We start from the raw sequence: 72,089 nt of genomic DNA on the forward strand, positions 1-72,089 counted from the left end.
CCTCCGATAATTGGCCGATCAACACATCGTGGTGGACAGTGTCGAAGGCCGCTGACAGATCCAGCAAGATCAGGATGACTGAGCCTCCCTGGTCCACTGCCTCTTGAACCTCATCCGTGGCTTTAATCAGTGCTAGCTCTGTGCTATGTCCCGCGCGGGACCCATACTGAGAGGGATCCAGCGCATTGTTGTTCTTAAAAAACTAACTAAGTTGCACATTAATAGCCTTCTCCATTATTTTCGCTAGAATCCAGATTTGTTTTTTTAATCAATGGCAGAATTGAGGCAATTTTCAATGCTGTTGGATACTGACCTGACCAATATGAGATGCAGCAAAAGCTTCAGGGTGGCAGCAATGACCTCAGGGGAGTTTTTAACCACCGCTGCCAGACCAGGGCCAAGAGGGGATCTGGATCAACACCCCATCAGCAGGTTGGTAACCTCCTTGATCTCCAATGTGGTAAAACTCTCTAAGATGGGTACATTGTAGACTGCCTCTGGGTTTAACCTGGTTGCCAATTCCTTGACTTTGCCCTGCTGATTGCTAAAAGAAGAAAATATGACTTTCAAGTGCGTCAAAGTGTGCTGAGCTACTGTGATTAATAGGTTTGGGGTGGTTCATAAGATTAGTCACGGTCCTGAAGAGCTCCCTAGAAGAGGATTTGGCTTCTGTGATCTGTTCAGCAAAATATGCTTTTTTTGCTTCCTGGAGTAGTTTTTTATAGATTGTTAGGCTTGTCTTATATGTTTCCTTATTAGCAGTGTTATATCCTTTACTCCAGACCCGCTTCAACCTCTTCCATTCTGTGTTATGCTCCTTCAAGTTGTCGGAGAACCAGGGTGCTGAGGGGAGTCCTTGCAAAGGGGTATAAAATTTTATCGGGCCAGTTTACTACAGGCGGCCTCAATCCAATTCACATAGGCCACTGTAGCCTCCTCTAAATTACTAGAAGACCTGGGCTGTATCTTTCAGGACCTTCTCTAAGTTGGAACTATCTATATTTTTTCAAGCCTGGATAGCTATCTTCTCCCTGGGCTTTAGTTTGGATGGATTACATGGGGTCTGAGAGATAGAGAAAATGATGGCGGCATGATCCGTCCAGGGGAGATGCAGGACCTCCAACAGGGATAGACTGGTGTAATTCATAAAAATTCCATCCAGGGTGTGCCCTGCCACATGTGTATGGCCTTTTACCAGCTGCTCGAGATCCCCTCCCATCATAATTTGCGTCAATCTTGATGTAGCCAAATGATTGGAATCCTCAAGTTGACGATTAAAGTCCCCCCGTATTGTAAATGAGCAACATTATGTACCTGACTATTGCACATCTCACACATGAGCTCTGCGATTCAATATTTGACCTGATGTTCAAATGTGATACTGGTCAGCCTGGTGATGTACACTCCTCTTGACTTGTCAACAGACAACATTATACTCATGAAACATGTTAGTCTTAATGGTGAAGGTGTAATCAATGTAATGAGGAGGAATCCAGATCATGTACCCGCTTCTCTGAAATATCGTAACCTTCTCATACACGTTTGTCTGTTGATGTGCCATCTCATTGATGTCAGTGCTATGTGGAGTTAACAGCTGGTAATTGCTGCATGTGAGCAGGGGCCCACATGTACAGTCCATGAGGTAAACTTGCTGCACATTAGCTATGAATATCCTGTCAATAGTCATTAAGAATGGCATGTACATGTTAAATCATAGCTACCATCTGGTGTACTGAAATCTGGACATGTATGCTTCATCACAGCTGCTGACAGGATGACACCAGTGCAGCGTACAACACCATCCTGGGGAATGCATGACATCCTGACTGCAGCAGTGAAACCCTCTTGCACCTGTCCATTAGGTTATTATTGGGTCAAGTGTTTCCCTATCATAGATTACTAAACTATGACAAAGATCAAAATCCCCTTCTACATAGAATCTGCAGTCATTGTTTACAAAGTTACATACATATTATAAGTGTCACATGTGCCTGTTTGTAAATTAGTTGTGCAGATCATTGAGTATGGTGTCACTTCCCTCTACAGCTGCTGGATCGGGGTCGGCTTTGTCAACAAAACCTATGAGGAGCATAGTTCAGCAGTTGACATCAGGGAGGATCGCAAAGGGACAGAAAGCTGTGGCTGGAGTTGGTGAGTTTGCTTGTGCAATGTACAACTCCGTTTAACACCTCAGTGCTGTGGTGTGAGCGGTCACTTGTAGGGGCACCCAAACCAGATAACATGTACATCATCGGTTGATGCAAAGTACAGTTAATCCAACCCTGGTGTTTGTTGCATCACATCTTATGCTAGGTCAAATACTTATACTGTTGCAACCTGTGTGTTCCAGGGGATGATGACGATGACGGACCTTCCACCAGTGTTGGGTGATGCCAATCTGAAGGGAAACTCCACTGCTCCTCCAGGCAGTTATGTCAGCTGCAAGTACTGCGCAAAAAGAGGAGGAGGAGGAGGAAGTACCTGAGGATGCTGAAGGATTAGAAGATAATGGTGACTTTATGTCCATCCTATCTGGCAATGACCTTTCCGATGCCATGGACAGACATCTTCCCACATTGCTCACATTTTGCAAGTCATCACATGCTCTGCCCAGCAAAGTGCCTTAGCCTCCTCCAAAATGGAAAATTGCCTTTCCCAGCATACAGCTAACCAGCCACAGCTCAAACGCACCCAAACACAGACATCACTCCCTCACAGCCCTCACATCCAGGACAGGGATGATGGTTCCCCTACATGCTCCTCTCTATACAGTGTATCCCAGGCATCCTCTCCACCATCTAGGGAAGTACAAACCCTGTTTGTTGGTTTTATTTCAAATAGGATTAAAAAGTAATACCTTAAAGTAATAACCTTTTTGTAAAAACACTTTTTAAACCTACTTTGAAAATTAAGCAACCATCCTGATGTGAAGTGGCAAATATTTTAGTAATTTACCTTGTTCGGAATTTCTATAATATCAATAAGGTCAAGCATGAAGAGCAGAGTCCGTGGTGGTTAGAATTCAAGGGTCTTTATTCAGTAACTCGAGTTAAGGGAGAGCTCCGTCACCTAAGGAGGCTCGGGAATAATCTCTACTTTAATCAAAGAAAGCATGGTAATTTATAAATTTTTGACATAGAAAAGAGGAAGGAGCTTCCCTTTGAGCAAAACTCGGATAGCCATGTTGTAATCATACAGAAGTCATGGCAGCGTAACTGTGTCAAAATCATACAGAAGTCATGACAGGAAGAAGCGTGACTGTGTCTTTAATTATGAGGAAGTCACGGCGGAAGCAGAACGTTGAGAAATAACCCTAGGCTGGTTCCTTAGATAAGAGAGAGAAAGAAAGAAAAAAGAACTGGTCGTTGACAGGATGTCTGGTGTCGTGTCTTTAGCAAACAGGCCCTGGTTTCTCGAAATGGGTCGTTGTGTCTTGGCAAACAGGGGCTTATTTCTCGGAATTGGCCTGACCATAAGAGTGTGTGGTTGCAACGGGGCTTGTTTCTCGGAATCGGCTCGGACATAAGAATGTGTGGTTGTGATTAGAGGAAGTAGCACGTTGAGTGCAACCTTACGTTCATGTGTCCGTGTTTTCTAGTTTCCACCATGGTGAGCTCGGGACGTGAAAGAGAGGGTGTATAATGGGACATACATAACGAAAAATTATTCATTTTCCACATTCCCTCCTTGTCGATTAATATACCCTTTTAACATTGTCTTTCTTAATCTATCTCTTTGTTCATTAGGTTGTCCACTTGTTCTTGTAACATGATCTCTTTCTTTTTCTTTCTAGTCTGGGGTCTGGGAATGCAGGCATGGATACAGAAACTACAGAGTGCTGGGCCACACTGAATACAGAGGCAACAGGTGAAGAGAATGGCTAGAGCGAGACCTATGACTGTAAGTGCCTTCCATCCCCATGAGGACAGGAGGCCGCAGAACCATCCCCTCAGGGACCAGGCATCAGTGTCTGCATCTAGCTTCCTGGAAAGTACATGAAGGCGGGAGATAGCAGAATACACCGAGGGTGCATTATCTGGAATATATATACAGCAGCTGAACCCGATCAGTTCGCATACATCACCACAGTCAGCCAATATAATATCTAGAACCATTCGGTTCTGCAACGTCATGAGTCTGTCGGAAGCCATCTCAGCCGTGATGTTGCTTAACGCACCAACGGTCTCGTTTATGGCTCCCTAGACTACACAAGTTATCGTCTTATGTGACGGCTGTTGATCATAAGCCCCCAGAAAGGGATGATTCCTTTAAAGAAATGGCCAGCCTCTTGGTCTGCTGTGTCCTCTGCATCTATGACCCCCCCTTCGCCGTCTATTAATTACGGTCGGAGGATCACTTAGATGGTAATCTGCCGGGGCGGTGTAGGTAGGGGAATGAGAAATGCAATGTAGCACTTCCCGGACCAGCCTTGAGGTAGCCAAGTACGTGCGTGAGGTCCACAGATAAAATAGATGTTGGGGGCAGTGGCCATTGTTGGGAAATTTAGGTCAGGTAGGGTGTATGTCTTATTACACTTGCTGTCTCCCATTTTCTGACCCTTGCCCTTTCCTCTTACACAAAATAGGCCCTTATGGGGCACAGCCCATCCTCCCTGATCTGTCTGTCTTTTTTGGTGGAAAACGTTTCCCTAAAGGAGGTAGTGTCATTAAGAAGGGAATAACTGGTATTCTCATTATTATCTGCTCGTCCCCACGTCGCGGTGAAATTTACGATCTTTTCAACGGCTCGTACTGTCTTGGTTTTTATCTTGTTTCAAGTACTAGCGTTCTTGGCCTTGGTCTCAGGAATGTTTCTAACAGACGCGGAGAATATCATAGAGAATGTGTGGGTAAATCCAGCATAGCCGAAAGGGAGAGGAATAAAAGGCATTCCTCCGTGTACGGAATGTGGCATTAAACCACAGACCCAACAGTTCGTTTTGTTAATAACCATTTGATGTTGGTGGAGTGTGGAGATGAACGTGTTATTGAAAAATTATTTTCTTCTATTCTCGAGATGTGGAGGGCAATCTACATGTGAATGCATAGCAGTGTTATTCAAAAGTGTGGGGGAAACAGGTGGGAAAGCAAGATGGAGGAACCAACCTAGGCAAGCTGTGATACAGAAAATAAGAATCATACTAGAGAGGAAAATTGAAAGTTTGTTAGACAATAGTTTTATATTTTTAAATATATTTTCCATGGTTTGTCGCTAGTTAGAATCTATTGTGCATACGTGACCGGACACTTCCCAGCAACCACTTCACCAAGACTACGTCTTGGACTTAATCAACCACCGGTAGGTCGAGGTCAGATGCAGTGTCTCCAGCTTGTTTCTGATGGGATCGCAGCCTCGATCTGTACTCGTATTGGGGGGAAAGTTCAGGAAGGGGTGAAACAAAGTCTGTCGCTTCAGTGTCTATTGTTTCAGGGTTAGCAAAAATGTTAGTAGGAGTTGATCCGAAGAATTTTTTGCAATGACTAACGTGTAGCCATCCTTTTCGTCCTTCGACCTTGACTGCAGTCCTCGTGAGCAGCACCAACTTGGGAGATGTCCAACTTCTTTCCAAGGGACTGGCACGGTCAAAATTCCGGACTAGGATCCAATCCCCGGGATGGATGACGTGTTCCTCGGGCGTTGTTTTGTCTGGGAAGGCTGCAGCAACCTGTGAATGACAAGAACGTAGTGCAGACATCAAGGAAGCTAGGTAATCTGTCAAAACATTCAAATCAATTTCAGTTAACTTTTTAGGGGATGGGACGCCCCAGATATTCAGAGGTCTCCCATATATGACTTCGAAGGGGGACAGACCCATCCGGGAATGTGCCACCATTCGCATGTAGAAGAGAGCAACCGGAAGAGCTGTAACCCCGTCTATTTGTTTGTCAGCGCAATTTTTTGCAAATTTGGTCTTTAGAGTCTGATTATGTCGTTCGACCAGGCCTGCTGCTTGGGGGTGTCGAACACAGTGGAATTTCAAGATGTATCCTAACAGTAAGGAGACAGCCACCATTAGTTTAGAGGAAAATGGTTGTCCGTTGTCAGAGTATATGACTCTTGGCAACCCATATCGGGGGAAAAATTCCCTGACTAATTGTTTAGCTGTCGTTTGGGCACCGTAGTCTGGGACGGGGTATGCTTCAGTCCATCGGGTCAAAGTACAGACTACTACGAGGACATACTTATGTCCTCGACATCTCTCCAACTGGATGTAGTCCATTTGGAGGACTTCAAAGGGGTGATTAGGGGGATGGAACCCTCCTTGTTCAACTGAGACACTTTTCCCTGGATTGAACTGACAGCAAATCAAACAGGTTCGTACTTTTTGTTTGGATGCTGAGCGCAGATGCTTGTTATGCCATACCAAATTTAGGCTGTCCAACATTTCTTTTTCTCCTAGATATGCAGGACCATGGGCAGTTTCAATGATTACAGGAACCATTATGTCAGGGAGAAACCATTTGGATCTATCTTTTGTTACCCAACCCAGATCTGTGTGAGAACCTCCCTCTTCTTCCCATTTTCTCTTGTCGGTCTCTGTAGCTTGGTTTTGGATGTCTACTACATCTTTGGTGGGGTCGATAACTGGATAAACAGTCTTAATGGTAGTTTCAGTATTCAGTGTTCCTGTCTGAAAAGCATGTTTAGCTGTGGCATCCACCAGAGCATTACCTTGGGTGATGGAGTCCATGACTTTTGTGTGTGCCTTGCATTTCAGTATAGCTATTTCTGTGGGTCAGTGTATTGATTCTAGCAGCTGAAGAATAAGGTCCCCATGTTGTATTTTAGTTCCATGAGAAGTCAGGAAACCTCTCTCTTTCCATAGGGTCCCGAAATTATGGACAACCCCGAACGCATATTGCGAATCGGTGTAGATGTTGACCCGTTTTCCTTTGGACCATTCACATGCTTGGCTAAGAGCTATTAGTTCTGCTGCTTGGGCTGAATGTACGTGTATTATGGCTGCTAAGAGGACCGTATTCTCTGTAGTGACAGCATAAGCTGCTGAAAGCTCGCCTGTTTGGAGGCGCATGCAGGAACCATCTACGAACAGTGTGTGTTCGGGTGTATTTATAGGTACGTCTACAAGATCAGACCGGGGTTTTGTGACTAGTTCGACTATCTCTAGGCAGTCGTGAGTTTGGTTGTCTTCTGGAACAGTGGTTAGCAGTGTAGCTGAGTTGAGGATATTGCATCGTTTGATGATAATGTGGGGTTGGAATAATGTGACTTCATAACCTGTGAGACGAGCTATGGTCAAGTGTTGTGTCTGTGTCCTATTCAAAAGTAATTCTACTGCATGTGGGACTTGTACTTCAAGAGGATGTCCTAGCACTATGGAATCACTTTGTCGAATTGCCAGAGCCGTAGCTGCAACAGATTTTAAACAGATAGGCAGACCTTGTGCAACAGGATCAAGAGTACTGGAAAAATAAGCACAGGGATGATGTTTATTGGCCTGCGTTCGTGTTAGTACTGACAAGGCTGTACCTTCCCGTTCTGTGACGAAAAGGACAAACGTTTTGGCATAATCAGGTGTAGCTAGGACAGGTGAAGAGCATAATGCTTGTTTGAGAGTGTCAAAAGCAAAAGTATGATCAGGTGTCCATGGCAATGGAGAAGAGGTGGCAAAATCGGAGGTCGTTAATTGAATCAGAGGTTTGGCTAAATAGGCGAACTGGGGAATCCACTGCCTACAATAGGAAGTGAGGCCAATAAAAGCACAGACTTCTTTCTGTGTCTTAGGGACAGGAATGTTAAAAATGAGTTGGATTCTTTCAGGTGTGAGTGCCCTACCCTCCTTTGACAGCAGGTGTCCTAAGTATGCCACCTGCTGTAAGCACAATTGTAATTTAGAGGATGATACTTTGTGGCCTTGCTGTGCAAGAAACATTTGGACAGTTCGTGAGGCTTGTTTGCATTCTGATTCTGAGTGTGCAGTGATCAGTAAGTCATCGACATATTGTAACAATGTCGTATTGGAGGGCAGAACAATGTCATCTAGTTGTCTTTAAAGTGCCTAACTGTAGATACTGGGACTTTCTGTGTACCCTTGAGGAGCTCTTGTGAAACAGAAGCTACGACCTTACAGTGAGAATCCAAATAGATACTGACTGTCTGGATGAATGGGTACACTGAAGAAAGCATTTTTAAGGTCAATAACTGTAAAATGTGTTGCATCAGGATCTATAGCTGTTAGCAGAGTGCTGATGTCTGAGATCACAGGGTACTGTGGTACCACGCATTTGTTTTGTTCTCGTAAATCTACCACAAGTCTGTAAACTGGTGGTGCACCGTCATCTGTCTTCTTTCGCACTGGTGGAACTGGTGAATTACATATGTTGGAAGGTACTTTTCTGACTACTCCTTTTTGTATCAAGTCATCGATAATCTGAATAAGGGCTTTTTCCGCATCTGGAGGTAACTTGTATTGGCCAACATGAGGTAAGACAACACCTTCCTTCAACGTGACTATGTGTGGTGTGATATCCATGAACCCTACGCCAGTTGGATCCATAGGCCCATAATGTAGTAGGAATGTCCCTTAATCTGACATCTAGCTCTCATGTCGTGAAATGACCTTTGAAATCTCGGAGGAATAGTCGGATCCCTTCCGGGGAACAGCATATCACAGTACCCAGTTCCTTCAATGACTGGATGAGAGTAAATTTTCGGGACAGGATTTAGTAAGTACCAAATCGGTAGAAGCTGTAAGAGGTCTAACCGGAAGTGATACTGGTTCAGAAACTTTGTTAATGACTGGTGTACCTGAGAAACCCAAGGAAATACTATTTGAGACAGAGAGGGGTACCTTGGGAACTTTGTTGTGTTGTACTGTCGTCCTACTGGACCCCGTGTCAATCAGAAACTTTGTTTCTTTACCTAGGAGCTTAGCATGTACATAGGGACCCTTTTGGTCGACCGGGACCGGGATTAGTGGACGACTGTCATGTTCCTCCCAGCTGTCTCATAAAATTGTAGGGAACTCAGGATAGGATGCCACTGGATACTGATAGAGTTGGGTGGCTAGTTTAGTATCAGCTGGGGGAGTGGATGTTGGAGCAGAGGGACAAGTGGTATAGGGGCAAGGCTGTGTCTTTCCAGTAGCAATATTATGTTGTAAGACTGGACAGTCACGTACAAAATGTCCAGGCTTTTTGCAATAATTACAAGTAACTTTTTCTTGTGTTTCTGGACGTTGCTTATGAGTCTGAGGAATTGTATTGGTCTGTGCTACCAGTACTTTCATTTTAGTATCTTTTGTCCTCTTTTTCTCCTGTTCCAGTTCATCTCTAATTCTATTCTGATGGTACTGGGGCATCTGAAGTGCTTGCGAAGGGGAACTTGCTTGCCAAGTGCTTTCGACCTTTAATACCCTATCTATTATTTGTTGTAAGGCATTTTCTACAAGCTTTGAAACAAATATTCGACTATAGGCGTCTCCACCTGAGGAAAGACCACTATCGATAAGGAAACATTTCTCTAGTCTGGTATAATAGTCCCCTATATCCTCATCTGGGTTTTGTTTGCATGCAGAGATAGCATCCCAATCTTCCTTTTTGGTGGCCAATAACTGGGAAAGTATTTTTGGGAGAAGGCGAGGGAGCTCCAGGACCAGAGGTCCCAAGCCTTGTCCAGGAGCACGAGTATTTTCTTCTGTCTCTAAAGCTGTCCATGTTATCTTTTTCCCTTCTAACTCCCAATCTTTCCCTTTTAGTTTGTCGTATGTTCCTTGAGGCAGTAAGACTTTCAGGAGAATATTGAGATCCTTATAAGTAAAGGAACCAATTTGAAGGATGTCTTTGAGTCCCCTATGGAAACCAGTAGGATCTTTTTCATGAGAAGGGACCATTTTCTTCATTTCTAATATCTCTATTTTTGTCAGGGGAGTGTAGACAAATGTTTGTTGTAGCTTTCCTCCAGAATCTACAATGGGATGTACTACTCGGAGAGGGAATTGACCTTGTTCATACTGAGGAGAATTTGAGTCATACATATTAGAATGGTATTGGACATAGCGCTGTCGTTGATCTATGAAAATGTTTAGGGATTCTTGTCCCCTTGTCACCCACCTCCCTTCTAGACAGTCTGGAAAGAGAGGATGTAACTTTTTGGGTGGGTGGCTAGTGGCTTCATACAATGTAATGAGGTGTTGAACCATATAGATACTGGCTAGTCTTTGAGATGTCATGGGGAGCGATAAGAACATTTGAGCGACTATGTCAGGGCCATATGTACAGTATTGGGACACCCAATGGGTGCTTGATCAAGCGAGTTCTTTTTCTTGTGTGGTGAGTGGAGGTTTGTCGTCCATCCAGTCATCCAAAGCTTCTTGTGTTAATTGCAATGATTGATCTGAGGAAGCTGACAATTTTTTAGACTTATTCCTAAGTTTTTTGCTACTTTGGGAACGAGGGATACGAAAACGAACTGACCCCTGAAAAGCAGCTCCTTCTTCCCTCTCTTCATCTGTACCCCCATTTTCTGTTTCTTGGGTAGGGGCATTTTTCTGGTGAGAGTCGGAAACTTTACTGGTAAAGAGAGGGATTAAGAAATCTATTTCTTTTATTTTATTATAATTCCCCGCTACCACTGCTTGATCTAGCTGAAGTAAGTCGTCGGGAACCCTTTTCCCAGCACTTGAGATCATACTGATAAAGCAAATATTCATAAATCGGGAGAGACACTTTTTATGAGCAATAGGTCTATTTTTAAGAGCCTCTTGTAGGACTTCTAAATTTTCACCTGTTCGGAGAGCTTCGTAAATTTTATTTAGGCAATTTGTGATATTTGGTACCTCCCGAATGCCTTCTAAAGCTTCCCGTAAGCGATAGGAGACATTTGCTTGTGGACCTTCTCCTGGAGTCGGGTCAAATTCACATTCTAATATGGGTAGAACACCAACTGAAGTATCAGGGATAGTTTCCAATTGAGTAACTACCGTCTGACTGTTGCTTGATTAGTGTAAGCAGGAGGTGGTTCCATTAAATAGGTGGTAATGAAGTCTTTAGGTACGGAAGGGACTTTAGGACATGGAGGTGCTGTGGGAATACTAGGGTCTGGATTATCATTGGACTCTGTCCTTTGTGAAAGGACGGGATACATACCAGTAACGGAGGCCGATGTCTCCCTTTTTATTTGTTCAAAATTAATATCCGCATTCTGTTCTCGTAACTTTCTCATCTTACTTTCTTCTGACATTCTATTTGCTTTCTCTACTTTCCATTGCTCTTTCTGTTCCCTTCGATGTGCTTCCTTTCGCCATAATTCGATACTCTCTAACATCGAGGGTCTTGCTTTCTTTTTCCAACATTTCGTTTCAACTGCCATGATACAATTCAAATCCCATGTGCCACTCTTTGGCCATCTAATCGCAATTTCTAAATCTTGAGTGTACTCTCCCCAAAGATCTACGTACAAAACGGCACCGATTCCATATTTCGTATACATAAGAAAACCAGGAGTATCCTTTGGCACTGGTACATCTTGCTCCAGTAACCCCCTCTGGGTACCCAGTTTACATAATTTAGAAAACAAAGGCATTGCGCCAACAAACAACAAAACTTACACTTGATAACTTGATATATCCTGAGTATCAGAATACAAACATACCGTTTTCTAGAAACCTACAACCCGTCTTGACTGTGCTCTGAAAAATCAGAACCCGTCTTGACCGTGCTCTGAATAAATCAGAACCCGTCTTGATACACCCCCAGCAATACTCACAGAGGTGCAGAGAACTTGAAGATCTTGGAGATCTGGACACTGGACTTGTTGCACTGGGCTCTTGATCAGGGGGCTTGTCGGGGTTCTGAAGACCTCGGAATTGGCAACTTCACAAGATTCGGGCTCTGGGTCGAGACTCCCGCTGTCGTCCTCACCGCCTCGTATGGATGGCAAGGCCGCGGCTCGGTCCCTCTTCGACATGAAGGAGTTCATGCAGGAACACCCTGCAGTGTGCACGTTGAAGTCCGTCGGTATCTGGAGAGACAGGTTCGGGTCCGCATCACCGGCTTGTGGGGAGAAAGGGAAGTCCCCATTCGGGCGCCAATTTACTGTGGTAAATATTTGAGTAATTTACCTTGATCGGAATTTCTATAATATCAATGAGGTCAAGCATGAAGAGCAGAGTCTGTGGTGGTTAGAATTCAAGGGTCTTTATTCAGTTACTCGAGTTAAGGGAGAGCTACTTCACCTAAGGAGGCTTGGGAATATTCTCTACTTTAATCAAAGAAAGCATGGTATTTATACATTTTTGACATAGAAAAGAGGAAGGAGCTTCCCTTTGAGCAAAACTCGGATAGCCGTGTTGTAATCATACAAAAGTCATGGCAGCGTAACTGTGTCATAATCATACAGAAGTCATGACAGGAAGAAGTGTGACTTTGTCTTTAATCATGAGGAAGTCATGGCAGAAGCAGAAAGTTGAGAAATAACCCTAGGCTGGTTCCTTAGATAAGAGAGAGAAAGGAAGAAAAGAGAACTGGTCGTTGACAGGATGTCTGGTGTCGTGTCTTTAGCAAACAGGCCCTGGTTTCTCGTAATTGGTCGTTGTGTTTTGGCAAACAGGGGCTTATTTCTCGGAATCGGCCTGACCATAAGAGTGTGTGGTTGCAACGGGGCTCGTTTCTCAGAATCGGCTCGGACATAAGAATGTGTGGTTGTGATTAGAGGAAGTAGCACGTTGAGTGCAACCTTACGTTCATGTGTCCGGGTTTTCTAGTTTCCACCATGGTGAGCTCGGGACGTGAAAGAGAGGGTGTATAATGGGACATACATAACAAAAAAATATTCATTTTCCACAGTGGGCATATGAACACCACCTGTATGGGAATGTAAAAGTGTTAAAAACAGCAAAAATATACAATTCTGTAATGTCTAACATCCAACTACCTCCTGCCCCTCCATATAGTAACGTTAGACACCTATATGTTCAAAAATGTAAAGAAATTGGTTCTAATGAGACTTCAGCTCTACATTGCTTCCGATCTTGACCGCAACACTCCACCAACTTTAGAAACAAACAAACAACTGTGAACGTCATACCTGAAAGTAAAAAAGGAAACCCGCATTTGCAATGCAAATTGGTCTCCCATTTGTGAGAGTTAGAGGTATTGGTTAGTGCACACAGCTCTGCACTAGAGTTAGCCATGTATAAGCCAAAGGAAAACAAATGTCCTCTGTCACATAGATATACCACAGGATTTTAGTGCACACAGACCCTATTTTAATCCGGCAGAGCACAGGTAATAAGAGGATCATAAGCAATTCTCATGTCCGCAGACAGTCTCTTGCACACTGCATATACATTTAGAGACTCCTGCATTATTTACAGGCATTCACACATCATATGCACATCATGGACACTCACATGTGTCTTTGTGTGCACCGCAGGCACTTACAAATCCTTTATGTACTCACAGTAGGAACTTGTAGATACTCTGCACACATTAGAGGCACTCACATGTTCGTCGGCACCCTGCACTCATATATCCTTATAATTATTAGATCACTGGCTGTGCTTGCAGTTTCACCATTGTTTTTTTTTATTTTAAATCAGTTCTCGTGGGGAGCTTAATTGGAAAGGATGCAAGAATAAATCTGCCCATTGCACTGGAATTTCTAACGAGATGCTGTTTTTAATCACATAAGTTGAACAAAAAGAAACAGCATTGCTCGAAAGAAGTTGAATACCTCTGCCGCCGAGGTTGATCGCGTCTCTCGCTGGGTGTATTGCACATTGCCGGGTATTGTTAAAACTTAGTACCTATGACATTCCGTGTGGGGTGGAAGGGCAGGGAGGCGGCTAGGGGAAGAGATAAACAAGAATGTGCCTGATGAACTCTCAGCAGCCACGGCTCGCTGAGGTAAAAAGAAAGGCACTGAAACAATGCCCAAATGTCACATGTAAAATATAGAGTTAGGACATGCAGAAGTCAGTCAGCACACTAATGAAGAGGAACATACAAGAAGAGCTGTTCTATATTACAAACTACTGCAATATAAACAAAGGCACACTTTTCCACTCCCATTTAGAGGTATTATTTCGGGATTTCTTATCTTAGCTGTGCCCCGGGGAAGTTTACAGATTCTTCCTCCCCCCCTTGTCCATGGCCAGCTGCGAGTCTGAAAGTGACTAAGACGGGAGTGTGGGCAGGAACAGTGGCTGTAGCCGATGGAGGTGCATCCATTAAGGGTGCTGGGGCGTTGCCCCACAAGCCGCCCGCACCAGCAACTCCCTCTGCATCTTTCAACTTAAGTAAACTGACTCAGTTTACTTACGTTCAGAGAGACCGAGGGAGAACTGTCTGACAATCATGTCAGTCAGTTTGAACTCGGACCGCCCAGGGTGGGCGGTCCAGGATCATGCTGCTGAGTGACTGACATGCAGCAGACCAGGGGTGGCGCAGAGCGCACAGCAGGCAGCAGTGCGCATGCTGGGTGAAGGTTGGCAAATTTTTTCGCCGTGCCAACTTATGCGCACTACTGTCTACTGTGGGTGGCACATGCCCATTAGGACAGCGAGGCTTGAACAAAGGCTCAAACCTCTGTCTCCTAATGGGCAGGCGGGGTGAGTCACCCAGCCCTAAGCCAATGCTGGCGCTGCTGGAGCAGCGTCAGTATTGGCTTAGAGGGGCTGCCAACCAGTGCTGTTCCATAGATAAGGCGCCAATGGACCCGGCCGAGAAGAAGAGAGGCGCCTCACGGACCTGGTCTGGTAAGCTTTTTTTCCTAAATTATAAACTTGTCTTTGTGCCAGAGAGTTTCTCTTGCGTTGTTTCTGCGATGCCATAGGCGGTGTTCTCTTCTTCTTCGAGCTGTAGAGAGCCCCCGGTGCCAGGCCTGCCAGCTGGCCACTGCCAGCAGAGCCATCCACCGCTCGGAGATGCGCCGCCATGTTTCAATAGCAGCATATGAAGAATGCACAGTGGCCCATCACATCCCACTCAGCACCACGAGCCGAGGATGGTTCAAGGGGCTGGAAGCCCAAAACTGCTGCTAGTCACAAGCGGTATTATGAAAAAGGACCCGGCAGACAGAAGCAAACACGTCCCCCTGCTGTGGAAACGAATACCCCGGGCCCTGCAGCAGTTACACTGGGCATACTTGAGCCTGCAAAGAGCTTGCGTGCTGGCATGTGCGAATTGTACTGTGGGGGCACGGGGTGCTGTATCAGTATATCTTTCGCTGATTTAAACATAAAAAGGGTGTCTAACCCTTAAAAAAAATCTTCAAGCTTTGTATACACATGAACATTTTTCAAATGTGCCCTGAAGAAAATTACTGCATTCTTAACCGGCAAACCTGAATAGACCATTAGTTACAAGTTTTCTCCAAAGTCACAACCTGCGAGTACGGTCACAGGAAGCGTGTTATCTTAAAAGTAGCTCGGCTCGGCTGCTGGATAAACTCAGGTGCTACAAGTATGTCAGAGCCAGTTGGTACTATGAACAGGGAGTAAAAATAAAAGCGTAAGAGGAGAGGGAGAGGGAAAGGAAGAGTGGGAAGAAGTAGCCACGGATCTAGAAATGGAAAGGGCTGGAGCAAATGGAGCGCAAAGAAGAGTGACAATGAAAGTAGGGGGACAGGGAGTGCAGAAGAGAGGTTCACAGAGAGGAGGGGAGTACAATGAGTGACAATAAGAGGAGAGTGACAGGGATGGAGATGAAAGAATTTCACAGAGAGGAGAAAGGGATAGAGTGGAGGAGAACAAGTGTCAATGGAAGGGGGTGACAGAGATGCAGATGAGGGAGATTTGCCAGGAAGGAAAAGGGAAGTGGAAAGAAGTACAGCAAGGATAGTCACACAGATGGAGCTAAAGAGCATGTGATGAGGTTCATAAGGGCCAAATGAGAGTGGAAACAATGGCAATGAGATGAGAGTGACAGAGATGGAGGTCAGAGAGAGAGGTTCACAGAGAGGAGGGAAGGGCAAAAGGGAGTGGAAAGAGTGACAGCAAGGTGAGAGTGACACGGATGGAGATGAAGAGCATGAGATGAAATTCATAAGGGCCAAATGAGAGTGGAAAGAGTGGAAATGAGAGGAAAGAGTGATGGGGAGACCTAAAGGTGAGGGGGAAGTGCAGAGGGCAGCTGAGGAGAGGGTGGCAGAGATGGTGAAGGATGTGAGACACAAAGACACCGAAACACAGAAATGAGTGGGAGGCAGAAAAAGGAAGGTGGTAATTTTTGAACACAGAAAGAAACTCGACTTGCTTGGACAAGCACTCAGTATTTCCTCATTCTGCCCAGCGCATCTCCTGGAAGCCCCCAGAAAGGGAAAGGTGTGACCAGGGGTGCTTGTGAGGTGGCACCGGGCCCAGTATGTCTGGCTGCGGGTTTTGTGTTTGTCACTATGTTAGTAAATCGAGTCTTTCACGTCTGCTTGAAGCTGCAGCGGTCTCTGTAAACCTTTTTGTGTTCAGGTCTTTAAGCCTAAACAAATGTTTGAGAGTCGTGCTTTATGTGTGTACTTAATACTAGTGTTTGAGTGTGTGTTTGTACTTGTGTTGGGGTGAAGGTGATGGATATAAAGATGTTGTTAAAGATCCTGCCATAACACTGTCGAAAGTGCTTTATCACACTTCCTACTTCCTCAAATTTGCTTGAAAATCCTCCATTTATCCACTCTGTTTAGGTTGTTAGGGCTTGCAGTACCACAATAACTTTACGCCCACCACTTTCAAATGTCACCAATCGCCACTGATCCTAGCACCTTGTGTGCAGAGGCTGCGATTGAGAGGGTCTCCCCATTATAGAATTTTGTTTTTAAACACGAACACTATACAGTAAACACTACGTCCCGTGGAAAACAAGGCACAATAATGGAGGAGGAGTGGCGGAGGTAGGGGGAACAATAGCACCTGCAGATGTATTTCAATAACACGTCGCTCGCTTCGGGCTTTATCCAAAAACAAAATGTAAATATGGCAAGACGACAACTAGTAGGAAGGACGTCACCAGGTGGATGTCCCTATGTATGCAGATTGCACAGGTAAGGAAGAAAGGCTGTGAAAACAAAACAGAGAGTCCGCCACATCTACATCTGGTTGTGCTCCTCTCTTATTTAGCATTCCCGTTGTACAATGGAAAGCACGCCTGCGATTCATGACGCTTCTACTCCATACAATGCCACATGTTCCATCCTTGAAATGTCTTCTGTAGATTTATGTTTAGCAAAGGAGGGCCGTATCGCCGTCCGGAGAGGGGGCTTGCAAAAGAGCAGAAGGTGTCCTGTGGTTCCTGGGGAGATGTAAAGGTGCGGGGAGAGTCTGAGATTACGTTAAAATCAACATAATAAAAGAGGGCGCCGTGGTACGCAACGCGGCGCCCAAGCACATTTATTAAATACACAAAAGCAATGCATCAGACGTTAAAAAATACATGAAACCGGGCGCCGTGGTAGACAAGGCGGCGCCTGAGCACATTTATTAAAGAAGAAATGGCTCATTACCGCTAGACGTTTCAGGCTGTATGTAACAGGCTGCAATGCCCAGACCTGACCGGAGGAGAGTCCTAACTTTACTACTCCTAAACAGAGAAAAATCCTAACTTTTGGACTTTCGGTATTCACGGAAGGCATTTAGGAGTCCTAACTTTACTTCTCCTAAACTGAAAAAAATCCTAACTTTAAGACTTTAGGTCCTAAAGTTACGAATCCTAACTTTTGTGAATACCGAAATGAGTAGGTGCCTTCTGTGAATACCAAAATGAGTAAGTGCCTTCTGTGAATACCAAAATGGTAGTAAGTTTAGGATTTTGTCTTAAGTTAGTTCTGTAAATCTGGCCCCAAGTATTTAAAATATTAACCTTAGTATTAATACACTTTCCCACCCCGTTCACCTATAACCCTTGCATCTGTGCCACATTTGTAGTGCTAACAATATTAAAAGTTGTTTTAAATAATTTATTATCATGTTTAAAAAGTAATTTGCAGGCATTAAAATGAATACCTATGTTTTATTACCTTTGCCCACCTCATAATACTATACCCTTTGCAGCCTGTCCCAATATACTTACCTACATACTTACATATACATTGCATTGTTATGGCATGCATAGTAATAACATTCATTATAAAGGTGTATGTATGGAGGTGTCATGCATGGGAAAGTCCCATGTGTGGATATTTATGATAGGCTTTGTGTCGTGCTACACCACACAAGGCGATGCATGGGGGGCGCAAAACCTACAAGGAGATTTATCAAACTGCACACGGCCACCCTGAGCGGCCCTGCGTGACTTGGTAAATCTAGTGTAACAAAAGGCAGCAAAAGTCGCTGCCTTTAGTTACACTGTGTTTTGGAGGCATTAAATGGGCAGACTGTGAGTATTCCCATGCATCCACCCATGTATTCAGCTAAATTTCCACATTTAGCAAAAGTCGTAGACCTGGGAATGTGTCAGAATTGTATGCCTTCCCCCAGAAGCACAAAAAGGAGAAATATCTTTATCTTTTGGCATCACACTTAGAAAGAGGAAAATGCCTCTGTGGATTGTTTTTGTGCAGGAAGGTTCACCATGGGGCAATGTTGCCTGCGTTATACCCTAGGCAGCACATTGTGCGCCAGCACTGGAAATTGACAGGAAATTGCCATATATTGTTAAGTTCAGCGCATTCCTGCTCCTTCCTTTTCACACAGCACAGCAAGGCACATTGCTGCAATGAGCTGTGTGATAATTTAATAAATATGCCCTATGTATTTATATTGGGGGTGCTACAATAAGCATTGGATAAAGTACTCTAGTGAGCCACAGGCTGGCTTCAAGTTGCAAGCACCCCCAAAGGCCGGGCACAACTAAGGGGTTAAATAAATGTGAGGATGACCCCTCGCATTCCTACACAGCATCTAATGTGTGAGAACTGTGTGCCAGGAGCATTGTCTAGCATGAGGACTGAGAACCTACAGTAACCAACAAGTTGCTGAAACGCTGCAGAGGAACTTCATGACACTAGACAAACAGGAGGCTGAAGAAATGGCATATCTGCAACACAACTGCCGCAGTTCAGAAGAGTGCCTGTTCCACAAGACGTACCAAGGCAATGGCCACCCATACCGGGCACATGCACAACCCCTGTCACGTGGAACACTAACGTGCATGTATGCTGCATTTACTGGGTGCAGAGCTGCAGATCAGTTAACGGCTCAGCTGCCGCATTGCCAATATCACCTGCGTCCATCCCGGGTTCCACTGATGAACATGCATATTTGAGTGTCCCATGGAAGTCTGCCTATTCAACAAAACCGTAGATTAATTGGACTATGACTTTTGTCCATGCCCCCTGTTAGATCACAAACAGGACTGTAGCCGAGACAGCTGTGAATGGGATGCTTTGACATACTGCGTATGTATTGGCAGTTGTGCGGGGCAGATTGCACAAATCCTCGTGTGCAGTGGCCACATCGAGCACTCCCCTATTGGGCTGTGTTGCGGATTGGTGAAACGGAATGGGCTGAGCACACCTGCCTGGACCAATTAATGGATTCGCTCACCCTGGTGTTCCTTGAAAATGACAACAACGTACTATTGGAACACATTGCACATAAAGCTGCGTAGCCATTCATTGATGAGTAACTACGTTCCTGCGGCCACATCCAATTGTTACCCACAGCACAGGTCCCAGCAACTTGTGGGGATTGCTCACATACCCCACCACAACAGTGGACACGTCTGCCATCATCCGGACTCTGGATGCATGTGCGTGGAACAATGCGTATGTACAAGCACATGCGCAAGGTGATGCAGGTCCATGGTCGGAGCAACACAGCGTTGTTTTGCAATGTTGCCACTTTGGACACACTGCTGGGAGAGAGAGCACACACACGGCAATCTAGCATGACATGGGAACCTGTCGGACCCTTTCACCTGATCACTGTCAGCAAAGCAGACAATCCGCGCACTCTGGTGGCACAGCAATATGCATATACCATAGGCAGTGAGGCATGCCCCCTCACACGGGGCAATGGGCAGATGCCAAACAACACATGACTCATCCAGCAAGGCAAGGTGGGGTGGGGCGTTGCCATCCGTGATGATTATCATCCATTTCGCACCAACATTTTCTGAACCTCGACATATACCCATGCTGCGTGTAAGTGTCTTAAGTATGTACCTGCATGTTGTGGCTGTTGCCTCGTCTGTAATGACATGCCCATGCCAATAAAGTCTATGCCGCCCCACTGGGTCCAACTGTGAGGTGTGTTGATCAGATAGTCCACTTGTGTGTCACAATGAGCATTGTCCCTTCACAGGGAGGAACTGACTGACGCATGTGCAATGGGGGTGTGTCCCTTGTGCAAGCTCAACCTCTGTGAGCCAGACATTGTTTTGGGATAGGGGCTGACCAACATGTGCACTTATGTGACTTCAGCAATGTGAGTATGGTGTCCAACCTCCGACCACGTGAAGCAATGTCATATATCATGACAGAATGTGTCCTCACAGATTTGTGTAAGTAGGTATGCATCATCAAGTTCTGTTGTCACATGTGACATAGGACACCACTCCTGGCCTGCTACCGATTTGGTCACTCCTACAAACAGCCCTATTCAACACTTGGATGTGGGCCTACGTTGGAAGGTCGTGAGATTGTTGCTGATGTGCAATGTGGACACAGCTAGTATTCACCTTCACAGTCATCCAATTTGACATGTGTCTCAGGGATACTCATGCTCATAGATGTCAGTTACCATGGTGTACCTTCATGTGCAATCATTGTCCCTACAGTCAGCCATACTACCATACGTGAGTGAACATAGTAATGACACATCTGTGTCATTTAGAATGTTTTATTCACATTCAGGTGATTGTCGGAGCTGGAGCTGTACATGGCCATCCAAGCCAACATTACATGGAAGCCCAGTGGTGGGTCAACCAGAGACCTTTGGGGATTTTGAAGTGATTAGGAAGTGGGAGAGTGTATTCCACAGCAGGATTGATGTGTAATTGGCCAGTAGTGATGAAATGGGAGTCCGTGTCTGGGTCCAGGTGAATGTCGCAGAGTGTTCCGGGGGTCAGTAGGAGGTATTTCCCAGGGTATAATGCATAGGTCATAACCAGGCTGGGACTAGGCATATGGCGGTGATGGATGGTACTGCCTCCTTCCTCACACAGTAATTCCCATCCCCTTTTTACTCCCCTGATACAGGTTCTGTGTCCGGTGTGTCTGGTGGGGTGATGGCTGCATCAATGTGTGCCACTGACACCACAGACTGCGAAGGTGATCGGGCAGCATCACTGTGTGACACGGACACATCACGGGTTGGAGCTGAGTATGTCGATGTTCCCGCTGCAGTCATCTGGGAACAGCTCAGTGGCAGCAATGGCAAGATGAAGTAACGCAGGGCATTGAAGTTTCCAGATACTACTCTCTGGTGTCCAGCCGTGGCAGACATACTTCCAGCCTGCAGCTGCTACACGGTCTCCAGTGAACTCCGCATCAGTGCCAACTCTGTGCTGTAATGGCTGGTGCCTGTCTGACCAGATAATTCTTGTATTCGATTCATGGCACCAGCGAGGTTAGCCAAGGTCTGTGGTGGAGCATGGTGCATACAAGGGGTGTAGGATAGGGACGGTATGTGGTCCCTGATTGGACTAAGACACCCAGTATGGCATCGAGTTTGGCTGCCATGAGTTCAAAACCCACCCACAGTTGTTCAGCCCACTGCACCTGGCAACCCCACACACGTTGTTGGAATTCCATGTATTGGTCGGGGTGCTGGAAGACAGCCATGGTGGTGTGTTGTTCCTACTGTGTGGTCTGTGCAGGTGGTGGGCCCACCACCTGCTGGGTAGCTGGCCTGCCCTGCTTCTCAGGATGTGGCATTGAGGCTGTCCATTATACGTTGGAGGGTGTCTTGACATATGTGCAGGTTGTCCTCTTCATCATCAATGATGTGAAGTGTGGTGTGCCCTGCAGGAGGTGTTGTTTGTCCCTCTGCAATGTGAAAGAAGAGATGCAGGTTAACAGAGTTACACATGTATGTTGAGGATTTGCAGATGTTTACATTCAGAGTGCATGCCAATGTACATTGTCACTGTTTTGGTGGAGCTGGCTATTTGATGGCAGTCAGTGTGTTTTTTGACTACATGACGGATGTGTGGTAGTACTCGTGCATTATCATCACACAGTGTCAGGCAATGCCAGTTGTGAGTGGACAGTTACTATCCATGTGCGGAACCTGTTGTGTCCCGTATCCTATGGTGTTGGTGTTACGCTTTGTACCTCATTGCCATCATTGCTGATGTTCTGTGATTGCTATGTGTCTGTGCTGCAATGTGCAGGAGTTGCACCGCAGCTTTGATTTCATGTAGCCTTCTCCCTTTGAGGCGGAGGGCCTATGAATTGTGTGCTTTTTGGGACGTAACTTGTTTTTGATTTGGGTCATATGTGCTCTCTGACAGAATTTATGGCCTGGTGCATTGTTGGTCTGCTGCGTGTATTATACGGCATGGGTTGTGTGTGCAAGTGGACATGTCAGAGTGTGACCTGCTCCTTTACGGATGTGATTCGCACTGGGCTACCTCCATGTCAATTTGTGGGCCATCTCATGTTTTTGGGCTGCTGCCATGCTATTGAGCATGAAGTTTTACTTGCATAGTCAGTGTGTGTCACAGAGCCGCTGCTTTGCTGGGTTCAGCACATATATGAATGGGTCGGTTGTGATATTGGTGATATGGAGGGGGGCCCCTTTGTGCACATTGTGGACGGGGGCTTACTCAGCGTTTCTATGTGTGCTGCAGTGTGCCGAGGCTATCAGTGACATGTTCCACGATCATTGTGGGTGTGCAGTGTGCTACACATAGTCGTGCATGTGTGCCATTGTGCCCATCTCCCCCCTTTCCCCATCCCTGGTCCTTACTCACCTTGTTGCTGTTGGGTCCAGTCGTATTGTGCTGTGTCCAGGCCCCCCAATTTCTGCCACCGTCTCCACACTGATGACTGTGGCCACCATTTCATCCAGCTCATCAATCTCCTCCTGTGTCGCAGGACTCCCACCTCCAACCGTCCTTCCTGCCTTCCTGTTAGCAAAGAGCTTCACCTTGGTTTTGACTTCATGCCAGCGACTCTTGACCTCCTCCAGTCACCTTCTCAACACTCCGACTGCATTGACGTTGGTGAGGATGGCCTGCCATATGACTGTTTGGGTTGCCAGTGCTACAGTGGAGGTGCCGAACAGTTGTTGATGGTGTTCTATCATCTCTGTGAAAATGATCTGGTCTTCCTGCGGCCTGAACCCCATCTTCCTCTTCCTCTTGTCCTTGCCCTTCCCCGAACATGGTGGGAAAATAGTCAATTTTCCAACCAGACGCGTGGGATTTGCAGGCCTGTGGATGGTTTTTCTCAGATTTTTGTACAGCGATTGGCCTCATCGTATGTTTTGTGGCGTTCGCGTTTCACATTTCTGCAGCATGGTGTTGATTTTCACGAGGACATTTGACCTGTTATCTGGTGACTATTGCATGCTTCCGCCTTGTTGTGAATTCCACGTTGACACAAGGCTATTATCCCAGGATGGGCTGCGATGTTGAAAGTTGTGTTACGCTATTCTTGTGGTAGTTATCACGTGTTCTTGTGAAAATACCCCAAAGTCTACCTGACATGAATGATGCGCTCTTCTGCCCGACCTGTTGACTATCAGACGTAGGGTCATAACCATCTCTGGAAAAGCATTGCAGTCTGGGTGAAACTGCACAATAGAAGGCTGCATAGCAAGAGGATATCCGCAAGAAGGAATCCTGTTCTTAATACAACAGTGGGAAGCAGGTAGGTGAGGTATGGGAAATGGCCAAGTCGTAGAGACCCGTGTGATGCTGAGCATAGCTCAGGGATGAAGTTGGTGTTTCTCCAGTGACCCATCACATTTTTTAAATTGCTGTCAAAGTTTTTTGCCTTCAACATATGTTAAAGAAATGCAGCAGCAAAGCACGAGCTGTAATTACGTAGAATGTCCAGAACTATATCAATAATACAAAATCTCTCCAACTGTCATTTTTATCTAAATTGAACCACCGAGTAACCAACGGATTGTGTGACTACATCTGACAGAATGACAACAAAAGACCCTGGGGCAGATCTACAAGGAAGTGCCGCAGCGCGGCAAGGCAAGCCCTTTGGCTGCGCCACGCCATGGCACGCTGTGGCACTTCTGAAGCACAGGAATGGAACATATTTACAATAATGTGTCGCATTTCTGTGCTTCCCTCTGCGTTGGTGCACAAACTGCAGCCATGTGCGGGCGCAGGCACCCTTGAAGGATGCCTGCGTCATGGGGGAGATTGTTTTTGTGCAGGAAGGGGCACTTTCCTGCACAAAAACAATCTCTTCAGGCATTTCCCTCTTTCAATGCGTGCTGTAGAATGCAGCACACCTTGAAAGAGAAAAAGCAGAGGAGAAATGAAAACTTTTCTCCTCGTTGCCCCTCACTACGCCTCCCCTGGGGAGGCATAGCAATGACACACATTTCCAGATTTACAATTCATCTTCAATCTGGAAATGTGTCTTGATCCGTGGTAGTTGCGAGGGAACATCCACAGCAACACCCATGAAATGCCCCTTCTACGCAAAGTGCTGCGTGTGAAGGGGCAATATTTACAAGGAGCGAAAAAGTCACGTAGGGGGGCTTTTCCTCTCCTTGTAAATATGGAGAAGTGAAATGCGCCTCCAGTATGTCATAAAAAGTGATGTACTGGTAGCGCAGGTCCCTTGTAAATCTGCCCCCCTATTCCTAAAAATAAACGGGGGTCAGAACCACCAAGAACCACCCACACTAATTACCCCCTGTTTGTGAGTAAATTCTTTTACATGCTATATTTGTAGAACAGTTGACGCGGGTCCATGAGCTATTTGTTGGTTAATTTGAATGAGCTAGCGCAAAAAGCAATGCGAATGGGGTCATAAATCAATTTTGCTCCTATTACTGGAGCTTAACCGAGGCCCAATGAAGCGTCTGCAAGGGGGGGGATCGAACTCCTCAGAAGAACCCCCATTCAGCCCAAGGCCAACGAATATCTGTGAGATATGGGGTACTCGGTGTCTCTCTACAAATTGTGCAGGGAGACCCAGTCATTTTATGTTAATCTACTGACTTACAAAAGAATGGTTCCTTTTGTGTAGGGGTCATCCACTGCACTAGGCCCCTCAGGAAAATACTAATGGATTTCACCGTTCAATCAGTGTGCTTCGGTTGTGCACTACAGGATAATCACTGAGACTATACTAGGTGCCTTTAATTTCCTTTATTAAATGTACACTTTTAATTATGGTAGCTCTCAAAACAATATTTTGGGTAGGGTTACAAGTATAACCGTATTTTGGTAAGCACTATGCGTTACATGCGAAGGTAAAATGTCTGTTTAATTCAGTCATAGATAAAGTTAGAACATAATGATATGGAAATTAAAGTACCTCCAGACTCCAGTAAATGAGACCATCTGATTTTTATTCTAATCAGAAGCATCCAAAAGTTGATATCACAGATAACTTGATTACTCTTCCCTATAATCTGTCTCTCACTGCAATGAGATATACAAGGGCCGCATGAATTGAGCCATTTGTCACTAGCACAAAACAAGCTAATGTTTTTCCTAATTACCAGGCCAACACCAATCTTGCATTGGCATAAAGACCTGCTTATTCAACTGAACAGATCATCAAAATTACTTACAATACACAAGCCACTAAAGCATGACAAAATTAGATTGTTATAACCAATTAATTTCACCTAATAAACATTTTAAATTATATTTATTTCCTTGCATGCCTTTGAGGTTAACGATGTAGACATTGTTCTAGAAGGAGGAATAATTAAAAAATATAAATGAAAATTAAATATCATGTGTTTAGAAAGACAAACAAGGCACCCACTTGGTATGCTGCTTACAAAAGGATAAGCTTATCTGAACTGCTTTATGTGAATGTCGAGCTCCGGAATTTTTCAAAACCAAAAATAATTCCAAACAAACATCATTTTATTTGAAAAAAGAAACACAATTGGGTCAGACCATAAAATCAGCAATTTAAAAAAATTCACCTGTATAGTTTTTTTAATTCTTGATCTAATTTAATAATGTTTGTAATCTTTGCAGTTGAAAATTCCTTCAACGAATAATTTTTTTGCAGAAGAATTTTCCAGTGGAATCTATTTTTGCAAGAGAGTTTTTGATTTAAAAGTGGTGTTTATGAAATCTTTTTGTGAGCTATATGGCTGCCTGTGAGCGAATTAGTAATCTCAAGTAAGTATAACTCGTGCAGCGGCGCAAGTTACAGATGCCTTTAGGCATAAGTTCTAATTACTGTCAGGAATGGGAGTCTCTAGTTGGCAATGGTTTGCATATTTGTCCGAATAGGGACTCTTGCTTCTAGTCAGGATAAGGGGGATACACTCCTAGATAACCCCTGCTTACTCCCTTGGTAGCTTGGCATGAGGAAACAGGCTTATCTCAGAGGCAGTGTGTAAAGCATTTGTGAACACATACAGTGATACAGTGAAAACACTACAAATGGACACCACACCAGTTTAGAAAAGTAAGTAAACATGTACTAGAGCAGGGGTACTCATAGTATGGCCCGCGGGCCGCCCGCAGCCCGGCAAGTCTTCCTTGGCGGCCCGCGGACCTTACAGACATGTACCAGTTTAAAAAAACAATTCTCGAGTGTCAGTAAACACCACAGGTTGCAGCAGCCTGGACTAGGAGAGGCTCTGCTCTCTGGGGGTTGAGAGATTACAGCCATAGAGTGGAGCTGCAGGGGCCTCAGAAGAGGTGAAGCAGAACAAAGACTCATTAAAAAGTTAATGGTCTTTAAAGACGTGTGAAATGCTCCGGCGCGGCTGTGCGCGCGCCAGGCAAGCTGTCTCATCTTGGTCTGACAAGAGGGTGGCAGGGGCGTAACACAGGCCCCCGCAGCCCCCACATTGCGGGGTGGCTCTGCGTTCCAGGGGCCCCATCAGTGAGCCAGCAGGCACCACGCACCCGTCAGGTATTATTTAAGAATTAAAAGGTTTCGCACATCGCCGTCGTTCTTTTCACCAGCTAGTTTCAGAGCTGCCTGCACCCAGGTATACTTGTGTCCGCTCAGGCATGTACACCCTGCTTGGCACTACGTTGTGGTAGGAGTAGCTCCATTCAAGAAAACAGTGTGAGTCTGGTGCACAGAGTAATTCTTTTTTAATGACATGTCAATCATTTCGTGGCGCTGGTAAGGTACCGGCTTGTTTTAGCTTTTTTTTCCAGGCTCTCTGGTGGAAAATCTTGACAGACACTTGTGCTTGTTCCCAAAAGCAGTTTACGGCAGCACGTCCAATGAGGCGTCTTCCAGTCTGCCACAATTTCCTTTCTATTACGGTGCTTTTGTTAAGAACTTCAGTGTATGTCGTCTTTAACCAGCAAATGTTAAACGTTGTGCCAAGTACATCTGCACTTGAAAGAATTATTACTTAAATAACGTGCTTCGCAACAGGAACCAAACTGCCCACTACAACTCTGAACACTCTTTTTCTTGTCACGGTGCTGGACACAGGCACAGGGAAAGTGGGTGGCCGGAGTGTGCGTGTGCTGCTGACCAGGCTTTACATTGCTGTCAGAGTGCGACTTGCAGAGTTGCTAAAATGCATATTTTTAATTTTACTAGCCTTGCTGCCCTTTGCCCCCAAGAAGGCATTGCTGGGGCTTAGCGGGCTCCCGGGAGGGAAAGTCAGGGGAGGGAGAGAGAGGGAGGGGGGAGAGAGGGATAGTCAGGGGAGGGCGATGGAGGGAGAGAGAGGGAGAGTCAGGGGAGGGTGAGGGAGGGGGAGAGAGGGAGAATCAGGGGAGGGCGAGGTAGGAAGAGAGTCAGGGGAGGGCGAGGGAGGGCGAGGGAGAGACAGGGAAGGAGAGTCAGGGGAGGGCGAGGGAGGGAGAGACAGAGGGAGGGAGATCGAGGCTGGAGTGAGAGTGAGGGAGAGCCAAGGCGAGGGAGGGAGAGCCAGGGCAAGGGAGGGATGGATAGTGAGGGGAGGGAGAGAGAGGGAGAGAGACAGGGTAGGGCAAAGGAGGGAGAGAGTCAGGGAAGGGAGAGAGTCAGGGCAGTGAGAGAGGAAGAGTCAGGGGAGAGTGAGGGAGGGAGGGGGAGGGCAAGCACGTCAGGGGAGGGAGAGAAGGAGAGAAGGGGGAGGGAGGGAGGGAGGCAGAAGTAGGGATGGAGAGAGAGGTAGGGAGACAGGGGGAGGGAGAGAGGGAGGGAGACATAAAGAGATGGAGGGAGACAGAAAGAGAGAGGGAGGGAGACAGCGAGAGAGAGGGAGGGAGACAGCGAGAGAGAGGGAGACAGCAAGAGAGATGGAGACAGAGAGGGAGGGAGACAGAGAGGGAGGGAGGGAGGGAGGGAAGGAAAAGGAGGAAGGGAGGGAGACAGAGAGGGAGGAAGACAGATAGCAGGAGGGAGGGAGACTGAGGGAGGGAGGGAGACAGAGAGAGAGAGACGGAGGGATGCACCGGGAGGGAGACAGAGAGAGAAAGCCAGAGAGAGGGGGAGGGGGAGGGAGACAGAGGGAGGAAGAGGGAGGGATGGAGACAGAGGGTGAGAAGGAGGGAGACAGAGGGTGAGAAGGAGCAAGACCGAGGGTGTGAAGGAGGGAGACAGAGGGTGTGAAGGAGGGAGACAGAGGGTGTGAAGGAGGGAGACAAAGGAAGAGGGAGGGCGACAGAGGGAGGGAGGGAGACCAAGGGAGGGAGGAAGATAAAGAGAGAGAGGGAGGGAGAAAGAGAGAGGGAGGGAGACAGAGAAAGGGAGGGAGACAAGAAGGGAGGGAGACAGAGAGGGAGGGAAACAGAGGGAGGGAGATGGGGAGGGAGACAGGGAGGGAGGGAGACAGGGAGAGAGGTATGGAAGGAGGGAGACGGGGGAAGGAGATAGGGAGGGAGGGAGGGAGGGAGACAGGGAGCGAGACAGGGAGGGAGGGAGACAGAGGGAGGGAGGGAAACAGAGGGAGGGAGGGAGACAGAGAGAGGGAGGGAGACAGAGAGAGGGAGGGAGACATAGAGGGAGGGAATCAGAGAGAGGGAGGGAGGGAGGGAGGGAGGGAGGGAGACAGGGAGACATGGAGGGAGGGAGACAGGGAGACATGGAGGGAGGGAGACAGGGAGGGAGACAGAAAGGGAAGGAGGGAGACAGAGAGGGAAGGAGACAGAGAGGAAGGGAGACAGCGAGGGAGGGAGACAGAGAGTGGGAGGGAGACAGAGAGAGGGAGGGAGAGAGGGAGGGAGACAGAGGGAGTGAGACAGAGAGGGAGGGAGACAGAGAGGGAGGGAGACAGAGACAGAGAGAGGGAGGGAAGGAGGGAGGGAGACAGGGAGGGAGACAGGCAGGGAGGGAGACAGGGAGGGAGGGAGACAGTGAGGGAGGGAGACAGGGAAGAAGGGAGAGAGAGGGAGGGAGGGAGACAGGGAGAGGGAGGGAGACAGAGAGAGGGAGGGAGACAGAGAGAGGGAGGGAGACATAGAGGGAGGGAATCAGAGAGAGGGAGGGAGACATAGAGGGAGGGAGGGAGGGAGGGAGACAGAAAGGGAAGGAGGGAGACAGAGAGGGAAGGAGACAGAGAGGAAGGGAGACAGAGAGGGAGGGAGACAGAGAGTGGGAGGGAGACAGAGAGAGGGAGGGAGAGAGGGAGGGAGACAGAGGGAGTGAGACAGAGAGGGAGGGAGACAGAGAGGGAGGGAGACAGAGACAGAGAGAGGGAGGGAGGGAGGGAGGGAGACAGGGAGGGAGACAGGCAGGGAGGGAGACAGGGAGGGAGGGAGACAGTGAGGGAGGGAGACAGGGAGGGAGACGGAGAGAGTGGGAGGGAGGGAGACAGAGAGAGGGAGGGAGACAGGGAGGGCGGGGCACAGAGAGGGAGGGAGACAGAGAGAGGGAGGGAGGGAGACAGAGGGAGGGAGAGGGAGAGAGGGAAGAGGGAGAGAAAGATAGGGAGGGAGGGAGAGGAAGAGAGAGAGGGAGAGAGAGAGAGAGAGAGAGAGATATGTGTGTATGCTGGATCTGGTGAGTCAGTGGACGAAGACATCTGCTGCAGGGGCCTGTGTTCAACCTCATGGTCACAGGTTTTTTTTGCTCTAGCCCCGCCCCCTCTCTCACTGACCCTGCCCCCACCGGTGCAGCCCTCAGCCGCAAACTACACTGTAAATTTGGCCCCTGTGAGAAAGTTTGTGAGTACCCATGTACTAGAGTTAACACAAGACCAAACGACAAAAATCCACAATACAGAAATCAAAAATAAGACTTTAAAATTGTAGAAATAGCTTAGTTCAATGTGATGGTAAATACAACACTTTACTCTCAAAGTACAATGGATGTGTCACGCAAAACAAACAAAAGGGTCGCAAGGAAGGTGATGCTTCGGTTTCTTGCTTCGGGGGAGATGATGCGTCGGTTCTTTACCAGAGAGGAGGTGATGCGTCGGTTTCTTACTATATTCCAGTTAAGATGCGACAAGATGGCACCTCGATTCAATGCAACGATCTGGTGCAATGCGAAAAAATGGCATCTTTTATGCGATGCAACAACGTGAATGCGATGCGTGCACGCCCAATGGCCGTGCAGCAAAATTGATTAACTTTGGAGCCGCAACAGGCCCTGCGACACGTTTCTCTGGTGATGTGACGGCGACTTCTGCAGCTGTAGCCCACTTCTCAGGTGATGCAACACGCTTCGTCTGTGATGCGACGGCAAACAGCTGCGGTGGTGGTATGCTTCTTCAGCAATGCGGCTGCAACTGCTGCGGCGGCGATACGAGTCTCCTCGTTGCGTTGCGCTTCCAGCTCCCAGCGACACACAGTCTTCTCAGAGGGCCCAAACAACAGCAAGCACCTCTATGGAGGTAACATTCCCAGCAAGGGAATGCAGGGGGAGCTGGTGGTAAAGTCTTTGTGTCCCTGAGACTTCAGAACAGGAGGCAAGCTCTGTCACAAGCCCTTGGAGATCTTCCTCAAGATGATAAACTAAACACAAGAACGTCCTTTTCTCCTTTCCTTTGCAACAAAGTAACCACCGCAGGCCAACCCCAACAGCAAACAGCACAGGAGCAGTAATCTTCTTCAGCTTCTCCGGCTCTTCTCCTTGGCAAGATTTGTCTTGATTCCCAGAAGTGATCTAAAGTTCTGGGGTCTAGGCTGGGGTCTAGGCCCCAATATTTATACTGCAAAAGAATTTGTTCTCTGAAGGCAGAGAGTGTTTGTACCTAGTCAAAACCAGTTCTGTCCTCATCGGTGCAGCTTCCTGGCAGGAGGTAGAGATAGCTGTGTTTGAGAACAGACCTGGCCCAGGTAGCTGAAAGTAAATCTCCTTCCCCTACTCTCTATTCAATGTAAGTCCTATTCAGCCCAGCCCTGACCCATCAGACTCCTGGAACCAAGCCACTCTCTAGCCCACTGTCAATCACAAACCAGACATGGAATACACAAACTTAGCAGAGACATACTGGATGGTTAGGAAAGAAAATACCTACTTTCTAAAAGAGGTATTTTCAAACACAGAATGTAAACATGATCCTCACTGAAAGATGTACTTTAACATCTGAGTTCAGGCATACTCAACTTGAATTTCTACCTTGTTCCGTGGGTCAGTTAGGATTATAGGATGTTATATTCAAACTTTCCATTCTGGCCTACGGGAACAGGAAGCCATTTTGTGAAAAACTAAATTGGCTGTAATTCACTATCAGGAACTGCCAGACACATCAGGGCATGTCCTACCTTTTACATACAAGGCACCCTGTCCTTGGGCCTACCTTAGTGGTGACTAATTAGTAGAAAAGGGAAGGTTTAGGGACAGGCAAGTGGGTGCACTTGCCAAGTCAACATGGCAATCCCAGACTGCACACAAGCTTTGCAATGGCAGGCCTGAACCATAATTTACAAGCTGCTTCTGTGGGCTGTGGGTGGCACAACCAGTGCTGCAAGCCCACCAGCAGCATTTGATGTACAGGCCCTGGACACACATGGTGCACTGTACAAGGTCTGAAAAGTAAATCAAATAGCCAGTCATGGAGTCACTAATCCATTACAACTATTTACCACAGGGTACACTTGTACTTTGGCACTGAATAGCAGCGGCAAAGTGCCCAAAGCATCTAGGCCAGCAAAACATAGCAAAAATACTGGAGGCAACAGCAAAAAAATGGAAGTGAGACCCACGCCAATGGTGCCAGGTCTAATAGTTACTTGAGATAAATATAACTGGGGAATTACAGTGGTTTTGTTAGTTTAAAATTGCATGTTTTAGCTGACATTTTCACTAGGGGTGGGTGGTAAACTTCACTTCGCCAACTGAGTTTATTTAAGTTTTGACCACTTTGACCTCTACTTGGAGCGCAGAGTTTGGCAAAAACTCTGCCAACGGGCATGTGGGGGAGTTGAACACCCACCTGTTTATTAACACACATTTACGTCAGTGTCTGATGTTGAAGGGTGTAAACTTTTTGCTAGTGAACCTAGTTATTTATGTTTTAAACCAAGATATGGTACAGATTGGGCATGTGGGCCCTGTGCAAATCACACCACAACATTTTTACACATCAATCTGTACAGTGCAGTTGCTGTCGCTTAACCTTTTTTCCTTAATCGAAATGATGATGTGCTGAGCCATTGCCAGTTTCTTCAAGGGAGAGAATGCCTTGGGATGAACCTGGCCGCAGCCTCTCAAGAGAAGCTTGTGCAAATTCCCCAGACACTGTTGGGGGTCCAGTGGTTCTGGCTGAATTACTCTACATCAGGGGTCTCCAACCTTTCTGTACTGAAAGCTACTTATGTTCAATGAAACTCATTGACAGCCACTAATATTATTAGTGTTGTATCATCTCAATTGTTTACATGTATATTAATTCAACCAAGCAAAAGCTTTATAATTTATTAAGCTGGGCTGTACACAGATGAGCTACTCGGAGGTAGCTGGAGAGATACAGTAGATCACAAGCTACTGGCTGGAGACCCCTGCTATAAATATTCAGGCTGTATCTATTAAAAACCTATGACGTAACTCTACCCCTTGATTAAAGTCTGCCCAGTGGCCATCTTCAACACCCAATATCTTTGTTTACCTTTAAAGAAGAAAATATAACTTCAATATATAAACATATTTTGATGAAGTAAAAATCAATGAGGCAATACGGCTCACTCCAATACATTAACTGACATTACATGTTGTGAACATTTTTACAAACCTACACCTGATTTTTAATTTTTTTAATTTAGCTATTGAAAAGATTACATCTTTTGTGAGTTTCCATTTTAATAGCTCTGAATTCAAAACAATAGTTTGCTCTTCCCATTTTGCATCTGTGTTTTTCCGGCTGCATATCATTTCAAGATGCCTATGACTCATATGCCACTTAATAAAGTTTTCGATGTTTCCTGGGTGATGGTTCTCACAGAAGGCGTGCAATGTTTAGATCTATTTCTGGTCCTCCTCTGTGTGTGTATTTATTTGGGCTCAAGCTGTTGCAGACTGAACATGGGGAAGAAATAGGCAGAGCAAACTTTTCATTAAAGAAAATTAGGCAACCAAAGACAGAAGACAAAAGATTCCTGGGTGAGTTATTTTCTGCCAGTACATGTGCTAGAGGTGTACTGCTTGCAGTAAATACTTAAGAGGAGTAGGAGCAAATGTCACTGGTGAACATGCAGTAAGAAAAGCATTAGCAGCCTGCAGCTCCAAGGTGAATGCTTTGTGCAGTGCCCCACTCTAGTCACTTTCAATCAGGTACATCAATACAGTGCTACTGCTGGTAACGAAAACAGCAAAGCCGAGGTTCAGACACAAGGCTTTGGTGCCGCCTCTGTGAGTTCAAACACCCACACGGAGGTCACAAGCTTGTACAGCATACCAAAATTCCACCCCTTGCGGACCTTCACTGAATGTCACAGAGATTTTAGTTGAATTCTGCGGAGTAAAACTGCAAATTGCACCCACCCATAATTTTCACATATATATTGACCCTTTAACCTTTGTCCTTTTTCCAGTTAATTTCTCAGTTTTTCTATGTAAAGTAACATAATATTACAATTCCTAAAAATAATGTCAATTTAACCTTTGGTTTTCTTTCAGTGAATCTCTTTGTTTTTTTAACACAAAGTAAAATGTCTATTACCATTCATGGACAGGCCCTGTACCCAACCCCATGGGCACCTAACCCTCCAGGCATGATATTTGGCCAGCGAGGCCTGGGTTTGGATGCCGAACCTGGCCATGCATGCCATGGGGCTGTCCACAGGCCCTAGTCTGACCCTCCATAGTAATCAACCACCTGCTGCCTACGTTTGGCTATGTTATGTAAGAATATAAAGGGTGTCAGTCAGTCAGTAAGAAAACTTTATTTGGTTAATTACAACCTTAAAAGTATACCCTATACATAAAATTACTGTTAAAACTTGAACAAGATCATATTAAAAACATGGCATTTGTACTTCCTGTAAAATAGTACATTCCTTCGTACTAAATACAAAAATACCCCTAGGGTGCATTTTTTGGGTAAGGTGAACCTATTCGATTTATCAAAGGTATAAAGAAGGCAATCTTAAGTATGGAAGACCAATTATCTTTGTCAAATGGTCAGTGGACTTATTGGCTATTTCAAGAGGTCAGCACATTGACATATAAAACACACCAATTGTCTTTGTTAAAAAGTCAACAATAACTATAATCAATTGTAAGTTGATAGATTTGTTACATCCTGGTAAGGAATTCCAGAAGACTTAGATAGGTTACAGATGATAAGTTGGCAACAGGCAGTAATGAGCATTAAATGCAATTGACGATCACAGGAGCGATCAGAAGTTGAAACTGCCACCTCACTGTAGAAATAATGAACTTGCAGGATTATGGCTGAAACACTTGATCAAACCCAGGCTTAATGTACACTGCAGTTCTTAAACAGATGAAGTAGATAGACACTCCCAAAGCGGCAATAACACCAGAATTCAGGAGAGTTGGAACATAATGCTGAATTAGGCAGAAAAGCAGTAGGTTGAATTAAAGAAGCAGGAACTGGTACACTGCTGTGAGCACGCAGGTGACTAGAAGTGTAATAACTAGCACACACCAGAAACATGTGCCCAGTCAGAAAGTGGCCCAGTAGAAATCAAGCAGGAATAAACAGGTAGTAGAAAATGTACGCCTTGTCCATGGGCTGTCCGGTGAAATTTGGACACTGGTGGGGGCGGGAGGGCATACAATCCTTACGTAGGTTCGTTTTAAGTAGAAACTTGAATAAAAGTACCTTTAAGAATCTTGTTGAAGGTCCTTAAGAAGCTTGAAGAATGTCCTCACGTGTAGTTTTGATCCACCTTGTCGCCAAATTTATGTTACATCCTGGTAAGGAATTCCAGAAGACTTAGATAGGTTACAGATGATAAGTTTATTCTTCGTAGATGGTTTTCCAGTATATAAGTAATCAAAGCCCCACCAGGAGCATCCTCTCTGCTGATCAGCCCTGATCCAACTGACAGTCCACTCATAGAATACCAAACACTCCAATGACATCACACTCACACTAACATTCCACTCACACTGGCTGAACAGCAGAGGCAGACAAACAGGGAAGATGTAAGGTAAAAACCTTAGATATAACAAGATTGCATTATTTAATACCAGTGATTAGGTATTAAGTAAAGCATTAATTAAAATAAAACATTGACAATACCTTTCCCCTGGAGCCCAGACTTTTAATTTGTTTTAGGTAATAGAAAGCCCCTGCCAGCTCCAAACCTCCTGCAGGATCCAACATTTACTGTTGGAGCCGGCATTGATTTGGGATCCAGGGAGCTGCTGACATGCTGCTCCCTGGCTCTCAAAGCAATGTGTCTGTTTCCATGATCGCTTTACAGCGGACAGGGAAACAGACACTGCTCTGCTGTCAGCAAGCAAGAGCATTTTTTCTCTTGCTTGCTGAAAACAGAGATTTTGTTATGGCTTGGTTATAGCAAACTGCAATGTCCCTGAGGTGGGCAGCCCGGGACATTGCTGGAGGTCCAAGTGGCCGCCCTTGACTGCTGAGGGTCCTTAGATGCCACGAAGACCTCCTGTTACCTCCAGGAAGCCTTACACAGTGGGATTGCTGGGATCTGTTCAAAGGCCATCCCCTTTCTCTGCCATTCTGCAAACGTGCCTCTCGGTACACTGCTGGTGGGGGGATGAGGTCAACTTGCCTCCTGAGGGCCTCAGGACTTAAGTGGGCTTCTTCCCACAAGCCCCAGTGCACCCGGAGACATTTTTGCAGAGTGGCGGAGAAAGAGGGCGCGGTCTCTGACCACCTCTCAGCAATCCAGCACAGTGAACACTATTAAAAGTAAAAATAGGGCTAGTTGGCCCCCAATGACCCGCAAGAACCAACGTGACTTCACCCCCAAATAGTAGTGCACTAGGAGGCATGTTTGCACAGTGGAGGAGAAAGAGAGTGTGGCAACTGAAAACCTCTCAGTAAACTCTTTGTGTGAGGCTTGCTGGAGGTAACTAGCGGAGTACCTGTCCTCTTAGAACCCTGAAGCGCCAAGGGAACATTCCTCCTGTGAACTCCAGTAAGTCCCACAGAGTGGGATTGATAAGAATTGTTCAGAGGACATACCCCCCCTCTTTACCACTCTGCAGATATGATTACCAGTCAAAAAAACATAGAAATTCACTGAAAAAAACAATAGTTACAGGAAAGTCACTGTTAGGAATTAACACATAAGTGTGGGATGCAACGCAAATCCTAATATCAACAGTCAATGATCCAATTCAATTTGAAAAGTCTTTATTGCGATTATTCATCTTAAAAGACAGTGCAATCAGTTAATTACATGTTGCAACAAAATTCAACCATTAGAACACCATTAAAGCGGTCTTTACACATTTGATAATAAAATTAGGAATATAAATATCTATTTACAGTTTTAAGATTCAATACATTAAGACAGAATTAAATATATCACACGCACAAGACTTTACAAAATACAGAACCCAGCAAAAATTAATATATTGCTATTACGACCCCCCGTTTTTCTCCCACAAAACCCAAGCCCAACTCAGGAACTTAGATCCACCTATTACTGCGATGTCATTACAACCAGTTTTCAGTAGCCTTTTAGCAGTCAGCGCTGAGTGCGTTCCCAGGGTTCTACATGATAGTTTAAGCCACATGCTTCTGGATTGTTGGTATGCCGGGCAAATATATAGAAAATGATCGATATCTTCTATACAATCCGGGCAGAATGGGCATTTGTCACTGGTTCTTGGTAGCCATTTACATGTGCACTTCTTAAGCCGGAGTGTCTCAACTCTAAACTGGTGATAGAGCTTCCGATCTCGGGGTTTTGTTATTAAATCCCAATAGCTTTCAATGCAGGGTTCATTTTTAAACTCACAGAAATCTCTAGACAAAGAGGAACTAGTCAGGGCGAAATACCTCCTGGTTTTAATTATGTTCCAGTATGCTTCTCTATATATTTCTTTAGAAGGAAAATCCGCAGACTCTGGACTGTCCCACAGGTCTGTCATCCCCATATCAATAAGCTGGGTTTTGATGCCAGTCAACCATGATATCTTATGCGAATGGTCCAATCCCCTTACTGGGGTCAAAGCCCTAGTGAATAGATGTAGTTCAGGAGTGATCCAAAGCCTTCTCCAGAAAGCCAGTTGCCTGTACCGTGCGGTGTCCTCAATTGAATGGCAGCCAAGGTCTAGGAGGAGTGGGATACGGGGGGAGGATTGGGGCAGGCCCACAACCATTCTCATACATTTAACCTGGGCTGTTGATAGTTGGGCTAAATTACCAAATCCCCAGATTTCAGCGCCATATAAGATGGGGGGGATGATTTTAGTATTATAAATTAATGGCTGGGGCTACAGGCTTAGTTAGTGAAACCCTATGTTCCTTGATCAAAGCTCCTGCTAGTTGTGAGTGTTTCAGAGCGAGGATGTTAATTTGGGGTTTCCAGCTCAATTTATCGCCAAAGGTGACGCCTAAGTAGGTGAAGACATCGGTCTGCTCCAAGAGTTTTCCGCTCATGAAGACTCTTGCTTAACAGACCTGGTCCCATGGAGTACCATAAATGTAGTCTTCTCTACGTTGACCACTAGCCCATGATCCCAGCAAAACTCCTCAAAACGAGACAGTGCCGACTGTAGCCCCTGTCTTCTCTTGGATATTATCAAGGTGTCGTCTGCGAACGTGAGCAGGGGCACCCTTTGGCCAGCTAGCATAGGGGCATCCTCGGGGTGGTTAGCAAAATACTGCACCACACCATTAATGAATAGTGAAAACAATGTGGGAGCCTTTCCCTACCTCGAATCTCTCTGTAACTTCACCAGGTTTCCCTCATCGAACCTGAGCATAAGAAGATTTGTGAAGTCTCACCACGAAGGCAACTAGCTCCTTGGGCATCCCCAATCCTAATAAAACTTCCCACAATTTAGCTCTAGGGTCAAGATCAAACGCAGATTTTAAATCCACGAAAGTGGCAAAGATCATTCAAAGACCTATCCAAAAGGACCTCCTTCCAAAAAAGCAGGACAAAACGAAAAACTTGATCCAGGGTCCCCATATGGGACAGGAACCCTGCCTGCAAGGGGATAAGATATCTTCTTCTAACATCCAGCCCTGGATCCTGCCCAATAGCACTCGTGCGACTATCTTTTGCAGTGCGTCCATGAGGCTAATGGGTCTATAGTTGGCCGGAGCGGAACGATATCCCTTCTTATAAATCGGGATGATTTCCGCTCCAGACCAAGATGCAGGAATTGGTGCCCGCCGCTAGCGAGTTAATTAAGTTCATAATATATGGGATCCAGAGATCAGGATCCTGCTTAAATAGGTCAGCTGGGATACAATCAGGCCCTGGTGCCTTACCACATGGAATGATCTTCAGAACTGCCTTAATGCACTGGACTACACTGGACCGACCACAGCGGCATCCACTTCACCTTCAAGCAGACCACATCCCACCACCACACGCTACAGATCCCCCGCAGATGCTGGAGCAAAGTCACCACAGACCAGCTGACCACATCGCTGAGCCAGAACCCACCTGGCGAGACCCCTGACACCAACGACGCAGCACACAATCTTGCACATTAAATCACCAACTGCGCCGACGACCTCGCGCCACAGAAGAAATCCCCAGGCAGGACTAGCAACAGGAAAACCTTATGGTTCACAGACGCCCTCAAAATCGCTAAGAAATCATGCCGAACCCTTGAAAAAACTTGGCGCCATAAACAGACATCAGAAAACATGACAGCCCTCAAGAGCGCCACCTGCGAATACCACCAGATGATCCGCACCACCAAAAAGACATTGTTCAAAGAGCGGCTGGACAACAACTCCCACAACAGCAAAGAACTCTTCAGCATCGTCAAAGAGCTCTCCAACCCCAGCGCCAGCAACAACTACTTCACACCGTCACAAGACCTCTGCAACTCCCTCGCCACATTCTTTCAATGCAAGATGGCAGATATACATGACAGCTTCGGACCCCTGACTCCGCCTGCAGCCTTCGAACCAATGATCCCCACCACCGGCCTCAGCGCATGGGCGCCCATCAGCACTGAAGACACCACCCGCGTCATGAACTCCATCCACTCCGGCTCCCCCTCCGACCCATGCCCTCATCATATCTTCAACAAAGCCGACACCATCATTGCACCCTACCTCCGGAACATCATCAACAGCTCCTTCACATCAGCCACCTTCCCTGGAAGCTGGAAACACGCAGAAATCAACGCCCTTCTGAAGAAACCAACAGCGGACCCCAAAGACCTCAAGAACTTCCGCCCCATATCCCTGCTCCCCTTCCCGGCTAAAGTCATCGAGAAGGCCATCAACCATCAGTTGACTGCCTTCATCAAAGCAAACAACTCGCACAACCCATCCCAGTCCAGATTCCGAGCCAACCATAGCACCGAGATCGCCCTAATCGCAGCCACCGATGACATCAGGACCCTGATGGACAATGGAGAGACAGCCGCTCTCATCCTACTGGACTTCTCGGCAGCCTTTGATACCATCTGCCACCACACCCTAATAACCTGCCTCTACAACACTGGGATCCAAGGAAAGGCCCTGGACTGGATCACATTGTTCCTTTCCGACAGAACCCAGAGTGTCCGGCTCCCTCCCTTCTGCTCAGAGGCCACCAAGATCATCTGCGGTGTACCCCAGGGCTCCTCACTCAGCCCAACCCTCTTCAATATCTACATGAGCCCCCTCGCCAGCATTGCACACAAACACAACATCAACTTCATCTCCTACGCCGACGACACCCAACTGATACTCTCCCTCACCAAAGACCCACTCACCGCCAAAGCCAATTTCCAAGACGGAATGAAAGATGTCACAGAATGAATGAAGCACAGCCGTCTGAAGCTCAGCTCGGACAAGACGGAGGACCTCATCCTCGGACAATCCCCATCCGCCTGAGACGACTCCTGGTGGCCCACGACACTGGGCACAGCAGCGACACCCATGGACCACGCACGCAATCTGGGATTCATCCTGGACTCCTCCCTCACGATGACCAAGCAAGTCAACGCAGTCTCGTCCTCATGCTTCAACACCCTGCGCATGCCCAGAAAGATCTTCCTGTGGATCCCCACCGAAACCAGAAAGACGGTCACCCAGGCCCTCGTCACCAGCCGACTAGACTACGGGAACGCCCTATACGCAGGAACCACAGCCAAACTACAGAAACCCCTTCAGCGCATACAGAACGCCTCCGCATGACTCATCCTCGACATCCCTCGCCACAGCCACATATCCGCCCACCTGAAAAACCTGCACAGGCTCCCTGTCAGCAAGAGGATCACGTTCAGGCTGCTCACAAAAAGCACTCCACAGCATGGGCCCCGAATACCTCAACAACCGACTCTCGTTCTACCCCCCCACTCGCCAGCTCTGCTCCACCAGCCTCGCCCTTGCCACCGTCCCACAGATTCGCAGAACCACCACCGGAGGAAGATCATTCTCCTACCTGGCAGTCAAGACATGGAGCTCCCTCCCCGCATACCTACGACTGACCCAGGACCATCTCACCTTCAGGAAACACCTCAAGACCTGGCTATTCGAGCAATAGCGCCCCCGCTTCAGCGCTTCAGACCCTCTCGGGTGAGTAGTGCGCTCTACAAATGTATTGATTGATTGATTGATTGAACCTCTTTAGTGTTAAATGACAGGGGAGCATCTATGATGAGATACGGGACAGGTGCTATACTTTCCGTGCCCAGTTGAAATTGTATCCATGTTAATATTTCTTGTTCCTATGAATAGCATAAAAGAAAGCCAACTCGTTTCGTCCACTGCCTTTTGGCTTAAAAGATATATCAAGAAGCCTATTTAAAGCTCATTAATCTACTTGAATCAAATCTGTTCAAGTGGTGCAAAGGCAAGATGGCTCTGATGTTAACACATTCACTAGTGTCTCCAATGTCAACCATCAAGGCAAATCGGGGTGTCATCTAATGTTACTTCTACTACTATTCTCATATTAAGTTGTTAAAACATACCATGATCTTATATTCCGAGAAGTGTAGTGTCTCGAGTGTGGCCCTGTCTCTGGCCATATGACATACTTGTATGTTCCCAATCCTCACGTTTCTCCCATCGGTCAAGGGATGTATAATACAATTCTTCACATATAGTTGGTTCATGATAGCAGTGCACCTGTAATTGGTTTATAGATTCTATTAAGAGGCAAATACATAGAAGCTCCTATTTAATTATATTTCTTATTCATTGTATATTTCAGGAGATAACATATTGCTGATCTCCCCACTTTTCCAGATCTCTGGTGCCAGAGGAATGTGGCTATCCCTTCACATCCAAATATTGCCACAGTCGTTATTAACTGAAGGATATTGGAAACAATGCCCAAGCCATAATAGGCAGAAATGGCAAAAAAACACATAGAAACGCAATCAATACAGTAACGTTATAATGGTTAGCGAGACGTGCTCGGTGCACCCGCAATATAGCCTCCATATGTGTAAAGACTAAAAACAAAATGAAACAGCATCCAGTTATTATCATTAGTGTTATTAGCTAGAGGATATTGGATCAGTGCCCAAGCCATAACGGCCTAATAAAACAAAAGACAGTAGTGTGATCAATAAAATTCTGGCAGAAAACGGGACTTGCTTATTATGCCCGATACGTTGTCTCCATTTGTACAGAAACGTTCAACAAATAAATCACACCAAGCCCATCATACGGGTCAATGCCCACAGCCCCTAGTCTATCCGGTTTGTAAAGCGGATATCCAAAGTCTACCCTCCAAAGAGGGTCCTACCTTGATAGCGCTCTATTGGCTTCTGAATTCAGCGTCCTTGTGTCCGTAATGTACATATGTGTACAGCACGTCAAGCTGCTTAAAGGCATATCGTCCTCAAGTAGCTTGTCTAAAAGGCGTAACTATTTCAAATGTTTTACCACATAATATGTATCCAAATATATCATATGAAAGAAAATAGTAGGGGCACACCTGTACCTTCTTAAGCGTAGTATAATATCTTCAGAAAGACAGATATAAAAAAAGTTGAATATATGTGGATCAATGTGATGAAGGGATGCCACTCAGCTAGAGTATCTCTAAGATATCATCAGCATTGTGATGAATAGTGAGCACTCTGAGCGCCTCATTTGTTCTATTGGTTGCTCATTCTCAACATAATATTCAGTGTGCGATTCTTCACGATTGATTGTTTTTGGAAGAATATGTAGATCATTGTGAGGAAGGGATACCACATATTTGGGTGTTTCCAGTATATTATCGGTATTGTAATAAAGAGTGGACATTATAAGTGCCTGATTCTTAAAATACTGTCCAATGTTAGATTTTCTCAGGTCTATGGTGAAAATGTCCAAGAGGTATGACAGAGAGTTTAAAACATTGTGAGAATTTGAAAAACATGATGTATCCATCCATCCATCCATTTTGCCATCTTCTAAGGGGAAGACTGTGTTTTTGGAGAGTGACTGCGGATATGACAAAATATATGGCTTCCTTGTCCCCTAGCAGGGACAAGGAAGCCTATGTTTAGGAAACCTCCTACCCTTGTATAAAATAATGCAGTTGTCATCAATGTTATGGCCCATCTTAGTACATCTTAATTAACAGATCCAACCCACCTTGTGCTGCCTGACTGCCAATCCCCTGTTCCCCCCACTAATTCAGGGTGGGATGTGATCTATTCCATGAAACTAAATATCGGATTTACCTGCATGGCTCTCTCTCATATAAACAGCCATTCACTATCTAGTGTCTCATTATTTGATTGCCCTTATATGTTCTTGGATTCTAGTTTTTAAGGCCTTACTGTACTGCCCACATAAATGATATCACAACTACAACCAATTATGTACGTGAAAAATTGCATTTTACAGTTGATGGTGTGGAGAATTGTGAATGTGTGTTCAATGTTATATTTGAACTGTTTAATTCTGTTTTTACCATATTTAGACACATTACAGTCTTGGCAAGTAAAGAACCCTTGTGACGGTTTTGGCAAACAATATTTTGAGGCTGTGCCAGATGTGACATAGCTGGACCACAACATATCCCTAATGGACTTGCCTCTTCGATGTGTCACCTTCGGTTTCTGTGTAATTATTTCCCTGATACCAGGAACATCTTTTTACAGTGGCCAATGCTTCAGTAAGCTCTTATATACCGCATTGAAATGCTTGGTGCATTTGGTAACAAAGAGGAGTTGATTCTGATTGTTCTCCTACCTATTGGTAGTCCCCTTTTCCTTCAATGTGTTAATTCTGAAGACTAACCCGATCTTATTCTCAGCCTGCTGGAGCACTCCATTGTTATAGCCTCGTTGAAAAAAAACAGTCCTTCTCTCCTTCTAAGTTGGTTGTGAACGTATAGGTCTCACTGCAGTTCTTCCTTACCTGTATCATTTCCTCATGAAGAAGGAGCGATTAGTGATGGAATAAAACACGGCTGCCCGGCCGTGGCGAAGGAACCGCCGCATGGAAAGCGGGGCCAGACGTTGCGAATCTTCCTATCCTAGGGGCGCAGCTGATTAGAAAATCACTGACAATCCGTGCTTGGAGACCCACCGGGGTAATTATGTGTGCAGTATTTGACTTTGCTTGTGTGCGGGCGCCACTTGGAGGACATTTGAGCTCCAGAACTACAAACTATAAGTACCAGCATGCCTAGAAATATTACTCACCTGAGACGTCCACTGTGACTATTTTAAACAGCGCATGCAGTAATGGTGCTGTTACGAGCTAGCCAGCATACAGCAGAGCAGCCATCCCATGAAGAAGGAGCGATTGCCAGCTCCGAAACGCGTTGGATTTCTATGGCGAACTTGTGATGGAATATATATATATATATATATATATATATATATATATATATATATATATATATATATATATATATATATATATATATATATATATATATATATATATATAGTTAGGACCTAGTTACCATAGGAAATTCCGAACATTCTATTGGGAATAACTTTGGTGCCGATTGAGGGATCTGCCTGTAATGTTCCTTAAATTTGCCTCGCTGCGGTTCGCTCCTTCCCTGACATTTTCGGGGGGATTCATCAAGCGGGGGCCGAGAAAAAAGGGGGTTCCCAAAATGTGTTTTCCCATGTTAATTTCCATAGGGACATTCTGACAAGGCTACAGCTCTAACGGAATTAAACCAGATTTGGCAAAATGGTAGGGACTGGTATGCAGCAGTGCCTTTTGTATGTTTGGTGTAAATCCCTTCAGTAGTTTTTGAAAAAATTGAATGTGAAATGTAGCCCAATGCAATTTTCCATTGGACCTTTAGACACGGCTATAGCCCGAACGGCTGAATGGAAATACACCAAACTTGGCAAAATGGTAGGGACTGGTATGCAGTAGTGCCTTTTTTATATTTGGTGAAAATCGCTCCAGTAGTTGAGAAAATTGAATTTTCCCAAATTATATATCTATGGGTGGGACACCGAGAGTGCACTGTAAGCTTACCGTACTCTGTACCTTCCCGAGTATGAGCTGCATGCTGATTGGCTGCCACAGTCTGTCAACACTCCAAAACAGAAATTGTTGGCAGCCATCTTGTGACTCGGTAGACTGAGGCACAGGAAAGCAGAAAAACAAACATGTAGAACTCAAAAAGGGGGCAGGGTAGAAGCACCTGACCCCCTAGGCCTGCTCAGGGGGTCCCACAAGGCCCCCCCAAGGCCCTAATTTATTTATTTTCTTCAGAAAATCGCGGGGGTACGCGTACGTACGTGCACCCTACGCGTGCGTACGCGTACGGTGCACATACGGTGCACGTACAGTGCGCTTACTCCCGCGATTTCTGAAAAGAAACATTTTTTTGGGCCTGAGCAGGCCTAGGGGGGTCCGGGTGCTTCTACCCTGCCCCCTATGAATGCTGTGCACCTTTGTTTCACTGCTTTCTTGTGCCTTTGTTCTACCGTGGCACAAGATGGCTACCAACACTTCCTGGTTTGGAGTGTTGACAGACAGTGGCAGCCAATCAGCATGCCTTTCACAGGAAAGCAGCATGCTCATTGGCTGTCAACACTTCTAACCAGGAAGTGTTGGCATTCATCTTGTGCTAGGTAGAACGAGGCACAAAAGAAGCAGAAAAACAAACGTGTAGAATGCAATAAAAGGGGGCAGGGTAGAAACACCCTGACCCCCTAGGGCTGCTCAGGTGGTCCCACAAGGATATTAACATATTTAAACATTATCCGCTAATAGAATTAGCATTTAAAAAACCTTGCAAATTCACTGAAAAAACATAGGTTTCAGGCCTTATATAGTTAGGAATTAACATTTTAAAAAAAACATTGAAATTGCTCCTATATAGTTAGTTGAATTAACTATATTTTGCGCACCCGCAATCCACTGCTGATGATGTCACATATTACATCATTCATGACATGGTCAGTGACATCATCAGCAGTGGATTGCGGGTGCGCGACATATAGCTAGTACAACTAACTATATAGGAGCAATTTCAATGGTTTTTTAAATGCAAATTCCTAACTATATAAGGCCTGAAACCTATGGTTTTTTCCGTGAATTTCAAAGGTTTTTTATATGCTAATTCCTAACTATATAAGGCCTGAAACCTATGGTTTTTTCAGTGAATTTGAAAGGTTTTTTAAATATATATATCACATTCTTAGCGCCCCTTCTGTTCCTCCAGGCACCTGTGAAGGGTGGTGTGAACGCCGGCGGAGCCCACCGGCACACAAATCCTTTCCTTATTGCAAATAATCACTCTCTCAGGAAACAACACAACAACCAGTAAGGAGTAGAAAAAGGTTGCTTACTTCACAACGCGTTTCACCACTCACAGTGGCTTGCTCACGTGAATAACAGGCATATACATAGTGGTATATATCCCCCACAGGAAGTAAACACAAAGATGTGGACTGCATGTTTGAAATGAAATTGTAAATGTCCCAATACAAAGTAAGTACATTTGAACATCAGTGTATCATTTCAAAACAATGTTTTCAGTTTCAAAAGTTATCATATAATGTACGATATGAATTAGTGACATTGTTGTACAAATTAAAGATGCAAACATAAATTGGCATAAATGGTGCTCAATATTTGTAGTAAAAATAGAAATGCCTAACAGACATAACCTGCCAGTTACCTTCAAGATACTCAGTAAAAACTGGCCGGTTTGTACCCGCAATGAAACAGATGCCCCAAGTAGCGGCCCACGTGGTACGGGTGTCGGTAGGTACACTCCCCCACCTAAATCTCACGCAAAATGTGTGTGTGCTGTGGTGAACAAAATAAAGATACCATATTCAAAGTTCAAACCACGGGTCGGCTCGTAGCTACACACGTGCTGTGTTTTAAAGGGCCAGTGCCTCACAGAGCCAAATTTGGAGTACCATAATAATGGGCAAGTGCCCCGACCCTGCAGTGTTAAACTGGCTAGTCGGCTCATAATTTATATATAAAACATTATAACAGGCCAGTGCCTGACAATGCCAAACGGGCATCTAAACTAAAATATCCTTCTAAATGACAAGTGCCAGTGTAGGATAGACAACAGGTATACAGATTTCAGTAGAAAGATCTACAGATCAAGGTTGACATGGGACACAACATAATTAAATCATAGCAGTTCCAACAATGTGTTGTTTACCCATGGTAATAGACGTGGTATGTTTATGCCGACAATACCCTTGGTGCTCGTGAACGGAAAAAGTGAAGAGGGTAAACAGCCCATGTTTGGTGAGTGAAGGTGATTCGGCCCCTCCTAGAGTTCCTAAAATAAATAAACACAAGCACAAGGTTATAAATAACCAAATTAACAATAACAAAAGCTAAAAATCTCATCAGCTACATTGTACAAATTGTATATCTTAGGGTTCATAAACAACAAGGGCTCATACTGATGATATCAATACAGGAAAAAGATGAATAAGAATATAGCAAATTGATAGAAACATCGAGAAAAAACGTCAATGTCTGGCAAATCATGCTTTTAAATTAACTGACAGTTCTTCGTCTTGATTTAACCCCCCAGGGTCTTTGCTGGAGAAATCAATGATCAGCTTGGATTCTCGCTGTCAAAGTAACAAGACTCTATTACCCCCCTGGGATTCTTTACAATCTGTTGAAGATGATATAGCTAAGGTCTTTCAAATTAGAAAAAGGATTGCTTATAAAGTGTCGTGCTACTGGGTACTTAGGGTCAAAATTGGAAATGGCCCTGGTATGTTCTAGCATCTGTTTTTTGGCCATGCACGTAGTGCTGCCAATGTACCACTTGTTCCTTGTACAAACAATGGCATATACCACAAAAGTAGAACTGCATGTTAGAAACTGAGTGATTTTCTTGGATATCCCATTATAGTTCACCTCACTACAGCTTCTGCTGTTGGCACAGGCTTTGCAATGACCACAAGGGAAAAAACCCTTGAGGCCCTGCACTGTCGTGGTAGAATAGGTGGTAATTTCATTGTGTACCAGCATGTCTCTGATATTGTAGCTGCGTCGGTACGTGATGCTCGGTCTGTCTGGAATGGTCTTGCTGATAACATTATCGGATTTAAGTATGTCCCAGTTTTTTATAATGATTTTTTTGATAGCCTGGGCATCAGAGCTGTGTGTGAGTATCAGTCTGGTGTTGTCCTCTTCAGGTACTCTCAACGAGCCCATGTTACTCAGTGTCTGTGATCTCTCAATTTTTTAGCTCTATTAAGAGCTTTCTTAAGTACCCAGTTGGGATAGCCTCTTTCCATGAACCTGTCCACAATCACCTCACTCTCAAGTTTGTATGAATCATCGGTATTACAGTTGCGTTTGGACCTCAGCAGTTCTCCGTAAGGTATCGACCATTTCAGGTTGTCCGGATGACTGCTGAGGGCATGTAAGATGCTGTTCCCTGCCGTGGATTTCCGATATAGTATAGTGTGTACTTTGTTAGCTCTTATTTCCACTTTAACGTCCGAGTACTCAATTTCAGTCTTACTGATATTACCACTCAAGACAATGTTGTACTTGTTTTCATTCAGTTTTACAATAAATGTATTAGCCTATCCGACAGACCCCTTCCATACTATGAAGAGGTTGTCTATGTAGCGTAGCCACAATATCACTTTTGCAAAGTCTTGTTCTAACACAGGGTCCGCACGTATGTTCTGTTCCCATCTGCCCATAAACAAATTGGCAAAGCTAGGGAAAAAAGTTGAACCCATAGCTGAGCCATTGAATTGTCGATACAGTGTGCCATTGTACAAGAATATATTGTTGCTCAAACAGCATTCCATGATTTCGAGAAGCATCCGTGTGTGTTCTCAAGATCTGATATGACGGCTGGTAAGGTAGTATTTGCATGCCTCCACACCTTGTTTATGGTCAATTATGGAATAGAGACTTTGCACATCTAGCGTCATAAGAATGTAATCTGTGTGCCATACTAGACCCTCGATTTTATTGAGGAAATCTTTCATATCTCTCACGTAGCTGTCCAAATTGGCTACTGCATCTCTCAAAAAGTAATCTATGTACTTGGATACACCCTCAGAAACACTACCACAAGATGACACAATAGGTCTCCCAGGTGGTCTAGTGGCATGTTTGCGTATTTTGGGGAGGAGATACAAGACTGGGAGTACAGGATAATCACATTTGAGATGCCAGTACTCCTCCCATGTAAGAATACCTCTGTCTTTCCAGTTGCATATATGCTCCCAGATGACCGTGATGCTCTGACTGTAACGATCAAAACTCACCAATTCATAAAACATATTGTCCAACAGCTGCCTTTCTGCTTCCTCCAAATATTGTTCTCTATCCAGAATAACAATATTGCCCCCTTTGTCTGTCGGGCGGATAACAATATTTTCATCTGCCATAAGATTCTTTAAGGTCAATCTTTCTTTTGCAGTAAGATTAGAGGAAACCTTATATTTTTATTTCTGTTGTCTTTGTCTATGTTTATTCAAATTTTTGCTCACGCAATCATGAAAAGTATCTATACTGTCATGAGGTAGTACAGGTGTAAAAATAGATTTCGGTTTAAAACTGATGTTGGCAAAGGCATTGGTGGTGATATCAAGATCAGATAGCAATTGTGTATTGGTAACAGGTATGTCTGTATCGAAATTACAAATCCCTAACTCAATCACAGTGCCATTAATGTTAAAATTGAGAGAATCAGACCCTGAGGATACTATATTATCACACACATTCTTATCATCACCTTTCATTTTATACAATTTTTTCAGTTTCAATTTACGAATGTACTAAACATCAATCCTGTTGTCCATATATTTGGAGGAACTAGAAGGACAAAAGGATAGACCGAGACACAGAGTCCTTTTATCATTAATATTTAAGTTTCTCTTAGACAGGTTCATGATAGTTTTATTCACCATAGTGTCCTCCATTAGTAGTCTCTTCTGGCGCGTCTGTTTGTTCCCACAGTGCCACGTCCCCTGCCTCTTTTGCCATCTTGTCTGATTCTTTTTCTTCTGTTTTTGTCGTTGCCTCTTCCGCGGCCCCTTCTCCGTCCCCTCTGTCCTTTCGGTTTGGGTGTCGGTGTTTCTCTTGTCATTATACGACCCCTCCTCAGAGTCCGATACTCGTCTAAAATAGACACTTGTTTCTTGGTACCATGGGGTAACGATTCGTTAAGGAAAGACACATCTGATTCACTTCAACTAGTTAAGCCAATTTAATTAGTGGTATTGACTGATGAGTCCTCCGAAATCCTGGTTGAAGATTCATCACTCAGATATAAATGATCATATTTGTGACTGAAAGTCAAAATGCGGCCGCTATCATAGTCACCGTAGTCACGTTTGAGTTTCCTCTCCTTGCGTGCTTTTATGTCTTCTTCATGTTTGGATAATCTTTCTCTGATACTGACCAAGGCTTTCTTTGTCTGTACATGATTTTAGTTCATCCATTAGTTTGTTCATTTCTTTGATGATACTTTCTCGGTCCAACTAGGCATATATTATAAGAATTTCTAACATCCTTCTAGAACTGGCTGCTGAATTAGTAGACCATTCTTCTAACATAAGTGGGTTTGGTTTCTCGTAGGTGGGAGTAGTGAAAATTCTCAACCCTCTAGGCACCATGTTTTGATCCACATAATTCTGCCGGGAGGTTGCCTCCCACCACTTGGTGATCTTGGTTTTCTTCAAATTTTCAGTTTATCATCCAGGGGTTGAGTCTGACTAATGATATCCTTAGGTTTAGCCGCAGGGGTTGTTCTCATAAATAGACTTTTTGCTACCCGTGTTCGCTCTTCGTCTTCTTCCATGTTAGCCCTTATCACATAAACTACTCCAAACTGTTGTTGTGCGATCCCCCCAGTGAATACTGGGTTCCCTTTGCCAGTGATAGCAGTCAAGTCAAACAGGAACTGTGCAATGGTTTAAGTCCATGTACATAATGATCCCCACAATCCTGGGCCACTTGATAGGGTGTTTATTAGAGTTCATCAAATAAGTCAGCGCATCGCTATTGGGCACCGCAGTTCCACAGCGTCCCGCTGCCTCGGAGTCCCAGGGTAACAGAGCCCAACCACCGTCAAGCACCACTCCCCACACCCCTAAGGACGGAAACACCGGTATCCTCTTACCAGACACAGCCTGCAGCGCTTCCTAGTCAAACTCACACTCCCTTCTGTTCCTTGACTGAGTATCCCACGGCCGGTCCAAAAATGAGGTCATCGATAACATTACATTCGTAGCACTCCTTCTGTTCCTCCAGGACCCGTGAAGGGTGGCGTGAACGCCGGCGGAGCCCACCGGCACACAAATCCTTTCCTTATTGCAAATATTCACGCTCTCAGGAAACAACACAACAACCAGTAAGGAGTAGAAAAAGTTTGCTTACTTCACAACGCGTTTCACCACTCACAGTGGCTTGCTCACGTGAATAACAGGCATGTACATAGTGGTTATAGCCGAGATACCCGCCACCCCCTCTCAACACAATCCCCAAAAGGAGTGAAACCGGAAACAGTTCTTGAAGTTTTTGGAAGTGGGATGGAGTGACCATCCCGGCCGTATTTATTAAAACAAAATTAAAACATTAAACGTTTCATGTTATGTACAATTTCATTACCATATTGCGATGTTTGGCTAACCTTAACAGATTCTCTAATACAGAGGTTCTCCTAGCCGAACTAGCAACCTACAAAACATTTCTTGACATATTGAAATTGTACAACCTAACGTTTAAGGGCCAACGGCAAGGTCATAACCGGTGTCAAGATCCCTAACCGGACTTACCCCTCCCACTTGGGATGGGCGACAGCACGGAGGCGTACCTCAAGTGCAACTACTACCAATTTCCCTTGACTTGACGGGGGCACCTAAAACTCGACGCCAGTTAAAGGTCGTTCGAATACTCGTGTGAGGTATCTAGAAGGTATCGTGGCCCTTATCCCAACCCCACACAACTTACCGCATCTGCCGTCGCAGATGTCACTGGCCCCGGGAAATTCCCCAGGAGGGGGCTGTAACCCCTCCTACAAAGGAAGGGGCCTTGACCGCCTTTCCTTTACTTCCGGCGACCTATCCTTAGAAGGGACCGCCTCCCCATTGAGGGGCCAATGGCCACCTCTCCCGAGCGCTCCCATCCGTGTTGGGATCATATGAGACCACGCAATTATGCACCCCGGAACTTTCCTCGCCAACCAACTTACGGTGGAAAGCATTGCCTCCAGGAGAAGTCGTCTACCGGTGGTGACCAAATCATTGCCCCCTAAATGTACTATGACTATAGACGGCGGTGACCTCATCCGCCCTAACAAACCCTCAAAGTAAGCTTGAAACTGGTCAATACAGAGACCGCCCCTTCCGTAGAAGGACATCCTGTACCCGTATTCCCCAGCTACGTGAATCATGTCACCTGCTTTGAATACGTCTGCGGCACGCCTCACGTATGAGTGGCCCACGACCCACACCTCCTTTCTCACAGCCGGTGATGTCTGACCGCTGGCCCGGTGTTGGGTCGACTGCATAGTCCGCCCCGCCTCGAAGGCTTGCGTAACTGAAAACCAAACAAAAGACAAGAAGCGTGAGTACATTGTTACAGCTTCACAACATGTGCAACCGCACATACCTCTTATAACAATTGGAGGACCAACGCCCCACTCGTTTTACTTGTTCCACATTAAGACCCCTGGCTGCAGCTTCAGTGGCAGCCCCTATCCGAAAGGAATGGGTCCCAAACTCACCCGGGTCCAAGCCTGCTGCGGTAGTTGACATCGCGAGCACCCGCTGAAACTGAAACTTTGTCAGTGGGGTGGCGTCCGCGTGTCTCAACATTGTCCCCCCCCATGATGCCACCCTTTGTGCTAGGTAATCCTCTAAACACCTCACCGGACACATGGAGGACCCTGGAATCCTGCGAATGACTATGCAGTCTCCCACCCCACTTTGATCGGTTTTTGACTTGACAAAGGATACCGTCATAGTCTCACCCCTGATCTGAACGTGTTCCCGGCACAAACCCCCCGCCACATCCCGCTTGCTCCTTGCCACCAGCTCACTTATCCTCATAGCCCCGTGAAATGCAAGCGTAAAAGCGGCTCGGAACAAACAGGCCTCGAACTGAGACGAGCATATGTCGGGGAGTGTGGCCAGCAACTGGGACAACCTATCCAGACCTATCGGGCGCCTCTCGTCTACTCTGCGACCCTCAAGGCGTTGCCACCCACGCAGCGCTTTCTGCACAGCAAAAGACGCTGTCGGGTCCTGGATATTATGAGCCCTGGCAACAAAGGAGATGGCAGCACGATGCCTCTGGGCTGTAGCCACCGACTTCCCAGCCTTACGCAAGGACATCAGAAAATGTACTACCCAATCCTCATGCCCCCAAAGTCCCCCTCTCTCAGTCCCCAAAAAGGCCAAATAAGCCCGAAACGCCCCTTCGTATGCCTTCCTCGTCCTTGGTGCTAGACTCTCTCCCACGAGGTAACGAAGTTCGGGGCACCGAGAGACCAGAGAGCTTCGGGAAAGGGTGCTGGCTCGGGGTCCGCTGAGGGAAGGAAACCCGAGAAAGCCTGCATTTGAAAACGAGACAGTGCATCAGCAGCCTGATTCATCACCCCCGGGACATGTTTTGCTCTGAATACCACGTTCAGTTGCATACACAGTAAGACAATTTCTTTAAGCAGCCTCAAAATCATTTTACAACGTGCTGCCTGACTATTAATGCATTCTACAACGGTCATATTGTCAGACCAAAATATGACAGAATGATTTTTGAATCCATCGGGCCAGGATCTGAGGGCCACCAAAATAGGAAACAGCTCAAGGAAAGCAATATTACTCGTCAGCCCCTCATCGTGCCACCATGTTGGCCACTTTTGTGCCGACCATTTTGTGCCGAAGATGGCGCCGAAACCCATGCTTCCCGCTGAATCCGTCCATAGACCAAGCTCTTCAGAGGACAAGGCCGGTTTGTTCCAGACGACTCGACCATTGAAATCCGCCAAAAATGCTAACCAAATACGCATGTCTTGGCGGACCTCGGCCGATAACCTCGTGCGATGGTGACCCTCCTTTAGGCCGACCATCGCCTGTGCAATCGAACGGGAGAAGGGGCGGGCCATCGGGATCACCCTTAAGGCAAAATTCAACTTCCCCACCAATTGCTGCAATTGATGCAGCGTAACTTTAGATGCAGTGATACACATTTGCAGGGCTGTCTTGAATTTCGATACTTTGGAAGCTGGTAAACGAAAACAACCCTCACTAGAGTCCAACTCGATCCCGAGGAACTCGAGGCAAGTTGTGGGACCCACAGTTTTACCTGGTGCCAACGGCACGCCAAATTGATTCATTAAAACACAAAATTCAGTCAAGGCCCGGGCACATTCATCATCCCCAGCGGCCCCAAGGAACAGAAAGTCGTCGAGGTAATGCATCACATTCCGAAAACCTGTTTTCTTCGTGTAAACCCATTGCAGAAAACTACTGAATTTCTCGAAGTAAGCACAAGATATCGAGCACCCCATTGGCATACACCTGTCCATGTAATACAAACCTTGAAACATGAATCCCAACAAACGTTGGTCATCCGGGTATACCGGGAGCAAACGGAACGCTGACTCGATATCTGATTTCGCCATCAGCGTCCCGGGCCCCAGGCGATTCAAAATGGCTACGGCCTCATCGAATGATGCGTAACGCACCGAACACATTTCTGGATTAATTGCATCGTTTACAGAAAGGCCATGAGGGGCTGATAAATTGTGAATCAATCGAAACTCACCCGGGTCCTTCTTGGGGACCACCCCTAAAGGAGAACAAACAAAGTTCGGTACCGGGGGGACAGGAAACGGGCCGGCAACCCGACCCCGGGTAACCTCTTTCCGGATCTTATCCTGTACTACGGTAGTATGCTGCAAGACGGAAAGTTGATTTTTGCACGTCCCGACACCCTGAAAGTTACCCACCGGGATGCGGAAACCATATGAAAAACCGTTTCGTAGCACCCCAGCAGAAGTACGATCTGGGTATTCGCTGAGCCAGGGAATCATCGCCAGGGTATCAATCGGGGTTGGTAAAGGCGCCCCTCGGACTATATTAGACCTGTTTCGCGCCTCCTCTCCCCCATTTTCACCCGATTTGGCTCTGCACGAGGACTCAGGATGGGGTGCCCCACAACCACTACATTCGTGTTTGAACTTACAAGATCCCGGGGGCCTAGTACATTTGCTTCTGTTGAAATTGAAACAGAACCCCCTCTTCCCTGTATTGCCGGCGGGTCTCGGGTAATCGTCTGTACCCGTACCCGACCGAAAGGGTGTCCCCCCATTTTGGCGGGAGGACTCACTAACAGCACTCCCCACCAATGGCACTTTCAACATTCCCGACTCTTTCATCTTATTCCATGTTAAAGAATCGTAACAGTCCCAGGTTAAACTTTTGTTATGCTCCATCGCTTTCCTGAAAAGGTTATCATAACAGAACCATTGGTTACCTTGGTGTGATGTCGAGTACCCCATAATTCGTGACTGATATACTGGAAATTCAGGGAGCAAATCAGGCCTACGTTCCCCCAAAATTGCCGTGAAAATTCCCCAAGCATTCCCCCAGTTACCAATATTTTCATTCACTTTAAAGGCGGCCATTTTTGCGCGCCAAACACTCGGATGCATCAGATCCTTTTGACCCTTAACAGTTTCGACCTCATAGTGATCAACGAGCAGGGAGAAAATGTTAACGTATTCCCCCGCCCAAATCTTTTCCTTTATTGGCAAAGGAACATGTTGCCCCAATCTTTCTCTACGAGAGGGTGTTGACTCATCCCTTGCAATCGGCAATGGCCGCTTACCTGCACCGGACGCTGCTTCCGTCCCTCGTGGCTTGTCTATCGCCGCATCCGGCGCGGGCACCTTGGCTGCATCACGTTTCTCGCGCAACTGCTTTATGAGTGCTTGCGCTTCAGTAGCCATGGCGCCCCCATTACTGTCCCCCAACCATGCTGCTATCTGTGCCGCCAATTCGGGAGGCATATCTTCGGCAGACGTCGGGGTGACTATCACGGGAATCGGATTCCCCTCAACCGGTACCGGGGCCGGTACCGGGGCTGGCGCCTCGAGCGGAGAACAGGGAACCGGGACGTCTCCCCCGACCGGCCCCCTTTTCGGCCTCTTTGGCTTCCCTCCGGCCGGTGGACGCCCCGATCCCTCCTCGCCGTCTCGCTCCGCCAACCGCTTCTTAATTTCGGACATGTCCTTCATGAGTGCCCGAACCAACTGGTCAGTCGACATTCCCTTTGCTCCTTTCTTGGGCATCCTTTCGACGAAGTATCTAAAAGACAAAGAGAGAGATTAAAACGCTCAAAATTGGCTCTTCGTTCTGTCCCGAGCTCACGTGCAGCGAGGAGGTGCAGCTTCAGAGCACAAGAACAAGAGGATGTCTTCTGGTCTTGCGTCCCTTTTTATCCGTCTTCAGGGCGGGCGTATACCCGCCCCTGCCTGCCCCTGAGGGCGTGGCTGGCTGCGTCGGTGTCTAGGCCAGCCCACTCTAGGGCGGGAACGAGCGCGCCCCAGCTACGCCGCTTCGGGCATACCAGCTGAGACGCGCCTCCCGCCCAAAATGGCTTCCCGGGGGGATCGAGGCACTCGGCCATAAGTTCGGGGGGACCGATTCGGTCGCCCCTTTCCAATATATCCCCCAAGAGGAAGTAAACGCAAAGATGTGGACTGCATGTTTGAAATGAAATTGTAAATGTCCCAATACAAAGTAAGTACATTTGAACATCAGTGTATCATTTCAAAACAATGTTTTCAGTTTCAAAAGTTATCATATAATGTACGATATGAATTAGTGACATCATTGTACAAATTAAAGATGCAAACATAAATTGGCATAAATGGTGCTCAATATTTGTAGTAAAAAATAGAAATGCCAAACAGACATAACCTGCCTATTACCTTCAAGTTACTCAGTAAAAACTGGCCGGTTTGTACCCGCAATGAAACAGATGCCCCAAGTAGCGGCCCACATGGTACAGGTGTCGGTAGGTACACTTCTCCACCTAAATCTCACGCAAAATGCGTGTGTGCTGTGGTGAACTAAATAAAGATACCATATTCAGAAGTTCAAACCACGGGTCGGCTCGTAGCTACACAAGTGCTGTGTTTTAAAGGTCCAGTGCCTCACAGAGCCAAATTAGGAGTTCCATAATAATGGGCAAGTGCCCCGACCCTGCAGTGTTTAACTGGCTGGTCGGCTCACAATTTATACTTAAAACATTATAACAGACCAGTGCCTGACAATGCCAAACGGGCATGTAAACTAAAATATCCTCCTAAATGACAAGTGCCAGTGTAGGATATTCAACAGGTATACAGATCTAAGTAGAAAGATCTACAGATCAAGGTTGACATGGGACACAACATAATTAAATCATAGCAGTTCCAACAATGTGTTGTTTACCCGTGGTAATAGACGTGGTATGTTTATGCCGATAAAACCCTTGGTGCTCGTGAACAGAAAAAGTGAAGAGGGTAAACTGCCCGTGTTTGGTGAGTGAAGGTGACTTGGGCCCCTCCTAGATTTCCTAAAATAAATAAACACAAGCACAAGGTTATAAATAACCAAATTAACAATAACAAAAGCTAAAAATCTCATCAGCTACATTGTACAAATTGTATATCTTAGGGTTCATAAACAACAAGGGCACATTCTGATGATATCAATACAGGAAAAAGACGAATAAGAATATAGCAAATTGATAGATAGAAACATCGAGAAAAAACGTCAATGTCTGGCAAATCATGCTTTTAAATTAACTGACAGTTCTTCATCTTGATTTAACACCCCAGGGTCTTTGCTGGAGAAATCAATGATCAGCTTGGATTCTCGCTGGCGAAGTAACAAGACTCTATTACCCCCCCTGGGATTCTTTACAATCTGTTCAAGGATGATATAGCTAAGGTCTTTCAAATTAGAAAAATGATTGCTTCTAAAGTGTTGTGCTACTGGGTACTTAGGGTCAATATTGGAGATGGCCCTAGTATGTTCTAGAATACGTTTTGTGTGAGGTTTTCAGTACTAATATAATGTAAGAGAATGTTATCTGATTTAAAGATGTAAAGAGGCAGCTTGTATAAGGTTTTATGTATTAATTTAATTTGTTTGCACTTTGTGACTCACTCCCAAGGGGTTTATGTTCCATTAGAAGGGTGTCATATTCTAATTTTGGATGAAATAATGCCCACTGGGTGCTATTTTTGAGCAGAGCTAAGCACAATAACCTACATGGTACACCTAAATATTATGGTGTGGTATACAAGCCACATCTCAAAGCCTGACAGCGTTAATTCAACCCACTGGGGCAATATAAGTAAATTAATTAACCACAAGTATCTATATAAACATGGTTAGGTACTACAATATCAGTACAACTAACACACAATTAATGGGTTGAATTGATTGTAGACACGCATTGAATAGTGCTGTTTTTAGGCAGTTAGCAGCGGTATTAATAAAGTTTTCGATTCAGAATAGTTGGAGACTTTGTTTGCCTGAAACTGGATTTGGCACGCAAATTGAGTCAAGTCCGTGAAAATATGTAATTTATTTCAACTGAAGCATGCAATGGGTTTTTAACATGTTTTTTAATATGTTTTACTTAAGTGTAAAAATATTTTTACATTGAGGTAACTGGCTAATTATGTGAACTACGAGTCTGTTCTCGCTGACACTCTTTTTGTAGTTTATGTCACGTGAATCAGTTGTATTGTGCACACCGGTTAAATGGCCACTGCAAATGCGTAAAACTTCGGTGAGCAAGCCTGCAAGTCATGAGAAACTAGTCCAAAAGGCTGACTTAAAATAAATTTTTTTGGCTAACACATGGTGTCGACAACTCATAGTCTTTTGCTACATGGGATAGGTGGAATATTGAAGACCTAACTACGGAGGTGTTTGAACAACGACACACCCGCTGATTAGGAAGGCGGTGGCATATTCCGGAGTAAGGAGTTTTTAAATATATATATATTCCATAGGAAAACCACAACATTCTACGCGTACAGAAATCCGTACAATTACGGGCATGAGCTGCCTGTTGATTGGATGTAAACTGTCTGTCAACACTCCAAACCAGGAAGTGCTGGCAGCCATTTTGTGTCTTGGTAGAACCGAGTCACAAGAAAACTGCAAAAGAAAGTTAAAAAATAAGGAAAGGGGGCAAGGTAGAAACATCCTGACCCACTAGGCTTGCTTAGGGGGTCCTACATAGATTTTTAGAGCCCAAAATAAAAAATACGCAGTGGAAAAGGAAAAAAAAACTAGAGTCCGTTTTATTCTTAATTATTTCTCAGGGGGGCCAAATACCGGGGGCAATTTTTTTTTCATAGTAGGGGGCTCAGAGGGGTCCCTCTGCTGTGGGGATCATCATCCCCTAGGGCTTTACCTATATGTATGCGGGGGGCTCATGGCCCCCCCGGAGCTCCGGGGACCGCCAGTCCCTAGGGCTTCTTTCTATTTTAAAAAAACTGTGTAGGTGGGGTTTCAAGCCCCCCACACACACCCCGGGGCTCGCCACCTCTACGGGGCTCTAGTATAGTAAAAAGGGGGCACAGATCACCCAGCCCGGGGGACTACCATCCCTTGGGGCATTTGAATGTTGGGAGGGGGCCCCTTCCTGGAGCCCTTGCTGGCCCTGTGGTCCACCACCTTTCAGGGCTGGCTTCTGCAGTGCCCCGGGGTGCCTACAGTGCTGCCTTTTGCTGTGCCCGGGGTGACGAAAAGCAATGCCGGCTCCCGAAGGACGTGGGGAATCGGCTAGGACTGTGGGGGCTTTGGGGCTCATAAAAAACAGTTATTTTCAGAACTAACTTTACTGGTCCAAAAAAGAGTTATATTTATATGATAGCATGTAAAAATTTCTGGTTTTTTTTGCACCAGTTGTACTCTACACATGCGCAGCCTCGTTTCCAAGCCCACACTTCTTTGTTTTTCTTCAAGTTCTCCAAGCAACCTCTCCTCATTTCAGGTATTAAATTTGCCCCCTTCTTCTGCCTGGTCGTGTGCCTCATCCGGGGCTATACTTTTGTAATATAACAATAATCATATTCTATCTATATTTATTTGAAACGTATTGCCGAGGCACCAAACATTAATTACATACTCTGTCCTCCGCCATTTTAGTTGTTTTCCTCCATTATTTTTATTATGCTTGCTACTTTCAATTTACTCCCCGCCGATCTTCTCTGTGATCCATGAGATTTCCTTCCACAGACACCACAGTGTTTGACCTTGGCTTCCGATCTTATCAAACTTGGTCACAAGCTTACCTAAAAACGCATTTGAAGCATGTAAGGCACAGCCATTACAAAGCATGATCGTCACCACAAAGCCATTACCGTGCTTATTCCTTTATCATGCGTGGTAAATGTAAAGTAGTTGTAAAAGCATGCATGGTAAAGCCATATGCGTGCTAATGAATTTGTGGTGACGGTCACGCGTGGTTATGACCGCGTTGTAATGGATGTTTGCCCCCAGGACACTGCAGGAACCAGGTCTGGGCATGGCGGTTTACAGGGCATCAGGCAGTCTCCCTCACACAAAATAGAAATCTCTGGGTGGTGGTCGTTTTCATGGTTTCAGGGGCATCATTGAGGCCCACACAGTTAATTTTGTAGTGGGGTAGGTTTGCAAGCGAAAATGTTGCAAGAGGTTTGTAAATGTGGTACACATTGTTTTGTTTTACTTTGATTTCCTTTCTATGTTGTAGTCCATCCAGAAAATATATCATATAGTACAGCCAGTACTTTTACACTCTACTGTCAAACATCTTGCTATAGTACTTCAAGTTATAAATATTATTTTTGTTCTGGACCGTTCCCCCCGCCCAAAATAAAAAACAAGTATATTGTTTTTTTAATTAACTTTTATTAAAGCAACAATGCCTGTAAACGTAATATAAAGATAACATAATAAGCAACTAGAAAAATAACTGTAATAAAACAGTATTATAAACAAATTGTGATGTGGACTCCAAAAGGCGTTGGGTAGGTAATCTGCAAAACAAAAAAGAAAAAAAGAGTTTAAAGTTATGTAGGTGTGATTAAATAAGGTGAAGCATTACAAGTGAAGGTAACACTATGATTTTACGTGTGCAGTGTGCCTAGTACATTTCACTTCTGTTATAGTCCTGCGTTCAAGTGGTTTCTATATGGAAGTGCCTACTGCGTTACTGACACAAAAGTGGCACAACAGGATTGTAAATATGCTGATTTATTTCTAATGCATAGCAATGGAGGCATTGTATATCTAGGCCACTGTGTTTACCTTGAATAAACACTGCGGCCACCAGAATTCACAACTTGAATTCAACTCTGCTTCTATACGTCAAAGTATATTCAATACGTTTCAGACATTTCCATTGCTGTTGCTCGATATGTCGTGATTGCTTCTAAAGAATGTTTGGTGAAGGCAAAGAATAGAACATTTGATTAGTGGAGAAGTGTGGCTCACTGGTTAGAAGCGGCAGACCCTGAAGCAGAGATCAGGCCCAGAACCGGGGTTCTATTCCCGATGTGGCAGGGTCTTGGGCTTAATGTCCGCAGACTCAATACATTTTTCTCGCCTCAGCGCCTACTCTAATCATGGGTCCCACGCTGCAACTCTGGGCAATAGCTTGCTTAATCTCCACAACGGCCCCAACAATGCTGGGATGCCTGGCTTCATCTTGGGGGTGCCCAGGAGGGGCATCTCACAGGGAGAGCCAGGAAGGGTTCCACAGCGTTATACAGCGCCGGGACGCCCCGTTGCTGGGGCAGCTGTGCACTTTACAAGTATACTACATTTACATTTACATTAATTACTGTAAACTGAGTTGCGAAATTTCTGACAAAAGTGAATTTTAATGTGAGTTCTTAAAATTGCGCACCTACACTATTGCACCCCATTAACTCGCAGAGTTTGGAGTTGATCAAGCTTCTTGATTTACTTTTCACATGGTAAAAGTGTCACAAAAGTGGTGCAATAGGCTTATAGATATGTTACTCAGATTGTTGTAACCTATCTGTTGTCACTGTTCAGAGGTGCGCTCTCTCACCTTTCACAGATAACTTGTTGTTCTTTCGGAAACAAGCTTCTTTGCACACCTTGTGGCATTGTTGTAATTCAAAACAGGGAGCCCTACTTGTCGAAGCAGGCATCTCAGTCCTTGTTACAATGTCCACACATCATCGCAGAATACAAGAATGTTAAGCTTTGTAGGTTTCTTTATTGCGGGGGTTTAGTCAATTTGTAAAACACAACCTATAAGATAAAAAGGTAGTTAACATTGTGTGTAATGTTTTTATGAAACAAGAGAAGAAATAAGAGAGTGACTGAAAACAATACTCGCAGCTCACCTTTCTGTCACTGGTGTTTTTTACCACGTGCCGAACATAATGCACCCTGAACCTGTACATCTAAAAGATAATAAAAGAAAGATGTTATGATTGGTAATTTTTACCGTATTAATTTGGAGTTAGATAACATTGCGCATTTATACACGTTCCTTCTCACATTTCTACAAACTATTTGTATTGGTAATTTTCTGGACATTTCAGCGATTATAAAAACGTTTCTGCTATTGGGAAAAAAATGTATACATGTAAATTAATTCACTATATAGGAGTGCGTTCTTCTAAAACGCTAAGTAGCGTTTTTATATCTAGTCTGCTACAACCGTGACTCCTTCCGATGCATACTCAAGTCTCACAGCTCACCTTTTCATGGAAAAGACACCTTCTGTAGTATGTACTCCCGATCTCTACGAAAGAAGTCTCATATATGGTGCAGAGTCTTGATATCTCTAGGGCTAACGACATATTCCTGCTCCCATCATCATCATCGCAAGTTCTTCACGTGCTCAGCGCTTTGGGCACCACTAACTCAGTGACCAAAGAGGCCACGCATGTAGTAGTAGGCCCCCTTTTTCGGTACTTTGGAACAACTCTAAAATGGCGTGCAACACGTGCGCTACGTCTTTTTTATACATAGGGTCATATGTGTAGTGACGGATGCACTGGATGGGTGTGGTGTGGGTGTATACCAGCCATGAGGGAGTGTGTGTGTTGATCTGACAATTAGACCTGCAACTAAGAAATCACTACAATGGAAATTTGGGCCTTATACTGTTAGTGTGTTTTGCTGGTAGCGTAAGAGTGGCATGTACTAATGTATTCAGTATTATTTACCATATCCCCCGGGGCTTATAAATGTTGGGAGAGGGGCTGCGTGGCTCCAGGTTACTGCAGGAGCTGGCCGTGGGACGTGGCAGTCTTTAGAACCTTCGAGGGCTCTGGGCATAGGGTCACACACTTTACCTCATACAATACACTAAAAAAGAAGACAAAGTGATAAGAGATGATTTGTGACGTGTTGAAGTTGAGAGTCTGGATAATCATTAAATGGGGTCTGGCAGTAAAGTGCGTACTTTTTTTGAAATAAGTCTTTTGGGGTCTTGCGAAAGCAAGTCATTTTTAATAATTCCCTCTTGCTTAGTGAACACGCCAAAATATCTGATTTACTCGTATGTTAAAAACAAAAACTATTTACACCAGAAAACGTATTAGCGGCCAATCCTTTTCCTTCCGCAGATTTTGAAAAAAAAATTGAATGGCTGTTGTCTACTTCCGTCTATGTTCTTCATGCTAATTTCGATTGGCTTTCTTTTTTCTATGTGACGTTACGATACAGTCAGCATGTATGTAGCCTATTATGTGACGTATTTTATTGTACAAGGTGTTTTAAAAACTAGTTGTGGTAGGGTGCTTTTAACTTAAACTGTGTACTCTGCTTACGAGTTTGTTGAGTGTAAAAGTATTTTTTTTTCTATTTTCTATTCTATCATAATTGTGCTGACTTTTCTCCCTTAGCGTGCAGTACTATATTATTTTATAAAATGTATAACTCTTGAAATCATCTTTGAAAGAAAAATGTAAGCATGTAAGCTGCTCTCTGTGACGAAAAGCAATGCCGGCTCCCAAAGGAAGTGGAGAGGTGGCTGGGACCGTGAGGCCCTTGTGGCTCCTCTCACGGTCCCCAATGTTATATTTGAACCCCGTGGGATGGGGTCCTCGGGGATTATAAAAAATGAGTGATAAAGGCGAATTTTTTTATGGTACGCGTACCATGCACGTATGGACGTCGTACAGTGCTAAGATTGGAAGTCGTCCCATTTCAGATATTTATAAAGTGTATGTGTTCAGATTTTGGGTGGCTCTATAAAGAGACCTTGTGTTTATTGGGAGATTTTAGTACCTACAAGTAAGTACCAATGCAGTGCCTAAAGTTCAAGAGGAAGACTATGTTTCCCTCATCTGTAAAATGTACACCGTCTCTTCTATAAATGTCATGCATATTGAAAGGAGATTATTGTGGTAGATGGACCCCATTCTATAGTCTCGGAGAAAGGCAGAAACAGATGTATTCACATGTTTCCTAGCTTTTTCAATCTGTGGACAATAGTGGTTGGACCAGTTCCAATTCTGCCTTTGGCATATATTAGAATAGACAAAGGCAGTTTTATAAGCATTTCCAGACCTACACCTGTCAAAGTGCCTAGGTCATTGCTACCACAGTGCACAATTATGAGGTCAGGGTGTTGGAGATGTAAAAAGGATTTCACCAATGGCATGAATTGGTGCCACTTTAATCCTCTCTGTCCAATCCATTTAATGTCTTAATTTGGTAAACCTGGGTCTTTGTGAATTCCTATCTGTTCTGCCTACCTTTGGCTCCAGAAAATATAGCTGTGTCCCACAATCCACACTCTAAGCATTTTGAAGAGAGGTCTGGATGCACTCAGATGGTCTCTGTAAATGAAATGGCAGTTTGAAAATGAAGATTTTTCTAAAATGGTGGACAACATGCATTTTTGAAAAAAGAAAAGAAATGATTGGTTGTTTGACAATATTCTACACAAAACTAGGATGCATGTTTCTGTTTTTTAAAAGGCTGATTTTGATTGGTTAGGAAAATCTGATAGAAAAGAACGTTACATAAAATAAGCTGGTATATTCTCAAGTCAAGCACACTTGCTGTTTTAATTTGCAACAATGTATGATGAACTATTCTCATATTTTTGTCTAATATCACACTGTGCATCTGTGTACATTATGGAATTATATTTGTCCCATTTTCCATAATTTCTACCCTCTCTTCTCTTCCTCCCCCCTCTCTCCTCTTACTCCTTACTCTCTCAAGGTACTACTCTCTTTTTCTTAGATTCTCCTCTGTCCTCATACTACCCTTCTGTGTGTTTGAGAGGCTATCTCTGCTTCCCTGTTTCTCATCATATTCCAGCTGTCTTGTAATTTTTTCCCCTGTCTGTCTATACTTCATTTTTATGTTCATACTCTCTGTTCTTTACTCTTTCTCCTTTCTCTCTCTCTGTATACACTCTGGGGGGATTTACAAGCCCCTTGAGCGTTTTTGTTGTTTTATTGTGTCACTTTTTTATGTAATGTTGGCATAAATAATGTTGTAAATTGCATATGTATTTTTAAAACGAGTCAGGGTTGTTTGCTGACATGTAGTAATTATATATATGTGATGTGATGTGTACAGCCACTTAACTGTTTTACAGTTGTAAATGTGTTTTGGTAAAATGCAGGTCTCATTTTTTTTGTCTAATATCACACTATGCATGTGTGTACATTAGGAAATTATATTCACCCCTTTTTTAAATGTTTTACAGTAGTAAATGTGTTTTGGTAAAATGCATGGTATTATATTTTTTTGTCTAATATCACACTGTGCATCTGTGTACATTAAGGAATTATATTCATCCCTTTTTCCACACTCCCTCCTCTCCCGCCTTACTCCCTCCTCTCTCATTATACTATTTTCTTTTTCTTATATTCTCCTCTCTTTTTATACATTTTTTTCCTCATACTTGCTCCTCTTTTTGCATATTTCTCCTACTCTTTATATTCTCTCTTGTCTTTATATTCACCACTGTCCTCATAGTTCTTACTGACTCCTCATAGTACTCCCTCTCTGCTTATACACTCAGTCATCTCTTATGTTTGTCTTTTCTCCACATTTTTGTCTCTGTCTCTCTTTATATTTCTTCCTCTTTCTTCATATATACTCTTTTCTTCTTATATTCTCGCTTTCTTCTTATTCTTGCTATTCTTTGCACATATCCTTTATTCTTTTCTCATACTTTTCTTTTTCTTCTCATACTCCCCTCTCTCTGCTCAAACTTCTCTCTTTTCTTATACTCCACACTCTGTACTGATATTGCCCTCTTTTCTTATTGTCACATTCCTCTCCTCATTCTCCCCCTGTCCTTATACTCCCCCTGTTTTAATATTCTCCTCTGTCTTCTCTTACTTTTCCATGTCTCCTCATACTACTGTCTTTTTCTCATATTCCCTTTTGTCCTATGCTCCTTCTCTCTGTGTTCATATTTTCCTGTATCTCTTGATATTCCTTTTCTATTTTCATTTTCTGTCCTCTCTGTTTATACTTTTTCTTTCTGTTCATAGTGCTTGCTCTCTTTTCTTACTCTTCCTTGACTCCCTGCATACACTCTACAGCACTTTCCTCATATTCTTCGTCTTTTCATACTGACCTCTCTCTTTATATTTGTTTCTCTTGTCATACTTCTGCATCTTTCCTCATACACTTTTCATTCTTTATAATCCCCCATTTGTTTATACTCCTTCTTTTCTCCTCATACTGTATCCTCTGATCTTGTACACCCCTTTTTTCCTTATGCTCTACTTTTCCTCACATTCTCAATGTACTCTTCTGGTACTGTCCTCTCTCTCCTTATACACACCGTCCTTTCCTAGTATTCCTTTTTTGTTCTTATACCTGCGCCTCTTTCCACATATTCATTTTTTTTTTCTTTATAGTCTTTCTGTCTCTTCTTATAGTGCCCCCCTCTCTCCTCTCACTCTCTTTCTTTCTTCTTATACTCTTCCTTCTCTCCTTATATTTCCACCTTTCTCTTCATACTCTCCCTTACCTATTCATACTTTCCAGTTTGTTCATACTCCCTTTATCCCTTTATATTGCAGTGTCTGTTTATACTCCCCTTTTCCCTCATATTTTCCCTTGTTTCATACTCCTTCTCTTGTTGTAAGTCCTTCTATTTTCATAGTCCCACCTTTGTCCTCATAATCCTCCCTCTCTTTTTATAAGTAATTTAATAGAATATTTCATATATTTATTTTTGTAATGTTATATATATGTTTTTATAATATATTCTGTTTATCAACACTGAAAAAAAATAATTATGCCTACAAAAGCTCAAAAGAGGAAACAACGAAAGAAAGGTGTCATCCACAAGATTTACATGAAGAACAATGTGTTAACAAAAAGAAAAAAAAGTCCTGGTAAGAGAATGAAGACTTTTCTGAGGGAAATATTAAACATTAAGGGGCCGATTATGATTGCGGTTTTTCCGCATCCTCGGGGCCGGCGGAAGCCACCGCCGGCCCCGAGGATGCGGAAAAACCGCAGCGGACTGACCAAGGACCCACCGCCACATTAGAATGGCTGGTGGGTTCTGGTTTCCGTCCGCAGCTTTTCCGCCGCGGTCGGCTTACAACCGCGGCGGAAAAGCTCTGATATGGTGACGGTGTCTCTCAGACACCGTCCGCCATATCAGGATGGGCTTTAAAAAGTGCTTTTCCGCGGCGGGTTTTCCACTGTGGAAAAGCATACGGATCTTCACTGCGGGGGCCCGTTGCGGCCCCCCTAGGTGAAGGGGGTGTGGGGGGTGCACATGGGGGGTACCTATGGTACCCCCCTGCATTTGCATGCAGAAAGCGGCAGGCACCGCGCGGTGCCTGCCTCTTTCTGCATGCAAATGCAATGCGTGCATTTTTAACATTGCTGCGGGTGCAGCTTAAAGCTGCACCCGCTGCAATGTTAAAGATAGAGGATGTGACCGCCAGGGTGGCGGTCACATCCTAATTGCACAGGAGGGAACTCCGCATGCCATGCAGAGGTTCCCTCCTGCTCTGGGGTCGCGGACGGACGCAAGTCCGTCCGCTATCCTAATCGACCCCTTAGAGTAGTGTCCACAAAGAGAAAAATATTATTAGTGTATCTGCAACGAAAAGGAAATGAAGAATAAAGAGAACATTCATGGAAAGTCAACTTCAGAAAAAACAGTGTATAGTAAAAGGAGGAAAAACCTATTTATGAAAATTAGGAAAAAAGGTTTTATAATGTCAAATTTGATTAAGAAGTTAAGAAATGTAAAAAAAAACCTGCATTTTATAAGAAGAAGAAACATATAGAAAATGTAGTTGAGAAAGCTAGGGAATTGAAAAACAAATTATTTGTTTTAGTAATCAATAGAATTCGATCACTAGATAAGCCAATCCATTTAATGAAGGCCAAAAGTAAGTGGAGAAGAGTAATTAACAGAAGTAATTTGCCTGAGTTTTTTTGGGTGATTGGAAACATAGTTCAAGTTCTGAGCCTTTTTTTAATGAAGACAGTAATGAGTTGTTGCATGCAGTTGAAACCAGTGGTCATGCTTATGAGGTTAAAAAAGCTTTTCCTATTGAGAAAGAGAAAATTGTTCCAAGAAATGCAGAAGAGGTGTTAGCTGATGAAGTTTTAGGGAGACGTCCCAAAGCTCCAGTGTACACTTGGAATTGTAGTAGTATTTGTAGTGTACGGCAAGAAATTATTGATTTTTTTACGCAATGTCTTACGTAACTATATTAAGCAAAGTGTTAAACAAAAGATTAAGATGTTGCAAGGACTAGACCCTTGCAGAGTGAGAGAAAATATGGTTTGCAAGGTCATTCTCTGGCTTGTCTTTCTAAAACAGTATGTCGAAGTGTTTTTCACCATTTCAGGATGTTAGCAGTTCATAACTCAAGTGAGGAAATTAGTCAGAATGTTGTATTATGCAAAAAGTCCAGCACTAATATTAAAAAAGTCGAACAGTGCTCTTTTGCATGGATGTGTATCAGATGTAACAAATGTTTGTGATGAAATTCAATTTAATTACTTTGGTCCTCAGGAAGCTAGTGCAGAAACTGAGACATTAATAGAAGAAAATGTGGAAGAGAATGTACAAGTTGTAGTGTGGAATATTTTGAGCAAGAAATTACAAAGTTTAAGGCGATTTCAGTTGAAAGGCCAAATTATTCTTGTGTCTGTTGTCGATGAAATCATTATAAAAATCAGACCAGGACTGTTGATTTGTATTTAAAAAGTGAAAAGGAAAATAATAATGAGTGGAAGGATTTTACAACTTATTTGTTGGTAGCGAATTGTTTTGATCTGGGTTCTGATCAGCGTATTTGTAAATATTGTTATAACAAATTAGATGAGAACAAAATGCCTGCTAGAGCTGTGCATAATAATTTTGAGTTGGTAAATATTCCTTCTGTACTGATGGATTTAAATACCTATGTGTCTATTCCTATTCAATGTTTGCATCTATTTCAGGCTATTGTTCGTATGGAGCCTAAAACAGGGAAATTGCCTCTTTCAGATTTACAGAGAGGATTAAAGAAGAGTTGTGTATTTGCCTTTAGATTTAAAGATAAATATTGAAACAATTGGTGTTGAAAATGTTGAAGATGAACCTCTAGTTGTTTCAGTTAATGGCATTCCTACTAAGAGTAAGAATATCTGGCAAGAATTAGTGGATGTTAGGAATGTGAAAAAAGCAACATTGTATCTGGTAAAAAATAATCAATACTATAAAAATGTATCTGTGAGAGAAGAAGAAATAACTGTAGAAGAAGATAGTGATTCCACATCTGGAGAAATTGAAAAAGTAGATGAGTCCAGTACTCAAGAGATCTACAAACATTATAGTATTCGTCCACTTCATTCCAAAGAAGTGATGGGGAATACAATAGAGTTATTCCAAATGAAAGAAGCGAAGGGAAGTCCCATTAATGTATGGGAAAAAAGCTTGGAAACTCGCTGTTTCCCTCAGTTGTTTCCAACAGGAAAAGGAGGACGATATGATGACCGACCTGTGCAGATTTCTGCATCTGAATACCGAACATCAAGGTTGTATGCAGAAGATCCAAGTTTTTTACAATGTATTCTGTATTTGTTTCATCTTTTGTTTGAGAGTGACTTGTCTGGACTTTCTTATGCAGTGAATCAAATATTGAAAACAGGTGTACATCTGCAAAATGTTTCGGCAAAGGAATTTATTAATAAAGTACAGCAGAAAGATAATGTTTTAGAATCTCAGCTGATTAATCTCATGGCATGTCAGCGTGGTACTAATGAGTACTGGTACTGTCATCATAGAGAACTTAAATATATGCTAGGGAACTTAGGAACTCCTACATGGTTCCTTACTCTAAGCTGTGCTGAATATGCTTGGGACGATTTACTTCAATTTCTTTGAGAAGCAGATCCAAATGTACTAAATATTGAATCTAGGACACCTGGGGAATTTTGCCCTTTGGATCCAGTTAATGTATGCAGGTATTTCAATCATAGATTCAAAGCTATGATGCCTTTTATCACCAATAAAAAAAATCCTCCTCTTGGAGAGGTTTTGGATTTCTTTTGGAGAAAGGAGTATCAAGCGAGAGGTGCTTCTCACATACATATGCTAATTTGGATCAAAGATGCTCCAAAATTTGAACTGAGTCCGATGATACTGTGCTGTCTTTTATTGAAGAATATGCTACATGTGATATACCCAAAAGTACACAAGATAAGGACTTAAGACAACACGTCTTACGATTCCAAAGCCATCGCTGTGGGAAATACTGTTGTCGAAAGTACAAATCTAAGGAAGAGTTCTACACCAAATGCCGTTTTGTATTTCCACGTCCTATAATATCGAAAGGACGAGTGAACAGTTTTATGTCATATTTGCGACATACTATCACAAGAAAGTCTCCAAAAAATACCTACAACTTAAAAAGAAATGAAGAGTCAAAATACTACAACCCAGTCATTTTGTCCATGTTGAATGCTAACATGGACATTCCATATGTTGCAGACTATTCCATTGCTGTTGCTCTATATGTAACATGCTACATAACATAACAAAAACAGAAAAGACAGAATTGAAGGAGATGTGGGAAGAGATTTTCCACAAGAAGAGTCTAAGTAAGAAATTATATATTTACAGTTTGAAGATGTTATCTCATCGAGAAATTAGAGCATATGAATGTTCAGATCGCTTATCATCTGCAAGATTTTAGTCCAAATCTAGAAGAATCCTTTGGGTGAGTCTAGGTCTTGTGCGACATGCAATCGAGTACTTAAATCTGTACAAGAATTTTAATATTTAGCTGAAAAAGAACCAGAAAGTACAGATATTGTGAAAACAAATATGTTGGATACATATTATCCAAATAGAAGTCATCATCTTGAAAACAGGTGTCTCTATGAAGTGCTTCAAAACTGTATTTTTAAACGGAATATTATAGAAAACATCAATAATGGTATATATGCTGTTGTCGGTTCTGAAGGATGTTTGGTGAAACATGAAAAGGACATTTGATTAATTACCCTAAACCGAGTTGCGAAACTCCTGACAAAAGGGAATTTTACAACTTTTCAAGCCGTGGCGTTCAGAATTGGAATTACTTGGAACTGCTATGCTAATGTAGTTATTAATGTTGTTTTTTTTCTTGAAAGTTTGCAACAACAAATTGTTGAAAATCGGAAAAAAAGATTCTGTTTGTTGTTGTATTCTGTTTATGAGAAATGTAGTAGTGATAGGGGGGCGGAGCTTGCCGGCACCGATGGCGGACGTCTGATTCCTCAGCTCCGCGCCATCGCTCATTCTATCCTAAATTAATCCTATCTCGACGTGCCTTTTGATGCGGGAATCAGCCTGTCTGCTTGCTGAAGGACTCCGGCGTCCGGTGCGGGCAAGTTTAAATAAGCCCGATCTGTGCGGAGCTGCTGACGGGAGGCCGTGACTCCCGGGGGACATGGCCACGGATCCCCGGCCTTGAGTTGCAAGCACGCCAGCTGGCGTGACTCGACGTGCGGCTACGCTGCGGGACCCAGATCCTATGTGCACCGGAGCTCTGCGGCCGATTGTGGAACGGACTTGGGGGCCCTGAGGAGGAGCAAGTTGGGCTAATACCAGCCTTAAATATCGCCAGATCCATACGGGA

The sequence above is a fragment of the Lissotriton vulgaris genome, chromosome 4_1 (genome assembly GCF_964263255.1).
Source record: "Lissotriton vulgaris chromosome 4_1, aLisVul1.2, whole genome shotgun sequence".
NCBI lineage: Eukaryota > Metazoa > Chordata > Amphibia > Caudata > Salamandridae > Lissotriton > Lissotriton vulgaris.